This window comes from Lontra canadensis, unplaced genomic scaffold (assembly GCF_010015895.1).
Source record: "Lontra canadensis isolate GAN:19392208 unplaced genomic scaffold, GSC_riverotter_1.0 scaffold126, whole genome shotgun sequence".
Taxonomy (NCBI): domain Eukaryota; kingdom Metazoa; phylum Chordata; class Mammalia; order Carnivora; family Mustelidae; genus Lontra; species Lontra canadensis.
In genome coordinates, this window is record NW_022631120.1 from 2225342 (window position 1) to 2297139 (window position 71798).

The following is a 71798-nucleotide window of genomic DNA, read 5'->3' on the forward strand; positions in this document are numbered from 1 at the left end:
TCCCTTCCCTTCAATCCCCGGTCACCTCTGTTCTTCCTATCGCTATGGATTTGCCTGCTCTAAGCACCTCATAGGGCAGAATCATATAAATAGTATTTGTGTCTCGTGTTTGTGCCTGTTTGTTCTTTCTTTTTCCCCACTTCACATGTTTGCAAGTTCTTCTAACGTTGGCGCATGTATCAGAATTGTATTTCTTTTTAAGGTAGAATACTATTCGGTTGTGTATAAACTTAGGGTTTTTAATTTTTCTGAAGATTTTATTTATTTACCTGACAGAGAGAGAGAGACGGTGTGCACAAGCAGGGAGCAGCAGGCAGAGCAGGGAGCCTGGTGCCGGCCTCAATCCCAGGACCCTGAGATCGTGGCCTGAGCCGAAATCAAGAGTTGGATGCTTAACCAACCTAGCCACCCAGGCACCCAAGAACCTGGGTTTTTAAGGACACCTCGGAGATACCATACCTTAGGGGACCTCTTGTTAAGTTAGAGACCCTTACCTTAATGGTGTAGGTCATGGGGCATTGGGTTTTCTGTTTCCTACAGCTGGAAGAATCCCAACTGACCCGTTAGGCACAACTCAGGTTCTTCTGTGAGGTTCCAGGGTGGGCAGGGAGGCCCAGAGGGTCCCCCCCCCATGGACACCCTTCAATGTGTGGCAGAATGTTGGAGAACTTCCTTGTGTGTGCGTGTGTGTGTATGAATCTCATCTACACGGATGTGCACACACACACAAACACACAACTAAGGCCACACCTTGCCTTCTTGTCATCCTCGGTTTAGTTATTTGGTAATTCTTTCTATGGCAGTTAATTTCAACATGCATCGTTATTCAGGACTTCACATTTTTCTTCATCACAAAAAATTTATTTCACTCCAGATTTAAGGAGGCGCTGTGCCTGGTACTCTAGGGACGAGTAGAGATGAATGCCATTTTTTCAAAATACTTTCCCACGATCTTCCCTGGAGTTGGAAATAATCAAGGGTAGTCAAGGGCAATGAATAAAAACATTTTATTTAAAAAACACCATCGAGGGCCCATTTCAGCAGCACATATATTAAAAAAACCACCCAGCGCCCACAGCTCCCGCTTTGGTAATAAGCAGAAAGGGTGGGCGAATGCTGTTTTACTGTACGAAACTGGAGACAGATCAAAGGGGGGTAAGAAGAACACCATTAAAACTGAGAAAGAAAAGTAAGTAGTAAGCGACTATGACAGAAAGGGACTTTTAAGAAAACGTCCCTGCACGACGAAATCGATCTCTTGTTCAAGGAGTACTAGTGAAGGAGGAGGTTTTAACTTACTTGCAGGATTACGGAAAAAGTTCCTCCTGGAACATTTGGTGATGGCTGTGGAGAGGTGGATGGAGAAAGATGTGAGCAGACCCCAGCGCCGGGAGGAGACACGCAGAAGTGAGGATAAGGAGAAAGAAAAATCAGGCAGACCGTCTTCGCTCAACTGTCCCTACAAAACAATGTATTTTAAAAGAATCTGAGGAGGCAAGAATTGTAATTCTCTTGGAACTATTAAAGTGTAACAGATAGCATCAGAAATCAGTTATGCTGTAAACACATTAGCGTTTCCTTTTGTTGGGAGCTGATCTCACACCTCCTGAAACTTATTACACATCACTCTACAAAATTATTATTATTATTATTATTATTTGCTTGTTCCCTTTTCTGGTTCCTACTTGTTCACATTCTGAGAGAGGACACAGGCCCTTTGGAGCTCCATCAATTCAAGCCTTTCATTTCACAGATAAAGGAGGGGAAGGTCACATTCAGCCTTGGAGGCAGACACTAGACTGGAACCAGGTCTCCTGGTCCCCCAGTGGGCGCTTTCCTAGTTACCCGGTGTGACTCCCGCCCCATCCCATCTCCCATCCATACCTGATGGCTCTCCTTCAGCCACAGGTGGCGCAGGAGGGCAGGAGGGGAAGCAACAGGGCTTTGTGGGCCTGTGTGGTGTGCTGGGGGTGTGGGACACAGAAGAGGAGGCCACAGAATGCGTCTCCTGCTTCCATCCTGAGTCTAGGAATAACCCACAGCGTACATGCACGCGGTCAGGCTACTCTGATCACCGAGCTGAGGAACACCTCCTGGTAGGGCACTGGGAGTGAGAGGAATTTCTCAAGGCTGTCCTAAGAGAGACGAAGGAGAACTCACAGTCAGGGACACGGAACTGTTCAGAAGCCCCACACGTAAAGCCCTAGTTACGGATGACATCACAAGAGCTTGAGGCTCCAGGGGACCTCACAACATGGCTCCCCGGCGTCCCTAACAACAACGCCAGCAGATGGGTGGCTAGTCAGGGCTAGGCACTGTCTCCAAATCCCCCAAGTCCAGCAGAAAGAACACAGTTGGCTGGATTCTTGTAAAACGCCCCACCGTTCTCGCATCAGCTTTTTGTTTTGCAAGTATCACTACTCAACGTTCTGAATGTTCTCATTGGGCTCTCTGTATTTCTGGGCGATGATACCAGTCACCCTGGCTGCGACATTTCTGTCTGGGGCCTCCTCAGGAAGGGTGGTCAGATCTCCCGGGGACCTCCTCTCCCGCACATCCTTTGCGAACAAAATGAAAGCATCATTGTATCTGTACAACGTCTCCCACAGAAGTCTGTGTTCAAGGACAGATACCAGGGCTATGAACTAAGGCTATCCTTTGTGATATGCGTGGACCAGGAAAACCGTGAGAGGAATGTTCTCGAAGCTTGGACAGTCTCAAGTTTATCCAAGGCATCAAAGAGCACCTCCAAAGTCTATACAATGTCCTGCAGAAACGTCTCGTGCTTGAGCTCCTGTGTTTCTGTAAAATTCTGCCAACCTCTTGCCAGAAATATGCTTTCTCATGTAGAGATGAGGGGTCGGCTTTCCCAGACGAGAGCCAGCCGCGTGCTGGGGGCTCCGTCTCAGGCGAGGACCTGCCTGCGGAGGCTACTTCGGGTGTCCTTCCACAGAGACTGCTGGATCTGATACACGGACTCCTGAAAGATTCTCTCAACCTGGGTGGGGAAGCCACGGCTGTCCTCCTCCAGGGCGTTGATGGTCCGCAGAGCGAAGGGGGTCCTCTCACGGGGCAGGGGGTTGTGGAGGGGCCGCATGGGGATGACCGAGTTGTACTTGTGCTGCCTGTTCACTGAGTTCATGAGCGACGTGTAAAACTGGAACTTGCACCAGGTGTCTCTTAGGAAGTTCTCGGTCAGCAGCAAGATGGTCCATGCGGACCCATTCACGGCGTCATCCAAGTTCTGCAGATGCTGCCGGCCGGAGGGCATCTCGGCAAAGATGATTCCGGGCTTGATGCCAAAGTCATTCTGCAGCAGGTTCTGGACCCTGAGGGCTTCATCTATGTCATCCTCTGCGTGCAGGATCACGAACTTGAGGAACACCTCCTCCTCCTCTTCCTCCTCCACCTCCTCCTCCTCCTCTTCCCCCTCCAACATGTCTCCCTGGCCCTCAGCCCCCTCATGTTCCCCAGCAGGCACCGGGGCCGGGGTCGTGGGGCTTGGCTCAGCCAGATCGTGTATGGGGAGGTCGTCCGGTTTCTTGGAAGCTGACTCCTGGAGTCCCTGACTCTTTTCCACCCTGGGGCTTGTCCCCAAGGGGAGAGAGAGAGGGCAGGGGTCTATTTTAGACTTCCCGACACCCATCATCAATATCCAAGGGAGAGGAGGACAGCTTCACTTCTTTCTCAACATTTCTTTTCATTCTACAAGGAGAAGAAATAACACAGCAGACGAATGTTGTAAATGTCATCCAAACGTTACAAACGGAAAAAACATTTTTTTTTCACTCAACCTGAAAGCCTCCAAGAGACTGTAACATAGAGGTCCCAAGAAAAAAATGTGGATCGGATCTTGGGGAAAGATCACCCTCCGTGAGTTTCACGAGGGTGACTGTGGATGGTCAAGGGGGAGTGGAACAGGGAGTCAGTGTAATGCTAACAGGAGACATTTGGAAGTCTGACAAGGAATTAGAAACCTCCAGAACAAAGTCAACTGCCTTTGGTATTTGAGGGAGACGAGTCGGTCCCATGCCAGTCTGTCCATATGGAGTTTAAATCCAACTTCTTCATTATCGAGTTATTGTGTAAACTAGAAACAGAAAAGTTGAGAGCAACAGAACACTCAAATAGTAAATAGACAACTCATTTTCATATCAAACACAATTACAAAACAGGACACAAATAAGATGACCAGCTGGCATCGTGACTAAGTCAGCACAAAGAGAAGATGTGAAACGTCAAATGAAACGACATGCATGGTTCACGGCCTTGGAGCTCTTCTCCCTGGCTGGGGTCAGGCACTGGTGTCGGGCTGGTGAAGCAAAACCTTTTTCTAGCTAATCCTGGGAATGGTTCAGAAGACTGAGTATTTACCTCGGGAAAAATTCACTTCTGGGTTTGGGAGTGACTCTGGAAACAAAGGCCAGGGATCTCCTCTAGTGAAATCAAGAAAGAATCATAATGTCTATCCTCATTTCATTATTTTATTTCGTTTATTTATTTACTTTTGTAACAGAGAAAGAGAGAGACAGAGCGCACACGTGAGGGAGAGGGAGAGACTACCAGGCAGGCTCCACACTGACCAGGGCTCGATCTCACAAACCCCCAGTTATGACCTGAACTGGAATCAAGATTCGGATGCTTAACTGAGTCACACAGACGCCCCTCCTTCTATTACTTTTAAAAAAATTTGGAAGTCAGAGTGGAAGAATTAGATCAGTTGTGAGAGAAAAGTGCTTCATGTGAACCTAGTTTAAACAAATCTTCAGATAATGTTGGCAACGTTGTTAACAGAACCCCCAAACACGCAGTTACAAAAAGGATTCTTTTATCCAAAGATAGAAAATTCAGAACAGATAAATACGGGTTTCCTATTTCCAAAAAAAGGGGGGGGGGGGGGGGGCTTTATTCCAGAGCTTTTAAATTTATTGTTCCTGAACAAAGACTAGAGTTCAAGTCAAGAATTTAATTAGGCTTGGGATCATAATGGCATCGATAACACAAGCTTACGAGTACCAAAATAATTCAAGGTTAAAGAAAACCGCTCAGCAAAAATGGTGAAGAACTGTTACGGGAAGAAAAGATGAGGAAAAACACAGAACATTTCCTTCTAACGTACCTAGGGAGAGAAAGAGTTTGCTGCTGCTCTGAACAGCGAGGCGACTGCTGGCTACCCCGATGAATGTATTATGTCTGTACTTGAGGTTCTACTCCACAGCCAAAGCTGTTACAGAAGCTGTTGTGACAGCTTCTGAGAGATACCTGAAGGCATAATTCTAAAATGCTAATACATACATCCCAAATGACAAAACTGACTGTATTTGGAGACTCTTCACTGGTTAGGACTCTCTGCTGACTCTGTTGTGTTACGATAAAAAGGTGTCACTCTGCAAAGCTGCAGAGAGAAGCTTCTCCTATACTAAAAAAGGAAAAAATTGTTAAGCGATGTAAAGAATCGTTGAATCGCTATATTGTACTAACACAACACTGTGTTAACTACATCACAATTTCAAAAGAATTGTTAAAGCGTTTAGAAGAATTTACAGAATGAATTTAAATGATCTTCACTTATGCACTGAGATTAGTTTGTTGAACCAACTTAACACCATGACCTTCCTGGCTAGCCACTGCAGGTAAGTATGCTTGAAGTAAGACAACAGCTCTTCATAAAAAGTGTCCCAAACTACTGGGGTAAAATGATGTGTCAAGCCAGACTCAATGAAATCTCTTGACATGAACAAAAATAAATAACAAAAGGAAAGAACTGCAACTTTAGGTCTCATTTTTCTTTCTTTTTTTTCCTTAACGATTTTACTTATTTATTTGACAGACAGAGATCATAAGTAGGCAGAGAGGCAGGCAGAGAGAGAGGGGCAAGCAGGCTCCCCGAGGAGCAGAGAGCCCAATTCGGGGCTCGATCCCAGGACCCTAGGATCATGACCTGAGCCGAAGGCAGAGGCTTTAACCCACTGAGACACCCAGGCGCCCCTAGGTCTCATTTTTCTTAAACACTAATCAAAAACAAAGCAAAAGCCTCCAGAAATCTTTGACAGTGCTGTTCCAACCCCCTCCTGAGCCCTCCTACCCAGCCCAGAGAGAAGAGAGTGTGTGACAACATCTGGAAAACTTCACTACCACCTTCCATGTGGAGGGGGAGAGCAAGGAGCCGGCCAAGGGGAAGACATGTGGAAAGCTGTGAGGTGGAGGGCAGCCTCTGCTGGCACCATGGTGGTTCCTAGATGGGCAAATGGTCCCCATCCTGGACTGTGGTGCTCAATGCTGGAAGGATGGGAGAGAACAGGATTGTGCTCCCACCAAGCCACTGACTCTGTCTACCAGAGGACTTTCCCACAGTGCAAGGCAGGCATGGAGGGCTGATGGAAGGAGGCTGGGAAGCCTCTGGAAGTTCCCCTCCCCATCAGGGACAGGCAAATGCGGGTGAAAACATTTCTGTGAAATGGAAGGAGTGTGAAGGCGGCCGCTGAGGAGCAGCACACAAAATCACTAGTCACGGAATGAAGACATCTGTGTATATACGTATTTTCATTTACTTTTTAAGAAAAGGTAGTGGCTAAAATACCTAATGACTTTGAAAATGTTCACAGGGAAAAATCTCCTTTCCCCATCCCACCTGTTATCCCCACGGCCTCCTACCGGCGACCACTTCAATTAGTTCCTTCAACATCTTTCCACTGTTTCTTTATGAATATATATATTTTTCTTTTCTTTTCATAAAAAATATCACTGATATATATGTATGTATAAAAAACACACACACTGCAAAACAGGAGACAGAGATACACTGCTTTTCCCTTTAAGACTAGAACCTCAGGAGGACCTGGGTGGCTCAGTGGGTTAAGCCTCTACCTTTGGCTCAGGTCATGGTCTCAGGGTCTTGGGATCGAGCCCCGCATCCAGCTCTCTGCTCAGCGGGGAGCCTGCCCCACCCCCACCTGCCTCTTTGCCTACTTGTGATCTCTCTCTGTCAAATAAATAAAACCTTAAAAAAAAAAACAAAAAAAACTAGAACCTCAGAGCTTTCCATGGCGGCAATGACTTTTTTACAAGACAATCTTGCAGCACACGGTTGTACCATAATTGTCCCCTGTTCTCGGATATGTGAGCTGTTCCCAGCAAGCTACTAGGATGAACAATGCTGCAGAGAACAGCTTTGTATAAAAGTCATCCCATCGATGTGCAGCTTCATCTGCAGAATAATTTCCCCAGATGGGATTTCCACATCAAAGGACAAATGCATTTGCAATAATGAGAGATTAGGCCAAATTACTCTCTGAAAGACTGAAACTTGTGTGTGTGTGTGTGTGTGTGTGTGCGCGCGCTTTTAACTTGATAGAATGACATCCTTACCTCTACCCCTCGTCCCAGAAAAGATCTAAGACCAAAGCTACTGATCACCGCTACAGACAACAGCCCCACTGAGCCAATGACATCCTCTCAGGGCAACAATCCCGTGGAAAAACTCAACCCAAGAGAGTGGAGCTCTTGAGCTGAAGTTCTCCAGGGAAGATCAGCAGGTCTTAGATAAGGAAGGAAGCAGAGTCCAGAATGTACCCACCTCGTATCTAGCCCAAGAGGGTCCCAATAGGATCCCCCACATTAAATAGGAGTAAGGTGAAAAGAAGACTGACAAATGTGCATTCTTGGCAAGTAGCCACACAGACTACAGGAAATGAAAACGAATATTAAGAATAGCTTGCAAACGCCAAGAATACTCTATTTTCATGAAGACTATGGAGGGAGCCAGGGGGGCTCAATTGGTTAAGCAGCCAGCTCTTGGTTTCAGCTCAAGTCATGATCTCAAGGTGGTAGGATGGAGCCCCACCTTGGGCTCTGCACTCCGTGGAGATCCTCTCTCTCTGGATGCCTGGGTGGCTCAGTTGGTTAAGCATCTGCCTTCAGCTCAGGTCATGGTCCCAGGTTCCTGGGCTTGAGTCCTACATCTGGCTCCCTGCTCAGTGGGGAACCTGCTCTCCCCTCTCCCACTCCCCCGCTTGTGTTCCCTCTCTCGCCTTTTCTGTCAAAAAAAAAAAAAAAAAGATTCTCTTTCTCTCCTTGGGCACATGTATGCACCTGCTCTCTCTCTCAATAACCTTCAAAAAAAAAAAAAAAAAGGACTATGTGCTCTGGAATCTGACTGCCTGAATGTAAATCCCAGTGCCCTGCTCTAAAACTATTGTGTGACTTAGTCCAAGTTATGTGGTATTTTTGTGCCTTAGTTTTACCACGTATAAAGCGGTGACAATTCCGGTGCCTTGAAGGTTTTTATGAAGATCAAAATGGCCGAGAACCATTCTCATACATGTTTCAGCCGTTACGGTTATTAGAGACATAACAAGGGAGATAAGGAAAAATTTACACCAACAGTGTGTAGGCTCTAGGACAGGATGGCTCCAAGTGCTGTCTGGGGACAACGGCCAGTCTCTGGATGGTCTGGCGCCAGCCCGGGACAAAAAGCAGGAGACTGTGCCAGGATATAAATCAACCAGGTAAGTGCTTTTCAGTTCAGCTGACATTCTTCTCAGAGCAAAACATTCTTTCTTTTCTTCCCCTCCCTCTTTTCCCTTCTTTCCTTCCTTTTTTGTAAGATTTTATTTTTAAGTAATCTCCACACCCAGCATGGGGTTTGAACTCATGACCCCGAGACCAAGGGTTCCACGCTCCTTCGACCAAGTTGGCCAGGCGTCCCTGCAGGACATTTTCGATGAAGGAAGTTGCACAGTTTCCCGTTGGTGCGCCCTTCTTATATTATCACAGACAATCACTCTAAGGGATGCAGTCCTCGGACACCCTAAAGAGACTGTAACCAAAGAAACAGAAATAAAAGCAGGGAGAGCAGAATCACATGAAGAGAGAGACTATAGATGAATCGAGGGTCCAACACCCTTAGGAAAGAACAGAGAAGGCAACGAACGGAATAAACATGATAAAGCCATAACAGCAGAATATGGTGGAAAGGCTTGGAAAAAATCAGAGAATGTAAAATGACAGTAAAGTCATTTGAAAAAAAAAAAAAAAAAGCTATGGAGATTGGGAGGAAAAAAAAAAAGGCAGAGTAAAAACCAATGCTTTGGGGCACCTGGGTGGCTCAGTGGGTTAAGCCTCTGCCTTCAGCTCAGGTCATGATCTCAGGGTCCTGGGATCGAGCCCCGCATCGGACTCTCTGCTCACCGGGGAGCCTGCTTCCTCCTCTCTCTCTGCCTGCCTCTCTGCCTACTTGTGATCTCTGTCAAATAAAAAAAACCAATGCATCTGAAATAGAAAATCCAATGAACGTAACACAAAATTAAAGATAGAACAGATTCGCCGCCCTCCCTCAAATGCTCAGCTTCACTGATCACAACCAGATGGTGTGTGCCTTTTCTGATGCCATTCGCCAAGCAGCCAGCAAAACGTATGACGCAGTCTTGCCAAAAATGTTTAGCCTGACTCTGACCAAGTCTTTAGACACAATTACCAGTTTACAGAAATGAGGAGGACATGAGAAACGTCCACCAAGAGGGGAAGGGAGAAACAAACTGTGTGATGTCCAGACCGTGGAAGGCCTTGCTTGGCAACATGAAGGAGAGATAAACGATAAACGCCCTGACGTGGGTAAGTCCCAAACTCATTATGGTGTATGAAGGAGGCCAGACTGGGAAAAAAAAAAAAAAAAAAGTAGAGATTTTGATTCCATTTATATCCAGATCCACAAAATGCAAATCGATCTACAGGGACTGAGAGCATTGCTTCAGACCTGTCAGAAGGGAGCTTGATCACCCCTTTTCTGTGTAATTTTCCTCCTTGTCTACATGGCATCTTTTTTTTTTTTTTTTATTAAAGATTTTGTTTATTTGACAGAGAGGGACCACAAGCAGGGGGAGTGGGAGAGGGAGAAGCAGGCTTCTCGCTGAGAAGGGAGCCTGATGCTCAATCCCAGGACCCCGGGATCATGACCTGAGCCGAAGGCAGACGCTTAATGACTGAGCCACCTAGGCGCCCCTAAATAAAATCTTTTTTTTTTTTTTTTTTTTTTTTAAAGATGGCTGTTTGCTATAGAGAAAGAGCTAGTGGAGAGGGGCAGTTCAGCGATGCTGGAAAGACAAGGACTGCTGGAGGGATGGCTTGTATAGGGAAGTGGGGGGATCCGGTGGGCCAACAGAGGGGTCTGCCTTTGTTGGGGAGAAAAGTGACCATTTTCCCCAGTGAAAATGAGAGAGGGCGGAAGAAACAGATACAGGTACAGATGGGTACGGCAGGGGACACCCGCGTTCGTTCCCTTCTGACTGCTTCAACAGTCTCAGTAAAATAGGAAGCCAAACCACTTCCTAAGGACTGCCCCAAACCTCTACCTCATTTTGTTTTTTTTTAAATTAGCATGATGAAGCTATATAGCCCTTTAACCGCACAATTTCTTTCTTTTTTTTAAAGATTTTATTTATTTATTTGACAGATAGAAACCACAAGTAGGCAGAGAGGCAGGCAGAGAGAGGGGAAGGGAAGCAGGCTTCCCGCTGAGCAGAGAGCTCGATCCCAGGACCCTGAGATCATGACCTGAGCCGAAGGCAGAGGCTTTAACCCACTGAGCCACCCAGGCTCCCCATCATTTTGAAACATGAACAGTACAGGATGGAACCAGTTAAGGGGAAATGGCTGTGTCCCCAAGGCTATCATCCTTTCTGGGCCCCAGGGCCGGTAGGAACCCCAGCAGAGGACTTCCAGGCAGGAGGAGAGCTCCGGGCAGCAGCCAGGGACGCCCCTCCCAGGACAGCCTCTCTTCCTCAGAAACCGCCCATGGGTTCCTCGAGGGCACCTACTGCCATCAGATCTCTCGACCCTATACCTGGCTAAACGCAAACAGCACGGCGAACTTTCCTTTCATGCTCAGCTGACTTCTCTCACCTGGCCTTTGGTGAGGGTTAATTTTCTGCGCTGGGGCCTGGCTGTAGTTCAAACAGCAGTCCAGATGCTGCAGTGAAGGTATTTTTTAGACGGGCTTACCCTTTAGAGGGGTATCCTGGGAGTCAAGCCGATTACCCCCCGGACTGTGGGTGGTGACAACCTTCAGAGCAATACAGCTAGTCCCCAATTTATGATGGTTTCACTGACAATGTTTCGAATTCACCACGCGCAGAAGTGATACACATTCAGTAGAAAGCATACTCGGAACTGAGAACCCTCCTCAAGTGTGCGCTGCCCAGAGTGAGGAGTTCACATGTGCATTTTTGAAACACTGTGACCACGTGGGAAGAGAGGCTCCCAACAGCAGTTGAGTGAAAGAAGGAACCATAATCATCTGACGATAAAATGCATGCACTCATTCAATTCTGTCTGTCCGCGTATCTACCCCAGAAAAAGCTAACTGCGGAACTCACTGCCTCTGAAACAAGGTATTTCAGAGGAAGGCAGCCAGAGCTTGAACCCTCCAGCCAGCGAGAGCCGCCTTCTTTCCCATCTGAACAGCACCATCTAGTGGCGAAAGCACGTAACATCAGTGGTTCCTTGTTCAATTAGGAAGTCGTTAGCAGAAGTGTGGTGGGAAACTTACTCGCATCAAGACCTCTGGGTTTCAGGGATGTGAAGCGAGGCTGAGGCAACAGTCACTGCGCTAGTGCTCCATCCAGGACAGGGGGCACTGCAGAAGCGCTCAGGAGGGATCCCTGCAGCAGAGGAAACTTGCGTAAGGCCGAGGGAGGTGGACACTTTCAGGGCGGGAGGGGCAGCAACTGCAAAACCACTGGGGTACCACAGAGTGAAGTGCCCTTGGGATTGGTCCCTGCTGGGTGCTTCTAAGGCTCAGGTATGTGGGGTTGGGAAGAGGGAAGGTACCAGTGAGATGTAAGGATGGAGCTAAACAGGATTAGTGAGTGAGGGGCCTGACATATTCTGTTGAGGACTCTTGTGGGTTGTTTTTTTTTTTTTTTAAGATTTTATTTATTTGAGAGAGAGAACATGAGCAGAGCAGAGGGGCAGGGGGAGATGGAGAAGCAGGCTCCCACCTAGTGCAGAGCCTAATGTGGGGCTCGATCCTAGGACACTGGGATCATGACCTGAGCGGAAGACAGACACTTAACCGACTGAGCCATCCAGGCACCCAAAGACTTTGAATGTGATCACACCGGCAGACAGAGAGCCCCTGGCAGGCGGTGAGCAAGAGAGACATGGTCCGACTTGTCCAGGATGGCCTCACATCGCTCAGGGCAGGAGACCAGGCTGCGCTGTATGGAGCTCTGCTCTGGGAGAGCCTCCTGCTGAGAGGCTGTGGCAGGAACCCAGGGGAGGACGCAGAGCCCTGCACTGAGGAAGGGAGTGGGACACACAAAGGTTCGCAGGGAGGCATTGGGGGCTCATAGTGCAAGACGCCCATATGCCTCCCAAGCCAGTGCCCTGTGTAGCCTGGTGAGTGGTGCTGCCATCCACTGATGGGAGCAGGGTGGGGGGTGCATGACCCATCCCTCCAGTCTGGGACACAGGGAGCTTGCCCCATGACCTAGAGGGGGAGCTGTCCAGGAGGTGTTCACACTGGTAGGTCCGGGGCTCCGGAGGTGAAATCCTGAGCACCTGGGAATATGCAGAAGGAGAAGAGCAGAGAGCTGAAGACAGAGCTGATGCCAAAGGGGCGTCTGGACCAGGAGGAGCCAGGTGGGAGGGGGAGGAGTGGCAACGGTGTGGCAGGGAAATCAGACCTACGGTGGGACTGGGAGCCAAAGAAAGAGAAGGCTTCCAACAGGGGTCAGCACCCACAGTACTTAGCACCTCGAGGCCCCCAGAACAATAACAGGAACGGCAAACTCACAGAAGGAGCCGCATTGTGCTCGGGAGTCCACAGTGGGTGGGGCAAGGGGAAGGGGAAAAAGCCTTGCTAAGAGCGAGAAAGACCAGCAGCTACAAGGCAATGCAGGGTCAGGAGACGTCGTTAGGAGAAGAGTAACTGGGAAAGCTCAGAAATGGAGAGGATTTGCTCATAGAGAGAGGATGACAAATGTGGGTGTGCCCTGGTCACTGGGCAGCTCGGTCTCTCCTACTCTCCCTCGGGCCACCCCACTCCTGAGTGTTTTGGGTCCTGGGATAACACCTGTGATGATGTTATAACCTATGGGACTTCCAGGGAGAAAGCGAGTGCCCCTTGTTTCTAGGAGGGGTAGCTGAGTTATACTGCGAGACAGCATCCTGTTGCTGCCGGTGCTTTCTGGAAGCACGAGTATGCGAAGATGGGGGAGAGTCTGGAGGTGAAGCCGCCAGTGGGGTGTTCTGCAGCAGAGCCTGCAAACTGGCTCATCCGAAATGGACTCTGACTTCCTGGCTGCAGATCTCCGGTACCTCCTGTACCACCAGCGCTAAAAGCTGAATTTCCCAGGCTTCCCCCAAAAGGAAGATCCCAGGTATAACATCAGTTCTGCCAATCAGAGGCACTTACATGTCTGAGTTAACCACGGGCAGAGAGAGGCAGAGCCCAAGGCAGCGGCGCTGCTAGTTAAGGCTCCCAAGGCAGCAGCTTGCTGATCTGGCAGGAGCGCCCGTGGCAGAAGCCCAGCTCTGCTAGACTGAGTCTAAGTGTTGCTCTGAGGTCTTCCTAGAAACCCAACCTGGAGTCTAGTTCTTCAACTCCCCCCATGATATTCTAAGTCCCATAATATCCTCAAATGCATACCTTTCTGCTTCAACTACCTGCAGTAGATTCTGTTCTATACAACCCAGCTGTGATGGACAGAGCATCCAAATTCACGACAAGGCATGATGGCAAAGGTCAGCAGCCAAACGTGGTCCGCCACCTGTTTTTGCAAATAAAGTTTTATTGGGAGAAAGCCATGTACATTCACTGATGTATTGTCTATGGCTTTTTTTTTTAAGATTTTATTTATTTATTTATTTGTACTAGAGCAAGTGAGCGAGCACACAAGCAGGGGGACCTGCAGGCAGAAGGAGAACCAGATTCTCTGCTGAGCAGAGAGCCTGATGTGGGACTGGATCCCAGGTTCCTGGCATCATGACCTGAAGTAAAGGCAGCTGCTTAACCGACTGAGCCACCCATGTGTCCTTCTATGGCTGTTTTTGTAAATAAAGTTTTATTGGAAGAAAACAATGCACATTCACTCATGTGCTGTCTATGGCTAATTTCACACTAGAAAGGCAGAGCCAAGTAGTTCCAGGGGAAACCATATGGCCCATAAGAGCCCACGATATTTACTCTTTGGCTCTTTCCAGAAAGTTTGCTGAACTACAGCAATTCCCAGAACTACATACAGCATGGGACAGCTGAGCTCCATGAGGCTGCCAGGATGCCAAAGAAAAGACCTATGCCAGCCAGAGGAGGAACATGTGGACTTTTCTTTGACTTCTTTACACTGGAAATCTTTTTAAGTCCCACTCGGGTATTCAATAACTTCAGGAATACGATAAGCAGAATCAGAAGCCACTCGATCTTATACTGTAATAACATTATTGACGACTGGCCATCATGTATTCATTTTCTTCTTTTGGGGGTTGCGCAGAATCCGTAAGGATGGCAAAAGCCGACATCAGTAAAAGGGTTAACTGTCATGTATTCCCCATTGATATTTATTCATGGTCAAAGGGAACCAGTGGCTGCATTTTTCATTTTAAGTAGCAGGCTTGTAAGAGAAAGGTGTTATAGGAGCCTAGCCCCCTAGTACTGTGGTGTCATGCGCTGATCACAACTACAGTTAATGACGTGTACGTGTATCTGCTTAGTTTCTCATTTTTTCCCCCTAGAATGTAAACCCTACCACAACAATGCCCAGATCTGTCCTATTCTCTGCTGTAACTCCAGGGTCTAGGGCACAGCCAGCATTCAAGAACGAAGGAAGGAGACAGCATTCCAGATGTAAGAGTAACGCAGCCTTCTAGGTTTCGAGGGAGAGCTAAACACAGACCGCTTTACCATCATCTTCACTATCACATAAATTACTAACTCAAGCAGAAGAGGAACTAGCTAGCCCATCCAAACGTAGTTTTAAATGAGCCATGATGTTGCATTAAAAAAAAATGATGTGAATATAAATAAGGTACATTCAAGATACCTCCGCTTCCACTCCTATGGAATTTGGATGCTCTCCCATGCATTCACCTCTGAGCTGTTCCCAAAGTCCCATCCATCTATTCCACCTCCAAAATACATCTCAAGTCTTCCCACGGTCCTTCTGCACCCGCTTTGGCTCTGGATCAACACATTTCCACAATCCTGCTTCCCTCTTGGTCTGGTACACACTCTCCCAGCCAGCCTGCTCCTTTCCCCGCGTGGCTGCCACAATGATCTTCACGAAAAACACCCGTCAATGACATTACTCCCCTTTACAATTCTGCAAGGGCTTCCTACTGCTCTTAGACTTAACAACAATTTTTTAAAATTATGCAAGTATCAGATGTACAGGATTATAATTCAATATCTATATGCACTACAAAGTGATCAGCACCTGAAAGCCTCGTTATCTCCCACAGAATTTCTTAAGATGGCAAACGGCGAGACACTGCTTGATCAGGCTCCTTCCTCCAGCCTCCTCTCATGTCTCTCTCCCCATGTTCCCCCAGTTCCCTACACATGGTCTCTTTTTTCAATTCCTCAGGTTAGCTCAACTTTGTCCTCTCACAGGATCTCTGGGAACGTGTCATTGCAATTCTGACGTCTGAGGCAGAGGACTGTATTTTCTTATTATTAGAGAATGTGGACACAGTATCAGAGGCTAGTTGAAGTTCTACTGGAGGTAAACAATCAAAATGTCCAAATACTGATGAAAGACAAGCATAATTAGAAAAAAGTCAGGGTTCCCTCTCCCACAGCCCCTCCCCTTGCTTGTGCTCTCTAAATAAATAAATAAAATCTTTTTTAAAAAAGTTTGCTGGAAATAATTTTAAGGACCTGAGAAAATGTTTCTATAAGTGAACAAAAGTAGCCTATACAGTCTGATCTCATCTATAGTATGATATCAGCTTTGTGAAACATGCTGTAGAGAAAACAGATGGGAAAAAAGTACACCAAAAAGATATCATTGGTTATCTGTGTGCGGCAGAGGTGTGAATATACATATATCTATATGCATCTCTCTATATATCTTCTTTTTCTACAATGATAATGCAAACAGTGTGGGGGGAGGTTTTTTAGTAACTTAAAAAAAATGGGGGCACCTGGGTGGCTCAGTGGGTTAAAGCCTCTGCCTTCGGCTCAAGTCATAATCTCAGGGTCCTGGGATCCAGCATCCACATAGGGCTCTCTGCTCAGCAGGGAGCCTGCTTCCCCCCCTCTCTCTGCCTGCCTCTCTGCCTACCTGTGATTTCTGTGTGTCAAATAAATAAATAAAATCTTCAAAAAAAATGGTTTTCGAGGTTTTTGTACTTTTAAATAGAAGTCATATGAACTTGATGTCCAGATATATTGCTTATGGGCCATATCTGCACATTCCAGATGGCTTTAGCCCATCTCCATGATTAACTGTCTGCTCTCCTATTTTGTTTTTTTAAAGATTTTATGAGCAGGGAGCCCAATGCGGGGCTCGATCCCAGGACCCTGAGATCATGACCTGAGCCGAAGGCAGAGGCTTAACCCACTGAGCCATCCAGGCGCCCCTGCTCTCCGTTTTTTGAATGTGTATACAAACTTCCCCAGAGTCCAGGATTGCTAATTCTAAATCAAAACAGGGCCCCTCCAATTTCTACTTTATGGTAAAGCACCAGAAGGCAGAATATGTACCTCCCTTGTTCTGAAAACAGGTCCTTAGAGCAAGTCAATGTGTCATCACTTATAAAACAACAGAAACGAACGCAAAAACTTTTGTTTCTGCAAGGTATAAACACAAAAATACACGCACGGATCTTCGAGGGCACCTGCTTTTCAGCTGTGTGGCCTCCTTTCTCCGCTGCTGGGAAGCTCCAGGTTAAGGAGTGCTCAACACAGCAGCTTATGACAGATGTTCTGATTTTAACGTCACTCCTGGCTTCGCCTTAACTGACCTGTTCTTATCTTCGGTTTGTTCCGTACTCCAAATGCCCTCATTGGAAATGTTTATTTAATCCTCCATTTTACATATTTATTCAAGCACCTGAAATCCCAATTCTGAAATGAGAGCTTTTGTGTCTTCTCTTTTAAAAGGGAAAAGGGACGGCTGGGTGGCTCAGTCAGTCAAAAGCCTGCCTTGGGCTGAGGTCATGATCCCAGGGTCCTGGAATCGGATCGAGCCCACCCACGTCGGGCTCCCTGCTCAGTGGGGAATCTGTTTCCCACTCTCCCTCTCTCGCTGTGTCTCTGTCAAATAAATAAAATCTTTTTAAAAAATTTTTTTAAATAAATAAATAAACGAAGGGAAAGTAGGTACACATGCTACTGATGTCATCACAGACCTAGCTCCTCGGGAGGAAAGTGATAAAGAAGCATTAAACATTAAACAGTCTTTTATCCCCCAAAAGCCTTTCCTAATAATAAAAATATTGTTTTTCACTTCTATCCCCACTTACCTTAAAAGGAGACCCGAATTTCACTACAAATTCTTGATATTCTGATACTGACTTAGTCACCACACAACTCAGAAACGTGTATAATATTCCCCGAACAAGTGCCTTCGTTTTCTTCTTCCCATTGAAACTACCTATTCCTGGGACACCTGGGTGGTTCAGTCTGCTAAGCGTCTACCTTTGGCTCAGGTCATGATCCTGGGGTCCTGGGATCAAGTCCCGCATCAGGCTCTCTGCTCAGCAGGGAGCCTGCTTCCCCCTCCCCCACCTCTCTGCCTACTTGTGATCTCTTTCTGTCAAGGAAATAAATAAAATCTTAAACAAACAAACAAAAAAACTACTTATTCCTGGTGCCATTCAAAAAAACCTCCAAATGAGCAACTATCATTTCCTAATGAGATGAAGGAATTGAAAAAAAATTACTGCACATTCCTTTCGGCAAAGAGAACATTTTTCTTTCATTTTCTATATTTAAAGGAAAACTTCTCCAAATCAGGAAGCACATTTTATAAAAACGCTGACTATAACAACAAACTGTACGTCTTATCAAAATGAGGCTCAAGACTAACATGGTTGTGCATTTTTAATATTAGAGAACCCTAGACGCCAACAAGGGCTTAAAGGGGTCCATGCTTCGTGGAACACTAGAGAATAACAATCAGTATCTAACAACAACCGGCACCAAAGGTCAGGAGCAAAGGGCTGATAAAATAGCCAAAAAGGCAGTAATCCCAGATAGCATTTCAACAGGGAAGCGAGGTGAGTGAAGGTCGGCAGCCTGTGAGGGTGCAGCCCAGGCCCACTGTAGGCAAAAAGAACAGCAGTGAGGTCAAGGTCACTTAGCGGAGTAAGCAAGGACCAAGGGGAGAGCCGAGATCAGAAAAGTTTTTGGAAGTTCGATCACACAGGGCTTTGAAGCCATCGCAAGAGTCCAGTTTTCATGATTTTGATCAGAAGGTACCAGAAAGTTTTGAAGGGAAGTGAAAGTTCTGATGATATTTTTTAAAAAAAAATCACTGCTGTCTGGGGCTCCTGGGTGGCTCCGTGGGTTAGGCCTCTGCCTTCGGCTCAGGTCACCATCTCAGAGTCCTGGGATCAAGACCCGCATTGGGCTCTCTGCTCAGCAGGGAGCCTGCTTGCCCCTCTCTCTCTGCCTGCCTCTCTGCCGACTTGTGATCTCTTTCTGTGTCAAATAAATAAATAAAATCTTAAAAAAAATAATCACTGCTGTTTGGACAGAGACCATAGAGGAAGGAGAGCAGAAGCAGGAAGACCAAATCAGAGACTTAACAGTCATCTAGGTAAGAGGTTACTGTGGTTTTTGTTGGAGAGGGGCTGAGATGTGGTCAGATTGGAGATATTTCTTCAAGGCAGAGCTAGCAGAATTGGCTGGCTGCTTGGATGTTGGATCTGAGCTAAGAAAACCGCAGGAACCTCGAGTGTGGTAAGGAAGGTCAATGAGGGAGAAACAAAAGGGCGGACTGGGTGGGTGTGGTACCCCCCAGATTCTGTCTGGACATCCTAAACTCGAATGCCCATCAGACTTCTAAGCAGAGCTGTTAAGGAAACAGCTAGAAATATGCATCTGGAACTCGGGACAGAAGGAAAGCGAAACACTGGGAGGCACCAGCTTATTATGGATGTTATTTACAGTCCTGAGAGAGGACTGGGGATGGAAACTGCTTTGGGACAAAGTATGGCTAGAAAGAAACTATGTCCAAGCACCGGGCGCTGCGGCTCGCCCGCTAACATTCAGCCGCTGGGAAAAGAAACAGAAACCTAGAGACGCAGGAGGACGGGCCGGGGAGAAGGAAGGAAATGCGGGAGAATGTGGCGACCTGGAAGCCAACTGAAGAAGAAACATGGAAGACCAGGGAGCAAGCAACCGCGTGGTGTAGGAAGGTGAACACCTGCACAGACCCCAGACTTCACAAGGGCGCCGGGGGTGGTGGAGGCAGCCTGCGAAGAGAGGGCGCAGGAGGAGACCGGCGTGGAACCTGACGCTGGGGAGCAAGGCTTCCATTCAAACAGAGTGCTGCTTTTTGTTTTGTTCTTAAATAAAGGGACAGCTGGGACCTCGCAGGGGACGTCGGGGCGAGGGGGTGTTCAAGGACGAAGAGGTTTAGGAGCAGGTCCTTGTTAAATAAATAAAAGCATCACGAGGAGCAAATGATCACAGACCAGGTGCCCGTGACTCCGCCACCTAAGCGTGACTTAGGCTCTGCACAGCGGACGCGCGAGCGAGGCGGTCCGGTATCAGTGAGACAGAAAAGACAGTTACTCGGCTCCGTGTCCGGCCAACACGCTCTTCCGAGCGTTCAAGGGCCTCCTCTCCTGCCCTGACAGTCCTTTCCCCTCTTCCGTTCACGGCCTGACAACGGGCTCAGAGCTGCGGGTCCGAAGTGCTCTTATCCAAACCCGCTTCTGGCCAAGACGCCGGCCAAACACGAAAACCCAAACCGAAAGTATCAGCATGGGTTCCGCGGGTCCGGCTGAGGCTGGCGCAGGACGTCTCGGCCGCCTGCTTCTGTTCTGAGGTTTTTTCCCCCAGAAACAGCTGGTCAGAAGGAAACTGTGAAGCAAAGCAGAAGGCTGCGCGGACTCTCACAGCAAAAGGAGGAAAGCGCCCGCCGCCCCCAAGCCCCGCTGCCCCGCCGCCGCTCCAGCCCCGACGCGCGCTACTCGCCTGCACAGCGGCGGCCACCACCGCGCCCCGCGACTCCCTAGTCTTCCTCTCCCCACCGGAGAAGCCGCCTACGGCGACTTCCCGCGCGCCGCCGGGACTGAGGGCGCGCGACCCCGCGCGCAGGCCCCGCCCCTCGCGTGCCCACGCCCGCCCCTTCCGCGCGCCGCCTGGAGGGAGTGGGGCCCAGGTCCGGCGCGCAGGCCCCGCCCACCGCGTGCCCACGCCCACCGCCCCGCGCGCCGCGGGGAGGGAGCGGTGCCCAGGTCGGGCGCGCGGGTCCCGCCTCTCGCGTGCCCACGCCCGCCCCTTCCGCGCACCGCCTGGAGGGAGGGGTGCCCCGGTCCTGCGCGCATGCCCACCGCCCCCGCCCGCCGCCGGTTGGGCGGGGTGCCAGTGTCAGCCTGGCGGGTCCTTGAGGGTGGGCGCCAGGACGGGAGCGCGCAGAGCGTGGCCCAGCTGCAACCTGGCCCAAGAACCCTCCTGGGTCTCTGCGTGGAGGGACGAGAGGGCCGGAAGTGGTGGAGCAACGGCAGTCGCGTGGGGGGCATTGTCCCCGAGGCCAAGGGCACGCTCCATGCGCTGTTGCTGTTGCTTTTTAATGTCCCCGGGCGTCCTGGCTCGGAGGCCGTGTGTGCGGTCGATGCCAGTGTGTCTGCTCCGTACAGATCTGGTGTTGGGATGAGGGCTGCAGCCGCTGCCTTCGCGCATCCCGGACAGGACTCCCTAAACTCTGAAGGAAAGAATCCCCAGGCTTACCCAAACCCTGTATCCTTCCCGTGGTCCTGCCGCTCTCCCGGTCCTCAAGGCTGCCCCCTGGCTTCTCCTTTCCCTTTGGGGTCCCTTCACTGACTAGTGCTGTCGTCCGCCACATCCCTGGGCAGGGATGCGCGGCGCATCAACCCTTGGGAAAAAGCCAGTTTCCTCTCTAGGGTTTCTTCCGCCCAAACGAAACAGAATGGAATTCCGCTGAATATGAACGGAGATCAAAGATGCAATCAAAAATCATAAAAAGCTTTATAAAGCCAAGTATCTAATTCTACCCTATCTCAAGACCCCAATCCTACTCGTACCCTATCAACCCAGTTCACCAATCCTCTCTACCTCCATATTTTAATACTGAGGAAATCCCTACTCCCTGCCAAAATTTCCTCTGCTAGTACTTCACCTGACAACCCTTCAAATCAGTGCTTTTCAGTTTTTTCACTGAAATACCACTAATGACAAGTTTGAGAAACATTTATTTTCCCATTCACCACCACGTGGCATGCATAAATCAACCCTGAGTCACCAGTGTCAAGGGCAAATTTACTTGAAGTGTTCCATTTTATATTTTAAATTGACCCAAATTTGCATTGTTCTTCGTAAATATTCATGTGATATACTAAGAAAATGTGTTAAATTGGCTATGATTTTAATTGGTTTTCTCCTCAAATTATCAAGTATACATTTCAAGAAAATGCACCAGTCATTTATGCCACAAATATCCGGTATCATCTCTGTAACCGGCAGGAGGGATATAGCATCAAGAAGACCCACGTGGGGGGCGCCTGGGTGGCTCAGTGGTTAAAGCCTCTGCCTTAGGCTGGGGTCATGATCTCAGGGTCCTGGGATCGAGCCTCACATGGGGCTCTCTGCTCAGCAGGGAGCCTGCCTCCTCCTCCTCTCTCTCTCTGCCTGCCTCTCTGCCTACTTGTGATCTGTCTGTCAAATAAATAAAAAATCTGTAAAAATTAGAAAAAAAAAAAAGACACATGTGGTGCCAGTCCTCATGGAGATTTTGAATTCTAGTCCAAAAGAAAGACAAAAGACGCAAGAACAAGTAAGGCAACTCAAGATGCAGTCATTGGTCCTGGTGAATGAATGACTGATATGAGCAAAGTGGAGAAGAGTGCTAATTAAATCTGGGAAGAGATGCCTCCTCCCCACATGTAAAATGTTTCTCTTGTGGCTTCACACCCCTGAAATGTTTGGCATTAAATGCTGTGTTTTCAGGATCTTGAACCTCTGACCTCTTTAGCTTACTCCACCATTTTCCTGGATATCTAACGTATGCCCAGCATACCCACACATAACTAGGTAAGGATGGAAATGACTTGAATATGATTAAGGAACTTGACCTGATTGACATTCATAGATTATGGCAACCAATACAATTTTAGGATACATATTGAAGTACACAGGGAACATTAACAAAATCAGACAGTAACAAAACTAGATCATATTTTTGGCCACAGAGCACATCTCAACAAAGAAAAATCAAAACAAATTAAAAAACAAATACAGATTTTGGTCTAGGTATTACTAAAAATACCATTTATTAAACCTTGTGGGATACAACTAAAAATATAACTAGAGGGGAATTTTTTTTTTAAAGATTTTTTTATTTATTTGACAGAGAGAGAGAGTGAGCGCACAAGTAGAGAGGCAGGCAGAGAGAGAGGGGGAAGCAGGCTCCCTGCTGGGCAGAGACCCCCCCCCGCCGGGGGCTCCATCCCAGGACCCCGGGATCATGACCCAAGCCGAAGGCAAAGGCCCCAACCCACTGAGCCACCCAGGTGCCCCTAGAGGGGAATTTCTAATCTTAAAAGTATGTATTAGAAAACAAAGCCAATTAAAAAAAAAAAAAGAAAGAAAGAAAGAAAAGAAAAAGAAAAACAAAGCCAGAGAATCAACTTTCTAAACATCCATAACAAGAAATTGGGGGTGTGGGGGGGGACAGGAAATTAAATTCAAAGAGAGAAAAAAAATGTAAATAATGAAAATAAGACCAGAAGGCAAAGAAATAGGAAAAAGTAACTGAAGATCAACAAGAGTAAAAGATAGTTCTTGGAAAAGACTAATAGAATTAGTAAGTACTGGTAAAACTACTCAGGAAAAAAAAGGGACAGAAAGACACAAATCATACTAGAAGTAAAAAGGAAGCACTGCTATACTACAAATTGTAAGAAATTTAAAAGATGAAAGATATTATTAACAACTTCATTCCAATAAACTAGGTAAAATGAGCTGGGAGAGACAGTTATCATGTGCCTCTGCCTCTCATGTTCCTGCGTGTCTTGCTGGGTTCATCGAGAACGCAAGACCCTGACTACTCCTTAACTGAGCCATTTCCCAGGCTGGTGTTTATAGTGAGCAACCTTGAGACATGAGGGGATGTCCCCCTCCAGGACAAAGAACAGGCTTGCTTACTGCTTGCTTTAAAAGTGGTGGGTTCCTCAAGTTCCATGTTCTTCAGACATGACCCAAACCCACTGCGTGTGTAGCACCCACCTAAGCCTCTTCGTGTCACCCTCATGGGACGTGTGACCAAGAACCACTGCAAATATGCTGATGGTTACACTTGTTGCTGTGCCATGAGTAACCAAGTCCTTTGTTTCTGTGCTGGGAGTCTTGTGTTTTCTGACAGCACCCATTAAACAGCACCCAATTACTAATTTATTAGATAATTTATTAGATAGATGGTAAGTGGGCTAAAATCAAATTCCAGACCTGAAAAAATGGACAGCTGGGATTCTAGCGATGATAGAATGAAGATGTCAAATCTCACTGCCCCCACTGCCCACCGCGCCAAAAAAAAAGTAAACTGGAAAAAATTGCCAAGCAATCATTTGAGGACTCTGGAAATTGACCAAAGGCAAACAACAAACTAAGAATCACTTATTCATTTTTCAAAACTCTGCAAATTGTGGGCAGGAGTAGTGGGAGTCTGTTGCATTCTTTCCAGAAGCTTTTCTGATCTCCCAAACCCCACAGACTCCCCACCTGGGATGGGGCCACACTGGGCCAGGAGCTCCACTGCTGGAGAGAGCTAACTTGATTTGCAATAGATGGCAAAAAGTTCATTCTTAATGGCGCTGGCAATAAAAATTGCAAACTTGGGAGGAAATGAATGGGGAAAGCCCACAGCTCCACCAACCTTAAGTTGTGGTCTTGCCTGAGGTGAGCAGTAGACCAGCAGACTAACCATAAATTTAACAGGGAGACCCTGGAAACGAGAACCACTGAGGGTCAGGATAAGCTCTTCCCATATCTCTGCATGGCTGGGAGGCTACCTACATACACATAGGGGAGACACCAGCCTGCACCCGTAGCTTTCTGCCCTTGAACCCTGGTTCTAGCGCTAACCGTGTGACTGTGGGCAAGTCGACTCAACTGTTCTGTGTTTCAGTTTCTTAGCTGGTACCATGGGGGAAAAAGCACTGTTCAGAGGAGAAAATAAATTAGATTGCCTGAATGTAGAATACAGAGGAGCAGTCACGTAGTATTACAAAAGACTTTACCATGCTTCTCAGAATGTGTATAACAACACTTCATCAGAATCCTTGCGGGGGAGGGGGGATTCCAAGACTCATTCCAGAACTAATGAATCAAAGTCTCAGGGTCAGGGGAAGGAACCTGAGAAAGGCCAGTATTTTACAAGTAGACTAGTTGATTCATCATCTACATGTTTGAGAACTACTACTTTCAGGTAAGATATTCTAATTTTCTGTTTAGGGTCTGTGTCCAGAGAAACGATCATATTTATGCCAGGACCCCCATTGCCTATCCCACAGTAGATATTTTGTTAAGCATCTACTGAATGGTAGGGAGTTTTACCCTTAAGCTAATCGACACCCAACCCTCCAATTCTTGCAATGCAGAATAAATAACAAATTGGGCTTAGACTCTAAACCTTTTTATTTTTTATTTATTTATTTTTTAAAGATTTATTTATTTATTTGACAGAGATCACAAGTAGGCAGAGAGGCAGGCAGAGAGTGAGGAGGAAGCAGCCTCCCCGCTGAGCAGAGAGCCTGATGTGGGACTCAATCCCAGGACCCTGGGGACCATGACCTGAGCCGAAGGCAGAGGCTTTGACCCACTGAGCTACCCAGGCACCCCTAAACCTTTTTATTAATACAAAAAAAGCTAAAATTACTCTAATATCGCACAAGGCAATGATCCTTTAAAACTACTTGAGTCATAGATTCCTTCAAGAATGTGATGAAAACCACAAACTCTCCAGAAGACTAAAGATGTACGTAAAATCTTGTAAATCATTTCAAGGGGTTTACCCCATGTTAAACTAACCTTTCACGTGAAAAGTGACCGGTCTGTCTCCTGGAACAAAACAGTAAGTTCTTGTCTATCCCCAAATCCCTATTTCTAGGGGTAAAGCACAGAACATACTTGGCACTGAAGAGATAGTTGTTGAATGAATGAAATGAGTCACTCACTGAAAAATGGGTACATAGCATCTGGGGTAGAGGTTACCTGGAACTCCTTCCTTGAGTCACCCAAGGGTGTGGTGGAGAATCAACGAACAGAGGTTACATGTCTTACTTAAGAGCAGGTGTAATCTTGGATTTCTGGAGGTGGTAATGAGAAAAGAGGTCATTTGGACCAGTATTCTCACTGAAGATGAAACATGAGGAAATAGTAAGCATCTGCTTGAAGACATAAAAGATAGGATTTACCAGGTCAAATTAAGGAAGAGGATTAGAGTTCAGGAAACAGTGCCAGAGCTCTTTTGCCCCTGTCTAAAGGAATTAGTGGAGAGGCAGAGGTGTATTTTCATCAACAATTAAGAGCGGAAAGGGAATGGTTGGATTTGGTCTCCACCCAAAGACTGGAGCCTAAGGGTTGTAACCTGGAGTGGGGGGTACAGAGTGTAGTGTAGTAGATCATCTGGAGGGGGACAGAGACTCTAAAGCCTGAGGTTCCAGACTGCTAATGACCTTAGGCACTTGGCAGAGAGAAACAAAAACCTCTCAAGGAAGATGAAATCACCCCAGGTCTCAAATTATTTCTTTTTCTTTTTTCTCCCCCCCACCAGGGTTTCCAAGCAAACAATTAAAGACAATGCCAAGACAGCAATGAAGACCAGTGGCATGAACTAGAGACAGCAGAAACAGAACCACAGCGGGCTGTAGATATTGGAATTATCAGACACAAAGGAGAATGTATGGAAATAAAACCCTCGCTTTAAAATCCTCGCAGCAAGGAACTGGAGACCATAAAATGTCACAGAGCTGTTAAGAAAAAGAACCTAACCAAAACCAAAACCAAAACACAAACACAGAATTAAAAAATATAAAAACAAATTACAAAACTTAATGAGACTAATGGCCAATTAAATATAGCTGAGAAGTGAATTCATGATTTATAGTCACAGCAAAAGAAACCATGTAGGATACAGAGAAAATAAATGTAGAACATCTAGAAAAATGAGGATATAGGAAACACACCAAAGAACGTCTAACATGTGTTTACTTGGAGCCCCAAAAGTCAAGGAGAGAAAATAGTGGGCAGAAGCGATATTTAAAAGATTGTAGTTGAGAACTTCCCAGAACTGATGTATCAATCCACATAGCAAGATGCCAAACAAAATCCAAGTGGAAAAATACAATGAAATCTTCACAGGTTCTAAAACTGTAGAAAAGTAAACACAAAGAAAAAACCTTGAAAGCAGCCAGAGGAAAAAGATTCCATTAGTTTCAATGGAGCAGGGGACTAATAGTTAACTTCTTCATAGCTATGATACTGAAGCCAGAGGCAACGGGAAGATAGCTTCAAGATCTTCACCCCCAAGAGAATTCCCTTTAAGAGCGAAGGAAAAAGGGGTGCCTGAGTGGCTCAGTCGGTTCAGTGTCTGCCTTTAGCTCAGGTCATGATCCCAGAGTCCTGGGATCGAGCCCCACATTGGGTTCCCTGCTCAGCGGGGAGTCTGCTTCTCTCTCTGCCCCTCCCCCTCGTGCTTTCTCGCTCTCACTCTCTCTCTCTCTCAAATAGATACAATCTTAAAAAAAAAAGGGGGGGGGAGGAAAAATAAAGACATTAAAAAAAAAAAATTTCAAGTGAATCTGCCACAAGCCAAACTACGCTAAATTGTTCCAGATGGTAGCTCAAAGACACAGCAAGAAACAGAGAGCAAAAAAGATGGCAAATATATGGGTAAACCTAAATGAATACTGACTATACAAAATGACAGTAATGACTTATATTTAAAGAGATACAAAATATATGACAACATATAAACTGAGGGAGGTAAATGGAGTCATAAGGCAATTGTCAACAAATGTCAAAGAATTCTGATCATGCAGAGAATATATATCGTTATTAAACAATGTTAATGTTATTGCTATTAAACAATGCATTTATCACTTAGCTTGCTATGTCCGGAAACTGAGACCTCTAGTTCCAAATAGTATCTGTGAGTCAAATACAAATAAAAATGAAATCAGAAAATTCTTTGAAATTAATGAGTAATTAAAAAACAGATAACCAGAGGTGCAGAATGGAGTCTGTGATAGGCAGAATTCCAAGACAGCCTCTGCACTCCCTCCCCATCCCCATAGTCATACCCTTGTGAGGGCAGAACCTACCAACTTTCTTCTTACCAACAGATTGGGCAAAGGTGAAAAGATTTTGGAGATGCCGTTAATGTCCCTATTTTGTTGGCTCTGAGTCAAAAGGGAGCGCCTTGTGGGTGGTTGTGACCTCATCAGGTGAATCCTGGCTGGCCTTTTCTGAAAGAGGCTCAAAGCAGTGTCTCTCCAGCCGGCCAGGAAGCAGCATGCTGTCAAGTCCTGATCCACTTGTATGGAGAGGCAACCTCGAGTGGCGGAGGGCTGCAGGGAACTGAATTTTGTTAGCAACCTGATGCGTGTGGAAGAGGACCCCAAGCTCCAGCTGAGAATGCAGGCCAGGTGACTCCCTGTGGCATTCTTGTGAACCCCTGAACACAACCCAGCTAAGCTGTGTGCAGGCTCTTGACCCAGAGACACTAGGAGATAAGAGAAGTATGCTACTGGGGACGGGAAAGTTTGTGGTCACTGGTCACAGAGCACAGAAAATGGACATACAGCTAAAATCGCATTTAAAAGGAATCCTAGTTTTGTTTTGTTTTTAAGATTTTATTTATTTATTTGACAGACTGAGATCACAAGCAGGCTCCCTGCTGAGCAGAGAGCCCGATGCAGGGCTCGATCCCAGGACCCTGGGATCATGACCTGAGCCGAAGGCAGAGGCTTTAACACACTGAGCCACACAGGCGCCCCTGGAATTCTATTTTAAAATATATATTAGACTAGGAAGTTGAAAATCTGAGTTAAATATTGGTGACAAGTAATGCAGAAAAGTGACAGATTATTTTGTTTAGTTGAAATTTGGGCTAATTCCAAACTTTGTACAAAAATGCCAAGGAGAGGTGACAGCCAAAATCTCGAAGAAAAAAGGTATAAAGACTTGTTTTACCAGACATCAAGAATTTTAAAGTCTTTAGTAATTAAGGCAATATGTTACTGATGTACAAACAGACTGACCGATGGGACAGAACGAAGAGCCCAGAAATAGACTCCGGTAAATACAGGCATTTATTGATGACAGAATTGGTACGGCAAATCAAAACAGAGAAAAGATGAGCAAGGAATTAAGAAAAAAATGAGAATAAGGTTATATATCTTAGCCTGTATGTAAAACTTGATTCAAGTAAAAAACAAAATTATACTTAATTTAGAAAATGGTACAAAAGAAGATATTCGTGACTCCAGGATGGAGAAGTATGTCTTCAACAGGACACAAAACCAACAACAATAAAAAAAAGCTGATACATTCCATTAGGTGCAGAAAGATAAACAGACTGTTAGAAAATATTTGAAACAGTTATAACCAAAGGTTTAGCCTCCTGAATTTATAAGGGGATGCTGTGAACCAAAAAAAGTCAAAACAATCCCTTTTTTAAAAATGGGCAAATGATTTCAACTGGGACTTGAGAGCAGAGGAAATCCAAAGGGTAAGCAAAGCTGTGAGAAGGAAACAAATGAACCTCATGGAAATGCAAATTATGCAACACCAAGTAGAATACCAGTTCCTTTAAAAACATATACATGTATCTAAAAAGGTAACCAATATACATTAAAATGATTGGTAGGATTACAGGTGGGTTGTAGTCTTTGCCCTATTATTTCTCAAATTCTTAGATGTTGCCTTTACAGTATCACAGGCCCAGGAGATGTTTGAAAGTCTTCAAGTCTAACAATACCAAACGTAGAGCCTTCCCCTGCTGCTGGTCAAAGCACTGACTGCTACAAGCGCTTTGGAAAAGTGAGATATGACCTAGTAGAGATGAAGATACACATACTCCATAAGCAAACAGTTCTACTCTTGGATGAATTATTCTCAAGAGATCCTACACCGGGCACCCAGGCAGCTGTCGTTAGAGGTCTGCCTTCAGCTCAGGTCATAATCTCAGAGTCCTGGGGTCGAGCCCTGCATCGGGCTCTCTGCTCAGCGAGGAGTCTGCTTCTACCTCTCCTTCTGCCTGCCTCTCTGCCTACTTGTGCTCTCTCTGTCAAATAAATAAATAAAATCTTAAAAAAAGAAAAGTGGCTTGAGAAGAACTACTACACAAAACTGGTAAGAATAAAAAGAAAAATAAGAACAATTTTCATTACCATCAGAACATTAGTTATGCCTAGTGGGGAAGGACAAGGATGTGGTCAGTTCAGGACACACAGAAGCCGACTACAGTGCTGGCAATGCCGCATTTAACCTGAGCACCGGTTATATGAATGTATGCTTTAAATTATTTCTCTTTATACATATTTAATGACTTCTGTATTATGTCAGATTTTACAATTTTAAGTTGAAAATCTTATTCAGGCAATATAATACCAACTCTTTAAAAAATATATATACACGTATCGATAAAAGTAACCGAAATACACCCAAGTGGATGGTGAATTGAGTGGATTTTACTCTTTGAACCACTGATTCTCAAATTCTTGTGTTGCCTTTTCTTTATTAAAGTAGTAATCACTAGTAGTTAACAGCACTAAGAGGCTGTACCAGACCAGAGGTATTTTTCGTCTATCCTGATTCCAGCAAGTAATTTGATCACTTCTAACATATTATGGATAAAATGGAGAGATATGGACTGAAAAACAGCGCATTTGGTGGTTTAGGGATAACATCCTTATATTTCCTCCCCAAATTTGGAAGCAACCATGACAGAGAAGTTAGATCAAACATCACGTTTATTATTAACAAAGTTAACATGTGTTTTCAATACGTAGCAACGGAGACTGGCTAATAGTCCATATCCCTGAATTAGAGATTAATCCATGTAATCACTGGCCTAGTTAGACAACCATGGGCTTCCCCTGTGGGGAGACAGAGTTAAACTCCTTGGGCAGTAAGTCTTTAGATCCATTATATTCTCTTTCACTTTGAGCATCCTAGAATGTCTTAAGACTCCAAGTCGGTTCACTACTTATGTAACATTAGTTGCCCATAGAGCTATCCTGTCTCCCTCAACTAAGTTAAGCTCCTGGTGGTCTGGCTGTCTTACTCATTTTTGAAACTTCTAGCAGACTATGAAGTACATGGTAGATAAACACTTTCACACTTGTGTTACATATCATTTAAGAGCCACAGAACAGAGGCTATAGTGAGAACCTTAGAAACTAAAGATCAAGAGACTAGAACTGGACCGATGAGAAAAATAGAGCTATTTATTAAGTACTTCTATGTGATAGGCACTGATGCTAAGTGTTTCACAAACACCTCCCATTATAGTAGAAATTACCTTAGCAATAGATGAAGAAACAGAAATACATGAGAGTTCATAAAATCCTTTGTGTGAGGTCACACGACCATGATTTGAACTTGGCTGTGACTCCAAAGCCAAAAAGCCCTGACCCGCTGTTGAGCTATACTGAAATCAAGCCAGCAAAACCTTTGGAGATCTACCCCTAGTTGGGGTGTGGAAGGCAGTGCCAGAGTGGCTGGAGAGGGTTCTGGAGCCGGACTGCCATGGGTCACACCACTGATGCTCATGACTGAGATACAGGAGGACTCCTTAACCTATTGTTGCCTCCATCTCCTCATCTGTGAAATGGGAAGAATATCCTTAGTTCACGGGATTATCACCAAGATGAAATGTGTCGCTACAAGTAAAATACTTAGCATAGCACCTGACACAGGGTATGTGTTCAATAAATATTAACCTAGGTTTACTGTTCCTTCTCTGCTACTTTTGTTGAATTTTGCCCAGGAACCAGAACGTCTTGTATGACTGCATTATGAAGGGGAAGAAAAAAACTTGAGGAAACTTGGTATCGAACAACTGCAGTTAATTTACTTAAAACAAATGAAGAGCTTTTCAGGGAACAGAGGGCTTAACTCCTTTTCACCCAAACTTTCAGTAAGAAATACACAAAGGCTAAAAAGGAGGTAGTTCAGAGGTGGTATTCTTCTTTATCTTTCTTTCTTGGCCAGCCCCTGAGATGTTTAAATGAAATACCGAATAAAAATCACTCTCTTGGGTGCCTAGGTGGCTTAGTCAGTTGAGCATCTGTCTCTTGATTTCAGCTCAGGTTATGATCTCAAGGTTGTGAGATCGAGCCCTGAGCTGGCCTCCACACTGGGTGTGGAGCCTAATTTAAAAAAAAAAAAAAAAAAAAAAAAAAAAAATCACTCTCCCTACAAACTATAGCCCAAGCTGCAAGTTTGTAAGGAGCTTTAAAAAGACAAATCCTGAGAGAAACAAGTGAAGTCAGTTTGTTGAAAGATTTTTTTTTTTTATTCTACAAGAATTGATTGGTGCAATCCCAGAGAACCAACATCTGTTTAGAGAAATTTTTCTCTTCAAAAGTAAATGAAAACCCCCTTTGAATTATTTATATATTAACTTGTTTAATTTTTTAAAACAATAGTCATAGGGTCTGCTTTGTCCTATTTAACTACAAATGTTACACATTTACAAACTGAAGCAAAAATGGATGTACAGAGATTTAAATGAAATCTTTCAAAGATAAAACTGCTTTTTCACTGTATTTTCAAAGTCGATTATCTTATCAGTCAGGATGAAAGCTGTGAACCACAAACCATTTGTTTCTTTAATAGAAAAAAGAATGTTTAGATTATTAGCAAAGTAATATCTTAACACAGTTGGAATTTTAGTAATAAACTTATGTATCAAGTCCCTTTCCATTATTTATTTTACTTTAAAAATATATACAGCTAGTGATGTTAAATATATATTCTGAGCCATCTGTCTAAACATAAATATTTGGGAAACTCAAACTGTTCCAACAAGTTATGAAAGGATTAAAGAAAAAAGATGAGCTACAAATTATACAGCAGGAGGAAGAAAGAAAAAAGGTCCTGACATTTAGGTCTGGATAGAGCTGTATTTTCTAATTTATCTATACACACCCGGTTCAGTACCGACAGCCATCAAACTTGAACCAGTTATATACAGATGAGACTAAGCCTGTACTATCTTCTAGAGCAGGTGACGGGGCAATTTCAGAAATTTTAACAGGTCTCAAGAGTGTCATCAGAAGTTATTTATGGTAGTAGTCCAGTATGATGAGGTTTTGATAGGCACAGATCAAATGACTGCATTACTTCTGCTAACTCCGGGCACTGATGTGTACCCAGCTCTGCTTCGTTATGGTGTTAAGTGTCTGAAGGCGACAGAACAGAGAGGCAATGAGAGAGGACGACACTGGCCATACACCCTTGCTTATCAGTCACATTAAAGCTAGTGCTGAAAATGTGCCAATCTATGTAGAGGGACACTTACAAAGCTACAGGACAAATCTACTGCAAGAACCCAAACAGATAAATCTGCAAAATCTTAGACTTCCATTGCTGATACACAGTTTAAGGAGTTGCTATTTGGTCTTAGAAATTTTTAGAATTCAAGGGTTGAAAACGGGTTCGTCCCTTGCTACACAGTGGGTATCTGAAGTTAGCAAGCATGACAACTGTGAATTCGTTTTGCTCTTACATGCAGAAGCATATATGTTTTTTGAAGACGGTTAAAGACAGCTTAGCATTAGGAATTAATTTCTCGTCCGCAGTGATAAGTGGCTCGAACTGCCATTCAATCAGTATGCTAGCTTTGTGTCACTTATCAGAGTCTCTACAATAGGACAGCCTTGTTTAGCACTCCACAGTCTTGGGTGGGGGAGGGAGGGAGGGCAAAAAGCAGCTGCATTTTTTTTTTTTTTAACAGCAGAAAAGCTTTAAACACCTATAGTTTCGCATTTGTCTCGTATTCTCTTCTGGAACACCTGAACAAATCTTATTTCGATCAGCTCAGTCTACACAAATTATAAAATACAAACACAGTCTAAACCCTATAGTGTACAGAATATGCACTGTTTAATATTCATTAAATGCAGTACAATTGATGAAGATTATCAAATAAGAAACACACAGCATTCTAAAGTTTTAAATCATCTTGGGGTGGCTAACCAGATTGTACAAATTACATGTGCAAGACAAAAACCAAAAACCAAAAACCAAACCAAACCAAACCAAGAAAGAAAGAAAGAAAAAAAACCCAAAGAAACTGACTTCTCAGTGCATCACACCCATCAGGATAAAATATATGGCACTTTTACTATACAAATACTACAACTGTTAATTTAAGCCAGGAATGACTCAGACATTGAAACCACATTAGGGCCCGAACCAGCCAATCAAAATGTTAAAATGAAACAGACCACCTTTTGTCTCTGTAAAAGCACTGAAAATGTAATTATGTGCCAGTAACTCGCTAAAACTTTTCTCATTTCATTTGCCTCCCGTTACAGAATCATATTTTTCTGTAATTACTCTACCTGTTTAACAGTCTAATTTTTAAGGCCTGTATAAACTGTTACACTATTGAAACATACTATTTTCCCTGTGGTAAGAATGTCTTCATGAAATAAAGAACATATCTGCTTATAAGTCATAGAATAAACACAAAAACCGAAAATCTGACATTTCCCAAACTAGCAAGAAATAAATTATACCATGATGCATCAATTTAAAATTATATCAATATTAACTAACATTTCCACGGTGGCTCCCCCCACCCCCAAATTAAACAGTGCAGAATAGGGCCTGGGCTACAGTTAATCACGTTTGGTTTTCTGAAAAACAAAACTTTACTATAAACAATTAAAAGGTAATTTTCTTCCTCCACAACACACAAGACATTAAATTGAAGGTTTTTAAAATATCCACTACCTATAAGAAAAGTACTTTTAAATGGCTAAAAGGAATCAAAATACCAAAGTTTAGTGTGCGAAGAGTAGATAGAAACAACCAAGAAAAGATCACTGGTGCTGACTATTTAACGTGGGGAGCCCAAAATAAGTTCCAAAGTTTTTCTACCTTTACAAATAAAAAAAGGTGTCCTTTCCACAGTTTGGGCATATGCACGGTACATCCCCCCCCAACAAGTGTATGAGGAAGGTTTAAAAATGTTGCCAATATTAAGTTCTTCGGTACCTACAATTAATTAGAGGACAGCAATATTATGGTGGCAATGGTGTGTCAACTCTCAAACCGTAGTTAGGATCCGACTCGAGTTGTGGTGGTTCTTTTATCTGAGAAAAAGCTTTTCAGGAGAAACACCTGCCCTATGCTGACCACCAGGAGAATGAGGGCTTCTCCTACAGACCAGTAGGCCACTCTGGTATTTAGGTCTTCTGCTCGGCTTCGGCCTTGAGCTTCTCTCAAACGGAAGTGAGTCTGATAGTCGATGACAGACTTTAGAGCTTCGTGAATGGAGACACAGGCAGATTCCATCTAAAGAGAAAGATTTCCAGTTAGTATGTGTAACTCATCTTTCAATCTCATCTCCATTCCTCATTTGATTAGCCGCTACTGAAGTGGCTCTGGCTCGCTCACTCGTACAGGCCAGTGGTGCTGGCCATGACGCCCTCCTGGCCATGCCCCCCGAGGGGCAACTCCTGAGGCCAGAGATTCAGGGAGGAGGCGGCTTGCTGTAGCAGCGCTCAGGTGCTAGATGGAACGCTGAGCTAAGAGCGGCAGGAACACTTAACAGTTACGGTTGGTGGTGACAGAATTTCAAGTTCAGGTTCCTCCATGAGAAAGACTTAGGAGGATGAGAATGGCAGGTCAGTAAATTTGATGAGTAAGAAGAAGACAAAATAAAACCCAAATGTCTACAAAATAAACCAAGTATGACACAAAAATAGATTGAATCAGTCAAAGTTAATGATTTTAAAAGCAGTTGAGTCTGAGAGTGATCAGTCAGAGCATCAAAGTCTTTCATTTTTTAATTTGCCCATTTGCTAAATATGTCTCCTTCCTTCTGCCAGTCAGCAGAACCTATAGGACCGTTCTCGATGGGAAGAAGTTCCAGCTTTCACCATGTAATCAGTCTGTAAGCCGTCACCTGATGGCACCTCACCTCTCTACACGTTTGTCACGTGATCTGCTTCGAGAAGGGTTGAATGTCTAAACTTTCTTTTATACGGCAGAGTTTAGTATTCTTCTACTGCAGAAAACTTAATTCTAGTGATGAAATACACACTTTATTATTTTTATATATGTTTTATCATATAGTTATATATTATTTTATATAATATATATTAACTATATATATTAGTATGTATTATTTAATATTATATAATATATATACAATTATATAATTATACAATTATTAAATTATACTTATTCTATATCACATACCATATATTAAGAATTTAAAAAATAATCAGGGTTTTTTCCCTCATCACTACGGAAGGAACGTATATTATGCACAGCCATACAAAGGAAAAACATTTTTATGACAGAGGTCAGTGACGAGGACCACTGAGTGTGGGAAGCACGGGGAGGAAGGTGGCGAAGATTACTACTTTCCTGTATTCTGGAAAATTCTCCACTAAATGAAGTTGATCTTAGCAACCTTCCAACGTTCCTTTCTGTTCCTCTCTCTCCTTTTGGACCCCAAAATCGTTAAGCTAACTCAGTCACTATAATACCTCTACGTTACAAAGTTATTTGGACTCACGTCTCCTAACGTGTTTATAACTTTTACAGCTTCTTTTACTTCTTTTACTCCTTTTACTAATAAATCCACAGAATCTCTCCAAAGATTCTGGGAATATTTTTTTCCTGCTTAATTTTAATGAAGGAATATAGACACTAGAAAAGAATTCAAACATTTAACAAAGTTCTTCCAAAGTAAGTATGAAAGAAATCATTTATAAAAATATTCCATTAAAACGGTTCTAACAAGCACGAGAACTTCTGTGGGCTACAAATTGCAGGTGTCTAATAGAATACCCGACATCTTTGCTATTCTTGTTTAGGCCCCGAGGAATCAAAGATTAGCAGAAATGTGCTAAAATGAATGCCTTCTAATTTGTGGTAGGGGGCTACAGATGTGCTTCCACTGATCTCTACTTTCCAAGCATTGTCAGAGTGGTATGCGAGCTAACCCTGGAAGTATGCACAGAATTAAGGACCTGACACAAATTCAGTATGTTTAAGGACTCCCTGAAGCCTGACATAGAGTGAGGGTTAAGAAGTGCTGGATGAAAGAAAATCACACAAATTAAGGGACCAACTTTATGGATTCATATAGTTTTTGAGACAGAAAATGTAGGGAAAAAAGGGAAACCCTAAGCAGAAAAGTTCATATTCAAGTTCACATTCAAAGAGCACAGTCCAATGAAACCTCATGTCAGTAAAGAACCCACGGCTAATCTTGTTTCACCAACAAGTATTCCTCACCTATGTTCCTCCCTGCTCTAATTAACTTAAGGCAAATCCCCTGTGTGTTATCATTTCAGTGATACTCTAACACTTTCTACTCATTTCTGAAAGGCAACCCTGAAAACTGTCACCCCAGGGGCATTATCGCCCATAAAATAATCAAAAATAGTTTTTAAAATGTTTCAATTGAAAGTTAATGTTCAAATTTTCCCAAGTATCTCAAAAGAGTTGTTTCTAAATCGGAATCCAAACAACTTGGACACAGTCACTTGGTTGGTGTGTCTTTTAAGTCTACTTGAATCTTCAGGTTCTCTTCCTGCTTCTTTCCCTTCCTGTCTGTTGGAAGAAATGGGTCCACCGTCCTGCAGCATTTCCAACATCCTGGATTTTGCTGACCATGTATCCTCATGGTGTTCCTCCATCTTGTTTTCCCTGTAAACTGGTATTGGAGCAAGAGACTTGAAGGGATTCAGACACAATGTTCTGGATGGGAACACTTCCCAGACAACGCTATGTACGTCCTGAATGCGAAGACACATAGAAGACACACAACGGCTAGTTATCTCTCCATCCAGGATTGGTCATTAGGTTGAGGTGGTGTCAGTGAGATCCAGTCACTGTAAACCTCCCCTCAGCCTTTCACCTAGTGGTTTAGCAGGGACCGGTAATCACGGTCTACTCCAAACCCATTGCCTTCCTAACAGGTGGAAAACAGGAATTTACAACAACTCTATAATTTTTCTGCATTTACCAGCTGCTAATTTTTTTTCACTTTAAGGTGTGAACTACCTGCTTTGTAAGTATCACGACTGTATGAGGGACTTATTAGCTCTTTGAAAGGAGAAAAGTTAAGACTAAGAAAAAATTAAAAATGTGAGATGAATAAATGGATAAAAAATACCAATTGTTGGGGTGCCTGGGTGGCTCAGTGGGTTAAGCCTCTGCCTTCGGCTCCGGTCACGGTCTCAGGGTCCTGGGATCAAGCCCCACACTGGGCTCTCCGCTCGACAGGAAGCCTGCTTCCCCATCTCCCTCTGACTGCCTCTCTGCCTGCTTGTGATTTCTCTCTCTCTGTGTCAAATAAATAAATAAAATCTTAAAAAAAAAAAAAAAGTAATTCCTCATCGTACTATCAAAAAAAAAATGCCAACTGCTTCATTACCATGTATTTCTTATATTTATCTATTCAGGCTTTTAGGGCAAGCTACCTTCCTGTATTACACAAATTAAAATTCATGAAGGTTAAGTTATAAACAAGGGCCCCAAAGATAAATCTTCTTACAAAGCAAAGTGCTGGGACGCTTGGGTGGCTCAGTTGTTAAGCACCTGCCTTTGGCTTGGGTCATGATCCCAGGGTCCTGGGATCCAGCCCTGCATCAGGCTCCCTACTTAGCAGGGAGCCTGCTTCTCCCTCTGCCTGCCTCTCCCCTGGCTTGTGCTCCCTCTCTATCAAATAAATAAATAAATAATCTTTAAAAAACAAAACAAAGTGCCATTCTTACAGGATGCTAAAATTCTAAAAGCACGAGCATGTAAATACATCCTGTTAATGCTTACAGTAGATTTAGGAATTAAGGTTCTTACACATTATTCAAAACTGCCTCTATGACTTTGGCCAACAGACTAACTAGAACCTGGAAAGAATGAAATACCAGTTTAAGTTCCTAACAAGTAGATAGTAAACAATTCCTCCGGATACCCAACTGAGTCTCTTTTAGATACAATCTAAGCTCAGACTACATTTAAACTGGAAATTAAAGAGCCCTTCTCATCACCTGAGCAGCATCTGTTCATTGACTTTCAATTTCTTTCCTTATCTTTCTCTCCTTAAGGTCTTCTTCAAAATAAAATCCAATCTACCTTTATCTTCCTTTACTATTTTTTTTTAAGATCGATTGATTTATTTTAGAGATGGAAGGGGCAGAGGGAGACAGAAAATCCTCAAGCAGACCCCCAAGCCAAGTGCAAAGCCCTACTCAGGACTCAATCCCAAGACCTTGAGACCCTGAGCCAAAATCAAGAGTTGACTGCTTAACCAACTGAGCCACCCAGGCGCCCTTTACCTATTTTCTGTTAGATGACTTAGCACTAATCTTTAATATTTTACTTTAAGTTACAGCAAACACTATTCTAATAGCAGCATGAATTGACACTAAACACTGGTATAACACTGCCTGAGGCGTATTTATGCATCAATTAAGGCATCATTTTATTTCCAGTTAATGAAATCATATCCCTCCACGCCTTCACAATGTGGGAGCACTGTCCAGTCTTCCTAAACTTCTTTTCCCACTGGAGTGATCCTCCTATTTCAAGGTTTATTTTCTTTACACCTTAAAGTTCATAACATCCTTTAACAGTGGTTTTCACCAAAAATGTCCAAAGTTCTCTGTGAAAGTCTTAATCTACTGTAAGAACTAAGATAGATCTTAAAGACTTTGTAAAAGCCTCAAACTTCTGTGTTCGTCAGTAAGTTAAGGCATATTAATTTATGCTTCCCCCTCTTTAAACACACCACTATATTGCTGACGTTTTATTTACCTGAGTAAGAGCACTGACTCGGTTCTCGCTAGGAAACAAAGGTGGGTCTTCTCCAACTTGAAAATCAAAATAGACGGTTTTGTGTGTGAAAGTAGAAAATTCATTGCTGAAACAAAATTTGTATGTCCCATTTTTGGAGGCTGTGAAGGTAAAGCTATCATACTGTTTCTTCATCTCTTTGTATAACACGTTACCATCAGGATCTTCTAGTCGACAGTCTACATCATAGTGACCGCCAGTAATCACCTGTAGAGAGAAGGGGGAGAAAGGAAGACATCATTGCAACTAATGAGTTTGAGAAAGTAACCAGATTTCCTGTTAAAATGACAATAAGGCTACCGGCAAAGGTTTTTCCCTATCACAGGCAATTTTACTTTTTTTTTTTTTCAATCCAGCAGGGGATGGAATTTGGGAGGCAGATGTCAGTTCAACTGAAGCTTTATAGAAACCAAACAAATTTCCTTATGACAAGAGAGAGGGACTAGCTAACCAGCCAGGCAACTGTTCTAGCAAAGGGAGGGAATCACTCGATTCTCCCAATGACCCTATAAGAGAGGGATCTTGGCTCTCCATCTGACAAGCTGAGAAACGTAGTTAAGACAAGCAACCTACCCGAGTGCTCATCTAGCAAAAGGCCGAGGCAGAACCTGAATTCTAAAGTCAGACTCTAGTCCCTTAAGCTCACTGTCCTGTAATATTCTCCCTCCCCAAATCTTCTCCCGTGATTTCCTCTCAGCACCATCCAAGCACACACACGGATAATTCAGTAAAGTAGGAAAGCAGACCGGCCCCTGGCATGACACCCCAAGCATGTTTCTATTACTGAACTTCAACTCATTTTACTGACGAATTACAGATGGGTTTGTTTCCTAAGTGCTTCTATAAGTCAGTTATATGGAATGTGATACATATTTTGTTTTGAACTACATTATGAACTGACTAGACTTCTGGGGTATCTAAGAGTTTATCACTATTTTACATATTTGTTCTCCAAAGAAACATTAAGGACTAAACCATATTGTCTGTACACTTGTGATTAAAGCAAAAACAAAACAGAACAAAACAAAAGCAAACAAATCTTCTGCTTATCTGGAAAGCTTGTATTTTAGAACAAGCACATTTGGAAAGAAAGCTGGGGTGGGGGGAGGTAAATGAAATGTTCTGAAGAGGATTCTGGAGCTGTTTTCAAGGGCTTATACTCAATCAGTTACAGCTGATAGGCCATGGGGGTTGCACAGAAGGGGAGGAAGAGTTTTCCTGAGGTAATGGGATGGGCACAGTCAGAAAAGGATTAGGGAGGAGAAAGGCCTACTTATAGAAGGGAGAAATAAGCGGGAATAGAGAGGGAGGGGCACAGGACATAGGAAAGAAAGGGTGCAAGTTGCAAAGTTGGGAAAGATATGAGAGACATGCGTTTGAGGGCTCCCAAGCACCCGAGATGGGGACGGGGGTGGGCACAAGCCTGTACTTTCAGGCTTGAACCCTCTTGGTTAGCTTAATATTGACTTTATAGATTTGTAGGACGGAGATCCAACTCTGCACTTCAAAGAAGGACTGGCTGCTAATGTGACCTTTTGTCATGTAGGAGACAAGACCAATAACTGAACTAACTACAAGATCATTATGATAATTAAATGAAGTATAATTATATACTGAGGGAACTGCAAAAATAGGCATATATTAACATAGGGATATAATGTTTTGACATAAAAAGCGTCTTAACAATTAGACATTTACCACTCCTCCAAATGTCAACCTTTCCTCCAAGTGAAAATCATGACTTTTTTTTAATAAAGATTTTATTTATTTATTTGACAGACAGAGATCACAAGCAGGCAGAGAGAGGAAGGGAAGCAGGCTCCCGGCTGAGCAGAGCCGGATGACCTGAGATCATGACCTGAGCTGAAGGCAGAAGCAGTTTTTTATAAATCCAAGTGTTCACGTGTGGCCGCTGTATTTGATCATCAAATGTGTACACAAATGGACCAGGGCCAGAACTGATCATCATGCCACTTCTCCTCCACCAAACTTTAAAACAAATAATCTTATTTCAGATTAAAAAAGTACCCCTTCACAATCTGTGTGGTCACAGAAATTAGAAACTGGGAATCATCCCGAACTAAGTGTCCCTACTTGTCCAGTTCTCACAGAAATCTCTTGACGTTACTGCCTCTCTCAAATTCATCCCATCTCTTCCATTCCTAATCCAAGGCCTACCCTAGACAGGACTAAAGGCACAACTTCCTAAAAGGTCTTCCCACAACCCGATCTCTCCTCCCTCCAACCCAGGGGTTCATTCTCAGCCTCAGCTCCCTTAGGGCTGGATAATTCTTCGTGGGAACGGACTGGGTGGCCCTGGGCACCGCAGCCTGTTGAGCAGCCTCTCTGGTTTCCAACCCCCAGATGCCAGTAGCCTCCCCAATCCCCACATGTGGGGGGGGGCAACCTCCCCACCTCCCCATCCCTCATTAGCTTAAAACCTTTTCTCAATTCCTGTGACCTCCAGAAAAGTGCAAACAATGCCAAACCACTCCTCTGCACCTCCTTCAAGGTAGCCTTGGCACCTCTTTTATACCCTTCCTCACTCTGTGTTCCAGAAATAGCAGAGGGCCAGAAGGTCGCTGAACCAGTCTGTTCTACACCTGCATGAACAGCCACAGGTTAAACAGGTGCTGTCTGTTAAAGAATCAGGACCCACAATGGCAATGCTTACCAATCTACAGCTTATTACGGGAGAAAAATATAAACTACCAGAGTCAAAAGCTGTCTCACAGAAAGAGGTTGGGAAGTTAGGTGTGGGTTCCTTTGTCCTCCCTCTGTGAGGGCTGAAGCCGGACACAGACTCTCAGATGAGGAAGCACCCAAGTGTGCAAAGAACCAGTGAGCCAATGAACCTTCGAACCAGTGAGCCCCAAATGGAGGCCTGGCTGGTTTTTTTTTTCCCTATTTTGCTGGTCCCATCGAGATATTCCTACCTAGTAACCAGTCTCGACAGCACAGCCTTTTAGGGGGGCAGTTTCAGCAAGAGTGTCTCATCATCGATCTGTTACCCATAAACAGTGCTGACAAACTGGTAGGATCGACCGCTAGTGCTACTGGATCCACAGTTACAAAGCAACACTAGTACTCACCGTATTTCGTGGGGGCTTAAGCTGATTTCAGGAATTGAGTCTCACAATCTACCTGCCTAGGATGCCCTTCCCCCTCTGCCATCTTGTAGAGTAAGTTCTGTATCTCCTAGACACAGCTCAAACATCAGCCCCTCAGCTACCTTTCCCTTGAGGATCCCTCTGCCTTTGGCCAGCACTGTACCAAGCGTGCACTTTCGCTCTTGCCTTTAACACTGCATGACGGTAATGTGTCCATGGAAGCTCCCAGAGGTCAAGGTCAGTCTTATTGATCTTTGGGAAGTGGTGTATGTATTAAAGGAGTTGAGAATTTAACCTGGGACTGCATACTGATTCTGCTCCTGGCTAAGTTTTGTGACCCTGTTTAAAGCTTCGAAAGCCTCAGCTTTGGAAGTAAAAAAGAACTGTATCTATATTCTGCTACATAAAAGATCTAATTTTTTTTAGCCTGGAATAGTAGTGGTAGTATTCTCAGCACCAAGCACAGTGTCTGACACTGACACCTGAAACACACACTTCCGTACTGCCACCCCTGCTATCTTCTTTTCTGTCCCCTGGCTCTGATCCATAGAGTTAAACAAACCAAAGGGTGATCCTTAGCCTCCCTACCTTCACTCACAAAAGCCAAATCACCACCAAGTTCTTGATTTCACCTACTAACTTCTCTCCAATCGCTTCACTTTCCTCCTTCCCCACAGCTCCCATCCTAGAAGGCTGGCCCACTCTAGTACTCTCCGCATCAGTCTTCCACAACCACTCTCCAACATTCTAATATCTCTACCTGCACAAGTAAATATTCACATAACTACCCAAAACACCTGGATCACAGCACTGCACTGCTTACAACCCTGAGAGCTCTCCCATACTCTTAGGAAAAACTAAAATCTTTAACGAGGCCAGCAAGGCACATGGTCTGGCCCCTGACCTCCCTTCCTCTGGCTCCTTACTCCCAACTATACTGGATCTCTCAATGGTCCTCAAATACCCAGTCACTCTTGGTACATACCAAAGTATGTACAACTAATCTTTTAGAGTTGAGCTTAAAATCACTTCCTAAAGGAAGCCCTCCTTGCTCCCAAAGATAGATCATTTAATCTATTTTCTGCTCTTAAAGCAGAGTCTTTTTTTTTTTTTTTAAAGCAGAGTCTTGATGAATGGGCAATTACTAAGAAAAGAGTAGGATGGGGGGGAGGGTAGGATGGGTAGGGAATCAAGAATGATGGCAGTGACCCAAGCTTTTTTGAACCACTTCTGTAATCACCAGCACCTACCACTCAACAGCTACTCATATGTTAAGTCAGCCTACCAAGGAAAATAGAAATAAAGACTATTGTAAGAAACTTAATAAACTACATTCTGTGAATTAAAGCCTGTTTTCTATAAAATCCCAAAGACAAAAAGGGGCCGCTCACCGATCACACCTCTTCGTTCTACACCTTTGGCAGGTGCTTACCCGGCCTCCCATGGAGCTCTTCCCATGAGAGGGGGCAGAATTCACCTAAAGTCCTAGTAACATCAGTGGGAAAAGATACTGGCCGTCCTTCAAATCTGATTAAACCGGAGGCGCGGGTCAGGGAGAGCAGGGGACGGGACACTGAGCACCACAGAACAGGAAGAACTTTTTCTTAAGAAAGGAGAGTCTTTCAAGGAGGGAAGTTCGATGGGCGTTGAAATGCAGGCCACCGGAGCATGGAAGGACAAGTCACAGCTACAGGAAGCATTTCTGGAATCCACGCATCTTCCTATTTGGTCTAAAATGGCCCTCGCCCCAGGTTTAGAACAGGAAAGGCCAATGCCCCGCATCGGCTACCTAGGCGTGATTCCTGACTCGGCCAAAGAACGGAAAAACCACGGCAGGAGGGAGGCAGCAAGCAGGCTGCAGCCCCGACCCCGGAACCGCGAGCTGAGGCCCCTGGACTTCGAGAGCACGGAGTACCTGGAACTCGAGGGTGCACTTGGTGCCCTGCGTGATGTCCTCGTAGAAGCACTGCTTGGCATTGTCCGGCAGCTCGAAGGTGATCTCGGAGGCGCCGCCGGGCCCCGGCACCAGCAGCAGCAGCGCGAGCACCCTGCAGCCCCAACGGCCCACGGCGGCCGCCCAGCGCTGCGCGGACCCCGGCCCCGGCATCCCGAGGCGACGGCGGCAGCCTCAACGGAGCTGCGGGGAGACACGGGGTCAGGTCGGCGCCGACTCGCCGCGCGCGGCAGGCCTCAGCCCGGGCGGCCCGCGAAGACGCACGGCAGAGTCGCTCCTGGCCTCGGGGAGATTTGGGAGGAGGAGCGAGCCGCTGGGTGCCGGCGAGCGGTGCGCAGGGACCGGGGCCTGGCGCCGGGAACGACCTACAGAGCGGAGATAAGGCCGGCACGGCACCGGCGGAAAAGGCCCGAGATGGCCGGAAGTAGGGCGAGCGCCTGGAAAAAGGGGGCGGGGCCTGAGGCACCTGCTCCAGCAACCCGGATGTGCTCTCCCCGCGCAGAGGCGGAGAGGCGTTGGAGTGTGTACGTGGAAGCTCGCGAGACGTCGGCTTCGCTGCGGCGGGCTCCGGAGGCGAGGGGCGGGGCCATTGTCCTGAACGTGGCGGGGCGGGGCCAGAGAGAAGGGTGTGTCCCGCTGGTGTCTAGGTGGGGCGTGCCGCCTGCAGGTACCACGTCCACCGCTCTGCTTCAGCGTTTGCATCTGTACAATGAAGACAGTACTGCCTTACCCCCAGCATTAATTACAGGGCTTCAGTACTTGCAGAGGGCACCTTACTTTTTGGTATTGTAAGCACTCAATAAGCTTTTGTTAAATAAAAATAAACGTCATTTGAGCGCTCCTTATCAGGCACCGTGCCAAGCATATTACACAAGTCCTTCTGCGCAGTTAGGTATGATGACACCTATTTTCGTGATGAGTAAATTGAGTCTCCAAAAAGTTGAGTAACTTGCCTATGATCACAGCCTGGTTTGTGCTGGAGTGCTTTAAAAAAAACTCTAGGTAATAGTAATAGTAACAAACGTGTTGATTTCTTAAATTATACATTTTCTTGTGCATATGAACACATCTTAGGGATCATGCCATTTTTAAGAAATGACCATGGTGAGGCTCAAGCACTCGAAGATGATCAGCAGAAGGTGGTAGAGGGCTTTATGAGAAGTAAATAGGGTGAAGTGGGTAGGAGCCAGGCAGGGAAGGGAGGGAGGTGGAGCAAGAGGCTGGGTGGGGGTGAGGGGTGTTGGTAAGGAAGGAGATGCAGGACCTCCAGTGGCCTGTGGTGCCCAAAGCCTCTGCAGTGGGGAGAGGACCCCCAAGGAGATAAGATCTGGAGAAGATTGCACCTTGGTGAGAACTGGGCCAGAAACAGAAGCATTGTTTGCGTCTGGAGAGGAAGAAAGAATGAATTTCAAAGTAGGAAACATGGGTTCTATTTTCTTTTCTTTTCTTTTGACATTTTGTTTATTCATTGGACACACAGAGCAAGAGAACAAGCTGAGGGAGCAGCAGAGGGAGAGAGAAGCAGGCTTTCCAGGGAGCAGGGAGCCAGATGGGATCAGGGGCTGAGCTTAAGGCAGATGCCCAACTGGACTAAGCCACCCAGGTGCCCCTCCCACTCACCTGCTTCTAAAGTGTAACAACATCAGAGGTTGGTGAGCAGCAATGTTGAGCAAGAAGATCCCTCAAACACTGCTAGTCATGTGTAAAGTGATACAAACGTTGAAGAGTGTGGCATTACCTAGGAAAGCAGGAGATACATACATATGCCTAGAAATTCCACTTTGCATATATTTTAAAGTGTACACCTGAGAGAGTGCTTCTCAAAGTGTGTCCCAAAGACCCCTGGGAGGCCCTGAAACCCTCCCAGTAGGGTCTGAGATTCTCTGAGTGGAGGCTTTTTATTCATCATGTATCTCAACCGAAACAACAAAATAATGGATTGAAAGTAAAAAAGCAGATGAGCACTTAGCTTATGAATCCTGATATTAAAAAGATTTATAAAAATAAGGAGCAATATCATTCACCACTAAATTTTTACTCGGGACATATGGCTATTTTTCATTTAAAATGTGTTATTTGTGTTGACATGGATAGCAGGTTGAATTGTGTCCCCTAAAAACATATATCTGAGTCCTAACTCCACATCCCCGTGAATGAGACCTTACTTGGAAATAGGGTGTTTTTGCAGAAATAATTAAGGATCTCGAGTTGAGATCACCCTGGATCTTGGGAGGTCCCTAAATCCAGTGACTGGTGTCCTTATAAAAGAAAGGAGAGGGACATTAGAGATACACAAACACACACACACACACACACACACACACACACACACACACATGGAGGAGGCCATGTGAAGTCAAATCCAGAGATTGGAGTGAGAGGTCTACAAGCCAAGGGATGCCAAGAATTGCCCACAGCTACCAGCAGCTAGGAGAAAGGCCTGGAACTTTCTCCCTCAGAGTCTCCAGAAGGAACCAAATGAGAGATTTACTTGGAATGCAGTAGAAACTCTGTACAATTGTCCTTTAAAAGACTACCATTTTTTAAAAGTTATCTTTTTTTTAAAAAAAGATTTTATTTATTTGTCAAAGAGAGAGAGAGAGCACAAGGAGGGGGAACAGCAGGCAGAGGGAGAAGCAGGCTCCCCGCAGAACAAGGAGCCCAACATGGGACTCGATCCCAGGATCCTGGGATCATAAACCAAGCCGAAGGCAGACGCTTAACAGACTGAGCCACCCATGCGTCCCTGTGCTAGTATTTTAAATGGGAAAAATGCTCATTCATGCCTTGTCCATATGAAAAACGCGGCCAAGTTTCCTACATATCAGTTACATCGCTTTTCAACTCCTGTAACAATTTATTAAGTGCATGAATGAAGCATTTAAAAAACTTATTGTTGGGGGCGCCTGGGTGGCTCAGTGGGTTAAACCTCTGCCTTCGGCTCGGGTAATGATCTCAGGGTCCTGAGATCGAGCCCCTGCAATGGGCTCTCCGCTCAGCAGGGAGCCTGCTCCCCTCTCTCTCCTGCCTGCTTCTCTGCCTACTTGTGATCTCTCTCTCTGTGTCAAATAAATAAATAAAATATTAAAAAAATAATAAAATACTTATTGTTCAGTTATTTGACAGTTCCTGGGCTCATGAACAGTATGTGTGTATGCAGCACTCAAGGAGACTATATGGTATCGGATATGGATTGTGCTTTCCTTTTACAAGGCAATGAACAGCGCACTGCAAGGTCAAGAAAGGACATACTCTGTTGAAGATACGTAATAACACGTAGGAAAGGAAAATTGGATAAAGTGAGGAAATTAAAAAATAGCTACTTTCTAACCGCCCCAGGGAGGTTTGTGGGTGGGAGGGAAGAGGGACTATGGTCTTGGTGGAGGTCTGGCAACTGGTGAGGTTTGAGTGAGAATGGACTAGTGAACAGTGAAGTGGGCAGTAGGTGCCTGCTGGAGGTTTATCCAGGTCGAAACTCAAGGAATAGTTTGTCTTCTCAACGTGGCAATTAAGGCTCAGTCAGTGACTGAGAAGCCTGAAACACTAAGACAAAACCCCAAACAGCCAATAAAACAGCTCCTCAAAATGGCTAGCGTTCCCTTATCTTCCTGCTAGGCAGTTCCCAGGAACAAAATCGTGCCTGGAAATGCAGTTTTGATGTGATGCTTCTGCTCGTGTCACGATCACGGTCACTGACACCAACGATCGTTTCCTGTGCGTGACCTAAAGTATCTTTTAAACATTTGGCCCTGAGTATTTTCTCTCCTTCCCCTTTCTCTTTTTGCTGACCAACAGTGAGCATTAAAGTGAACCAGAACTTCACGTTCTTTCACATTTTCCCTATATAATTATAGCATATATATATTTATATTTACATGTGTATTTACAGGACTCTCACCTTAGCAATATCTGTGACTTTTGACTTTGAGATGATCTCTTCCCCTGAAATGTTGTTAGCCAGCAACTAACCAGCAGGAATGTCTTTCTCAGAAGACATTTTTATTTAATGTCCTAGTCTTTTGGGTTGCTGTAATAAAATACAACAAACTTATAAACAATAGAAATTTATTTCTCATAGTTCTGGAGGGTAGGAAGTTCAAAATCAAGGTTACAGCCTGTTGCCTTCTGGCATAGGCCCTTTTCCTGTATATAGCCTGTGCTTCTTTCTCGCTGTGTCCTCACACGGAGGAATGGACAAGGGAGCTCTGTGAGGTCTGTTGGATTGGAGCACTGATCTCGTTCACGTGGCCTTTACCCTCAAGAACTAATCACTTCCCAAAGGCTTGACTTCCTAATATCATCACTTTTGGAGGTTAGGATTTAAACATAAGCATTTTTTTGATGGGGCCGGGGGGTGGGGCACAGAAACATTCATTCCATAGCCATTAATAATCCAGAGCTGATACCCATAATGGACAAACCATATAAACAAGGATTTATTTATTTGATATAGAGAGAGAGGGAACACAAAAAGGGGGAGTGGGACAGGGAGAAGCAGGCTCCCCACTGAGCAGGGAGCCTGATGTGGGGCTCTATCCCAGGACCCTGGGATCATGACGTGAGCTGAAGGCAGATGTATAACTGACTGAGCCACCCAGGCGTCACTAAAATACATATTTTGGTTGGCAGGTACCTGCAGATTCATTAGCGTGAGCTTTGATTTAGAGTGAATTTGGAGTAAAATTGTCTGCAGTCCTCAGATGGTGAGAATTCAGAAACTGAGGGATCCCTGCGTTTTTGCCCAGCTCCCCACAGATGGCTCCCTAGTAAAGACTTGGAGGGGGACATTAATCTGTTATTCTTTACTGTTCCTTAATCTATCTGAAGAGATAGCCACAGATTTGTCCCCAAGGATGCACAGCCAGCCTCTTGCGAATTTCCAAATCTGTCAGGATTGTACACAGCGTATAATTTTTCCAAGGCGGCACTAAATCTATAGTATAAATTGGTGTGACCTCTTCAGAATGTTGCTGCCAGTGACTGCCTACTTGATAGGTAAGAACACACCTGTAAGGAAACCCTGATGTTGGCCAATCACACGAGTCTCCCGTGTGTCTCAAGAAGAGGGCAGACGCTCAGAAGCCGCTAGTCTTCAGAAATCTCTCCCCAGGGGAGATGCAACGACAGACCGCCTGGAGGCCAGAAATCCGCTCCACCGTACTGTCAGCGATCAGAAAGCACAGAAGCCAGGGCCAGGTTTTCCCCTCTTCAGAGACGTTTCTCCACATTGTAGAGTTAAGATTTTAGGTTTGGAGCCCACTTTTAGGGCGTGATATTTTAAATACACAGGGAAAATGTTTTTGTGTTTTGAAAAATTGAAGTTGAAGACAGTCATCCACACACCACCTTCCTTGAGAACATCAGTTTTGCCTTCTACCCTATATGTGGGAAGGAATTGAGGAAGACGCCTTCTACCTGGAAGCGCACAGGTGTCACTGTGCACACGCAGGGCTCTGCGAGTCCTTACTCCCCTTCATCTTTTAGTCCTTAGCCACACCAACACGATGCCGGCCATCAGGGGGTGCTGCAGCCCTTGTAATATTTCTGCCCAGGCACAAACCACCGGCGCCTTCCTTGTGCGGTCCTAGCACATTAGGGTAAAAGTGGTTAGTGTGAATGGATCACAAAGCTTCTGGAAAGCCATGTGATTATATTTGGATGTTTTCCCAGGGCAGCAAAGAACCCCTGGAAAGTTTGAAGCATGAGAGAATTAGGATTAGGGTTAGGACCGTAATTGGGATTAGGGTCATATTGTAAAAAGAGCATTTGACTGCCCAAGACTGGATGAGAGAGGTAAAGTATCACCAGCTAAAAGACCAGTACGGTGTCCCCGAGAAAAGATGGTGGGGACCAGAAATCAAAGCGTGTTGGCTGATGGCTGAGGGGTAACTGTTGGGAGGGGTGTAGGTTGGAAGATGGTAGATTGACTGACTACAGGAGGAGGAGAAAAGCTACTGGCCAGGGTGACTGAGTAGCATATAAAAGATGCTGGGGGACAAATATGGAGAGGGGGTTCGGGGAAGAGAGAGAGACAGAGAGATTTGATTCATTGACTTTTCCTGAGGTTAAGGAAATGTTTCCCTAAATGAAGCCCTACTCAGGTTTTCACAGCAATACTCAGGAATTCAACGACGTCCTGGTGATGCTCAAGAAGCTGGAACAGCCTGGCAGGAGAGCGGAGAGCGATTATCACCGAGAAAACTGTAAGGGGGCATTCTGTGAATGAGAATGTTGGGTTTCTAGGCGCTGTGCTAGGTGCCTGGTTATAAGGTTGGTAACTGACAACGTTTCCAGCGTGGCTTCTGACCCACGGAGGAAGGAAATACTGGTTTGAAACACCAAAAAGTCAAGCGTCTTTATTTTTATTATAGTTTCCTCCTTTTAAAACAAGCACATTAAAAGACAGACAACTGCCTTTTCTCTGCTGCATTATTTGGCACATAATAGGTGTTAAATATATCTTGGTGAAAGGGGTGGGTGGATGGATGGAGAATAAGAATGATGAGTGTTGGGGCACCTGGGTGGCTCAGTGGGTTAAAGCCTCTGCCTTTGGCTCTGGTCATGATCTCAGGGTCCTGGAATTGAGCCCTGCATCAGGCTCTCTGCTCAGCAGGGAGCCTGCTTCCTCCTCTCTCTCTGCCTGCCTCTCTGCCTACTTATGATCTCTCTCTGTCAAATAAATAAATAAAATGTTTAAAAAAAAATAAAAAAGAATGATGAGTGTTTGGACACAGAGCACCCAGCATTCAGGTCCCAGTTCTTTCCTCTTGTATTGTTACACATGGCAATCTCATTTATTTATTTTAAAAGATTTTATTTATCTATTTGACAGAGCGAGCGAGAGAGCACAAGACCGGGAAGCAGCAGAAGGAGAAGAAGCAGGCTCCCCACTGAGCAGGGAGCCCGATGCGGGACTCAATCCCAGGACTCTGGGATCATGAACTGAGCCAAAGGTAGGGGCTTAACCAACTGAGCCACCCAAGTGCCCCTGGCAATTTTATTTTAACTACTGGAAATGCTAGGATTATAGAGTATGACATTTTCAAACAACTGTGTTTACTGACTTACCCTTAATTGGATATGATCGCCTTTTTCATATGTAGGAATATTGTGGTTGGAAATAAAATTACATTGACAAATGGAAAGGAGCAGTTGCAAATGGGTGATTAGGGCAGGAAGCAATTGAAGAGAATCTTAGTTCATTTGCATTGTGCTTAACTAGCGAGGATAACAACATTCAATGTCCTTTATATCACATTGTATAATTGGGTGGCAAGAACTAATAATAAAACAATGTCTTTTAGCTTAACATTTAGCTTAACATTGGCACTTGGAAAATAACATTGGCCGTGGTCTTGCTGAACGAGGCAGACACTATCATATTAACTGAGAAGAGCCTGGTTAGAATATCCTTCAATAAGGTCACCATCTATGAGCCTCTAACCTACAAACTATTCTGGATTACACTACTATATAAAATACATTAAACAGAAAAGAGAAGGCTAGTCTGTCTCTAAGCAATGGTCTCATTCTATTGTTGTCACATCTATTTATCTAGAAATCTAGGAATCATCCAGGATTTCCCCATTTTCCTCGGTATTATTTTGATTTAGTATTTTTTTAAATTTTTTTTTAAAGATTTTATTCATATGACAGACAGAGGTCACAAGTAGGCAGAGAGGCAGACAGAGAGGAGGAAGCAGGCTCCCCGCTGAGCAGAGAGCCCGATGTGGGGCTTGATCCCAGGACCCTGGGATCATGACCTGAGCCGAAGGCAGAGGCTTTAACCCACTTAGCCACCCAGGTGCCCCTTGATTTAGTATTTTGATATTGAGAAGGAGCTCTGATAACCTCCATCTGATGCTTCTTGCCATGTTGCCAATATTCCTTCCTTGGGTCAGGAGGTAACCTGGAAATGTTATCAATTGTTGTTGCTACACCAGCCCTATAATCAGGAGCTGAGAAAATGACTGCAGAATGTATCTTGAGGAGCACTTTGGTGGCTCAGTCGGTTGAGCATCTGACTCTTGAATTTGGCTCATATCATGGTCTCAGGGTCATGAGATCAAGCATCCACCTTCCCCCTCCTGTTCCCCCCCATCAAGCTCATGCTTTGCAGGGAGTTTGCTTGAGATTCTCTCCCTCTCTGTCTGGCCATCTCCCACTTACAGTTCCTCTCTCTCTAAAAATAAATGAATAAATCTTAAAAAAAAAAAAAGAATGTATATATCTTGCGCTCAACTGGGCTTCGGGGGAGGCCAACTTGAATCGAAGCCCTGTATTCCTTGACCTGCTCTGACTGATGAATCACAGTGATGTTTGGAGACCCTGGAATGAGTGTTAGCTAGCTAGCATTTAATAATCCTCAAAACTGAAATTATTATTCCAATTGTATGTTTCCAAGGTAAAATGGCCAAGGTCCTAGGACAGAGGCCAATAGTATGATCAGGGAAAGAAACTTTCCTAAGGATATCCAACAACCTACTCAAGACCTAGGGTTGGGAACAGATTTGGGTCTGGAAGTGGATGAAGGTCTCTCTTAACATTGATCCTACTTGGTGGCTGTGACTACATAAATCAGTTAGAACTTCATATATTGCTTATTGGTTTTATTCCTGAATTAACCACAGTGAAATCTCTGCATAGGACACCCGGTTTTAGGTTCAGTTAACAAGCTCGGTCTGTTGCCTAGTATACAGAGCAGAACGATATTCTGTAGGGCACTGTCTTCAGGGACCCTCCTGTCCCCATGAGCTTAGGGAGCCTATTTTCCTTCAGCTTTTCCCACCAGCCTTCCCAGTTGACTAGGACAGCCAGTAAGGCATCCTTTAGTAGTGCAGATTATTTTCTCTCCAATCTATCTCTCCTGGCAGGGCTGCAGTCTTCAAGGCTGTTTTGGGGAGAGGGGAGTTTGGAGGGATGATTTCATATACCAAATCTGACATGGATGTCCTCTGAAGTCTTTGAATTCATTCCACAGCCTCATGCAAAGAAACTTGTTGCCTTTCGATACATTGGTTCATGGCCAGCTTGTAGTTGCCTGTGCAGCCATCAAACTTAGAGAATCAGAGGCGATTTCCTGAGCCAGCCCAAAGAACGGCAACACCCACATCGAAATACAAGCTATGGGAAAACTGAGCTCCTTCCAAAGCCATTTCCATGAATATTCTCCAAAGTTTACATGATGTGAGTTAGTAAATTCTTGTAATTCTTTGTAATGTAAAACTCTCATTTTCCCTACTCTGGTTCTATACCTCACTCTGTCTCAGTTTGAATTCTGGTCACCAGCCAAACCACAGTGGGGACTTCGGGTAGGACCGTTCACTTTCTTCTGTAAGGGAGGTGAGCCTCAGGAAAGGTAAGCAGGAGCAAGTATTTCAGATGGTGGGGGGGCGCCTCCTGGATTCTCCAATCCTGATCATTGCTTTTCTAGCCATCAGCATCCTCATTTTCCCACACTGTTGTCCTGATGTCCTTAAAAGACATGGAGAGATGCTGAATTCAACTATTATAATAAGACGAGCCCAAGAATTAATCTCTGGGCTTGGTTTTCAGGGATTTCAGGTTTAATCAAGTAATGGAAAAGTTTAGAGTTTCATGCCGTGCTTTGAGGGAAACGTTTTACGATCTGAATGGGACTCTCCTTCACTGTATTATCTGCTTCCTTCAAGAACAGGTCTCCCACCTAGTACCCTAGTCATTTGCCCCAGACATTTGCTATCTCACTACTGCATTCCGTGGGCAATTGGCCTTGCAGCCCAGAATCTGAATTTTTGTCACTTCACCCGTTTGACTTTTTAGGAAATATGAATGAAATATACTTTAGTAATCATTTGGATGAGCTGGGGCTTGTGATTAAAAACAAATGAATAGGGGTGCCTGGGTGGCTCAGTGGGTTAAAGCCTCTGCCTTCGGCTCAGGTCACGATCCCAGGGTCCTGGGATTGAGCCCCATGTCAGGCTCTCTGCTCAGCAGGGAGCCAGCCTGTTTCCTCCTCTCTCTCTGCCTGCCTCTCTGCCTATTTGTGATCCCTGTCTGTCAAATAAATAAAATCTTTAAAACACAAATGAATAGCATGTTAAGTTATTGGGCATTTTAATGTTTATGCTGATTATATATGAGCTCTTGGACTTGTCTCCAAAGGTCCTGACAAAATGATGACAGGCTATCCCTCTGAAAGTATTGCTCATTAGTGTGATAACATGTGCTCAGAAAGTTCATCTCATAATTGCCCTTATTCATTTCACTTTAGAAAATGATATCCATAAGTTAAAAAGAGCTCTAATCATATAATGACTCATGCTTCTGTTTCTTTTAGCTTTATGCTGATGAAAGCTTATTAAATTTCTTCAACTTGTGTGACTTAGAATCTGATCCCCATCAAGAAAAAGCACAGAAGGATCATGTAATGTAGCTCAGATAATCACCTTTGGAAAATAAATATCATTAGACAAATTGCACACAGACCTTTCTGCAGGAAAAAAAAAATTCTACTTTTTGGCCATGCCCAGATGGCAGTGAGTGGCTATCTGTCCAAAATACAGATTTCTCAGCCAACTAAGCAAGAAGAAGAAGAAAAATATTCACCAGGAATATCACCAATGTTATATGCAATATTGAGTTCATGTTTCATATTTTATATATTTACTTAATTCCAATGGAGTCTAGGGAAAGCTTTTATTTTGAAGTTACATCATCTGTGATGAAAATTAACTCAGTTTTCATTCCTTGCTCATTTCATTCCTGAACATGATGTTCATCTGGAGATGAGGTAAATTTGTTGAGCTTTCCTAATGCTCAAACCATAATAGGTTTTTAAGTGGCTTTTCCTTTTTATTTTTTTAAAGATGTTATTTTTTAAAATTTTAAATATTTAAATAATTATAAATAATTTTAAAATATTTTTAAAAATCACGAGCCCGAGGTCAGGAGTCACTAGCTCCAACCAACTGAGCCAGCCAGACGCTCCTTAAATAGGTCTTTAAAAATAGAGTAGGGTGCAGTTTCTGAATTAGCCTCTACCATGCATATGTACATATTTGGTCTGAAAAATTCACGGCAGAAGTAGGACAAGGGAGAACAAAACAACAGCAAGATAGTGTTTCAAAGGTGAGGATGATAGAGAAAAGGCTAGGGTCCAGAGAGAAATCGCACCTGGGCTTTCTTACTGCAGAGGAATATAAGATAATATGTTATTTTTATACAGTGCAGGTCTAGATAACATTGTCCATCTATGCTACTATATAATCCTATGCTTTCCCCAAGCCCACCCATAATGATACTTTATATTTATTTATAAAAAGAAACCACCCGGGTGGCTCAGTCAGTTAAGCCTCTGCCTTTGGCTGAGGTCATGATCCCAGGGTCCTGGGATTGAGCCCCTCATGGGGCTCTCTGCTCAGCAGGGAGCCTGCTTCCTCCTCTCTTTCTGCCTGCTTCTCTGCCTACTCGTGATCTCTCTCTCTCTTTGTCAAGTAAATAAATAAAGTCTTTAAAAAAAAAAAGATTTAAAAAAAAGAAACCATGCTTCCAAGGACTAAATGTAAAAATAAATACTATAGTAGGTAGACTAGCCCCCGGGGACAGAAACCAAACCAACAATCGCTTTCTGAGGAATTTCGGTCACCCTGTGAGATCCTACCACAAAATGACACAGGACTGCAAGGAGCATAGAGGATTATAAACCTTTGGGCAAGGTAGAACGGAGAATTAAGGTTGGGTACAGAAGGCAAACCAAGGAACACGTATGAGGAAAAGCCTGGATTTAACTCACATGACAAACATCAGTGTGGTCCCCCCCCCCAACCTCAAAGCTGTAGCCTTAAGAAGCCAGTGCTCCAGGAAGCAAAAGATTCTCTTAGGCATCCCCTTTGTTACTGCCCGTGGCAGATTCTTTTGACTATACTGGCATGGAAAAGCTTTAGATTTAAGAAGGGAGATGATTTATTTTTTAGGGTTTTTTTGTTGGGGGGGGAAGGCAAGAAAACATGCGTGTGGGTGGGGAGGGGCAGAGGGAGGGTGCGAGAGAGAGAGAGAGAGAGAGAGAGAGAGAGAGAATCCAAGAAAGCTCCATACCTAGGGCAGAGCCCCACTGGGGGCCAATCTTACCATCCTGAGATCATGACCTGAGCCAAAAATCGAGGCAGAAGCTTAATGGACTGAGTTACGTAGGTGCCCCATGGAGGGTGATTATTTTAAGAAAGAACTAAAAATCTTTGGAATGTGAATAGTTAGGTATTGCTTTTTTTTTTTTTTTTTAAAGAAAGACAGGGAAGGAGAAGGGAGATTATAAAATCATGAAACTTATTTTCTTGCACATGCTGGCAAATTTATTTTAAAATAAACACATTTAAAGCATAAGGAATACAGTCAATGGTATTGTGACAGTGTTCCATGCTGACAGGTGGTAGCCGCCCTTGTAAAATCATTACAGGGGTGCCTGTGTAGCTCAGTCCTTAAACTTTGGCTCAGGTCATGATCCCAGGGTCCTGGGATGGAGCCCTGCATTGGGTTCTCTGCTCAGCAGGGAGCCTGCTTCTCTTCCTCTCCCTCTGCCTGCCTCTCTGCCTGCTTGTGATCTCTGTCTGTCAAATAAATAAATAAAAATCTTTTTTAAAAAATCGCAAAACCAGGTTGTTCTTAAAATAGGATATGTAACTAATTTCAATCTGGACTACAGGTTTTATGTGCTTGATTCATATAGAACACATTCATGGTGTTCGTGTCTACTCTGGAAATGGAGAAGTCCTCGGGAAACAATACAGGGATGAGGTTACAAATCTTGGTGTAAACACCGTCATTAACGGGAGCTCTAATCGCGTGGAGGTATTAAAGGTATAAACAGGAACTGGCATAAGCAGGTCTCCACACTCACTTCCTGACCAATCAGCGGGTGGAGCCCATTTATAGCGCTTCGTGTGCGCCAAGACCTAGCTGCTTTCCCTTCATTATCTTGTTTCTTTCTTAGGGCAGTCCTAGTACCTGGGAACGAAGGTGACTTACTCTGAATAAAGGGAGGTTTAGAGAGGTTAACTACATCAACTAAGTTTACTGAGGTCACCCAGTTAATTAGGGGTAAAGCCCATTTTTGGAAACCAGGTCTAACACCAGATTTTACACTCCTCATCCTATAAGGCTTTTTAAAATGTTTTCTTAAAAAACAAACAAGAAGGTGAAATGGATATGCTCTGCTTCCCTTGAAACCATTAGAAGTGTGTTCCTTGGTGGAAGTATGCATGCACACACATGCACACACACGCGCACGCACACGCACACACACACACACACACGCACACGCACGGACACACACAGACACGTACCTGGCTCTTACTGACTTCCACCCAACCACTTCCAGTCGTGAGTGAATCCCTTCTCTCTGCCCTTTTATGGTCTGTCTTCCTTTATTTCCCTTCCATCAGATTCTGCCCCTGCCCAGCTCCTCCCAACCCTTTCACTTGAATCCCTCCATTATTTCTCAAAGCCACTGGCGGTGGGGGTGGGGGGTGAGAGAACCTCCCAGCTACCTCTCCCAGCCAGGCCAAGCCTCCATGTATCCTAGCTGAGGATCCTTGCTTCCCCAGCAGCCTTCTTGACTCCTTCCCAAAGCCCCTCTCCAAGCCCTTAAGCAGAGATGCCCAGAGTCAATGTCAGCATTGTTTTCTTCTGAACTGTGGCTCACCCTCTTCCTTTGGATCCTTCCAGGCATACCTTCTCTATCTGTTTTCTTTTCTTAATGAGGTCAGGAGGGAACACGAGGGAAAGGGTGCAGGAGGAAACCTTTGTGGCATTTCAGTGGTTTCTAGAGTGTGTCACACTCCCAGATAGAGAGAAGTCTCACTAAAAGAATATTCAGCAAGTGGGGCCATTCCAGGGGTATTTCCCCCTCTGGGCACCTGAGCTTTGACCATATTAGGCAGGTAAGGCCCATGACTATGTCCTGACTCCATAGTGCTCTGGGTGAAGGGGTGAGAAGGGCGGGAAGATTCTTTAATTCCAGCTTTCATTAAAATAGCAACAGGGTTTCTGAGAAACTACTCAATCCACGCTGTAGAATAAGAACGAATTTAACCATAATCACATACAATAAAACAAACGCTTTAAGTGTTCCTGATATTAATTTCTAATATCTTTATCAAGCAAGAATTGCTTTAAAATTGCCTTTGCTAGGAATGACTAAGAGAATTGCCTCTGTTTTGCTCTAGTCTGAATGTCTATTCTGTAATATGTTGTCCAAAGTCTGCTTATCTTTTTTTTTTTTTTTTTAATGATACTCAGGCTGTTCCCATGTCTTACCGGAAAGTCATGTTTGTCTGTGTCAGGGCTCTTGTTCCTAATCAGTAAACTCCCTCTATCTGCAGTTGCTTAAAGTTCAGATTTGAAACAACAACAGAGTTATTACCATAGAATCGCCAATGTTTGTTTTGAATAGGCTCCTGAAGATGTCTGGGCTAAGTACTTTCCGTTGGTCACTGTTTCTCATAATCTCAGTTGGTCAACCAACTAAGATTATTCTGTCCCCATTTACAGGATCACTCGTTTCTGCTTCTCTCTAGGAACGCCCTTCCTTCTCTCTTCCAGGATGGCTTTTTCTGCTTCTTCCAGCACCAGGGAGCATCCTGGCACCCCTCCCGCCCCAGCTGTGTACCTCTTGTAATTCATTCATTCAGCGAAGAGGTTAAGTCTCTATATGCCACATCCCTGTTTGCAGGAGAGTGAAGAGACTGGCCGGTGGAAATCAGGTTTCCGCCCTGAGTTCAAGGAACATAAGGAGTGGGTCAACATGGCGGCCAGATTACTAAACCGGAGCTGAGGGCTGTTTCTTGGAGGAGGAGCCTTGGGACAAATGGCTTCTCTAGGATGGTATGGGGGGTGAGAGGTTTCCTGAAACCTCTTCCTTCTGCCTGTTCTCTCCTTTGAGCTTCTGTACCTTTTGGCAGGACAAAGAATTTTCTGACTAAAGCCCACGCTACAAATTGATCAGCCATTGGGCTTAACGATGGACTCCAGGACATGTCCTGGATATTCTCACAAAACATGCCCCTAGGAAGAGCTGCTCAAGGGTATGCATATTAGCCATGGTGTCCGCTTGCTTTAGAGGCAGAAGAGGAGAACCAAAGAGGGGAGACTCAAGCCTCTTTCTTAGAGAGTCAAGAATGAAAGAAAAAGCAGTCAGGAGATATTGTGGGTTTCATCCCTCCCTCTAGCTAGTAATTTTCTATCAGGGCTTAAATTATATCCAAGGGAAGCTCTCTCCCTCACAGAGTGCAGGCCAGAAATCAGTCAGTTAATAGAGGAAAAACATTATTTATAAGGGAAATTATGAAAAACACATATACTATACACATGTTAACTTAAATTCCAATACCACATCCTTATAAATGTTTTGATGTAGATTTAAGCCTTTTAAAATATAGATAGATAGATGATGCCTGGGTGGCTCAGTCAGTTAAGTGTATGCCTTGGGCTCAGGTCATGATCCTAGGGTCCTGGGATCGAGTCCTGCATCAGGCTCCCTGCTCAATGGGGAGTCTGCTTCTCCCTCTGCCTGCAGCTCCCCCTGCTTGTCCTCTCTCTCTCTCTCTCTCTATGACAAATAAATAAATAAAATCTTTTTAAAAATAAATAAATACAAATTAAAAAAATAAAAAAGTATGGAATCATTGCTTGGTTTTCTGGTCCATATTTCTTAGCTAAACCACATCCATTTTTTATGATCTCCAGATCTGAAGTGGAATAAATACCTAAAGATGTGGATGACACAGACTGAGTTCAAATCGGTGGGTGCTTGCTACTTTTCTCCCTCTTTCAAAAACAATTCTTTAGTGACGGGTCTTCATTGAATCTTTCTCAAAGATTCAGTTTCGTTTTCATAGAAATAGCAATTCTCTTTTTGCCCTCATATTTCATTGGTAAATGTAATAGTAAAAATTTTTTTAAAGATTTGACTTATGTATTTGAGAGAGACCATGAGAGAGAGCACGGGCAGGGGGCGAGGGGCAGAGGGAGAGGGAGAAGCAGGCTCTCGCTGAGCAGGGAGCCCAATGTGATGTGGGTCTTGATCCCTGGCCCCTGGGATCATGACCTCAGCCTAAGGCAGACACTTAATGACTGAGCCACTCAGGTGCCCCAATAGTTAATGAAAATATGTAAATGGAATGACAAGTACACCAGCACAAACAGGTGTGGGAACAAACCCAGGAGTCCCTTAGTGACCCTAAAACCCAGCTGGAGAAGGTGGGGAAGCACTGTGCACAGAGCAGTGTGTTGCAGACTTTCGCATGCATCAGAATCACCCACAGGCCTGTTAAAACACAGGTTGCAAAGGTTCAGCTGGTCTGGGTTAAAGCCTGCGAACTTGAATTTCTAACAATTTATCAGAGAATGCTGATGCTTCTGGTCCCGGAGATCATACTTGGGGAACTGCTGTCGTAGAGAGTAATCTGGTAGCTGGGGTGGGCAACAGTGAGGATATTTTCAGAGCAAATGACATAAACGAATTAAATGAAGTTTGACGATGAGAGCTGCTCCCATCCTTCTCACTCAAAATGCTTATCCAGGTGTTCTGTGTTTTGTGATAGACTCAGTCTGGGCTCTAGCCCTGTCTCCATCAGTAAATGACCATGTCATCTGGGATGGTCCCTTTGCTTTGATGATCCCTTTGCTTATCTGTAGAAAATGGGTCTGATAATTTTTTTCCCCAGAGATAAAGGGCTTATTACTCATTGCACAGCAAGCAGCATGAACATCAACATGGCTGTGTGGTTCCCCTATGACTCCAGGTCCCATGGCCATGATGTGAGCCATGGTGATGCTACACACGGAGTGGGTTTGAGTGGCCTCAGAGGAGCACTGGGCTTGGAGCCTCTGCTGATTTTATACCAGGCACTAAACAAGTCTGCTCTCAGTCGAAAGGAAGATGTTAACGTATCCCTCCGGTTGACCAGCTGTGTAAGATAATCCTGAGAATTGGCCCCAGGGACAGAGGTGAGGGGGGGTCTTGCAATCTTGGCACCTCCCCTCACCCCTCACCCCCCACCCCCCCAGCAAAAAATGTACGAGAGGCCCAAGAAGAACTATCTCTCCCAACACTGCACACTTGTAAAGAAAAGTGTGGACAGGCAACATCCAAGCACATTTATTTATTTACTTATTTTTCCCAAGCACATTTATATTTTACATTTACATTTATATTTTACAATTTAATACTCATTGCCAAAATGCCCTTCAGAAAATTTGTACCAAGTTACATTCTCACCAAGACTGCACGAGAGGGCCCATTTCTCTATGTCCTAATTTAAATTTAAAAATTAAAAAAATATATATATATGTATAGAATCACTGCTTGCTGTTCTGCTTCATATTTCTTACCTAAACACTGGGTTTTGTCAACTTTTCACTCTTTGCTAGTTTCAGAGGCATAAGGTAAATTCTTGTTTCATTTGGGTCTCTCTGACCAGCAGAGACGTTGAATGCCTTTTCCTACTTACTGGTGGGCTACTTCTCTCTCTTCTCTGTGAACTGCATATACTTGTTTTCTCAAGATATGTTGGTTCTTCTTCTTGGACTTAAGGCCTCCTGGACCATAAGTTTTAAGCTTTGAGCACCTACTGTGAACAAAACTCTGGCTCGGCCTTTGAGCTTTGCCAGAGTAGGTGGGGGGACACGAACCACACTCCAGAATAAAGGAATTTATGACACCAGCCTCTGAATGATCATGTATTCCTTCAGCCATCACCGATACAGGAATACCCAGACATAGACACTGTCCTGAAAGCACTGAGTGTGGTGAAGAAAAGGCAAATAGCATGAGGAGAGTTAACAATAATAAAGGTAGATACAGGGCACTGTGACAGCAAACTAGGAAGTGATAATTTTATCCTTTCTCACTTAACATAGTTTTTGTGCATAATGACAATACGTAAGAAAATATAAGAATCTATAATTCTAAAACTGTAAGATATTATTATTAGAGATAGCATAATACCATGAGAAAGTTACAGTTTGGGGAACCAAACCTCCAAGGGCTCTTATTCCATTTCAGCCACTTACTAGCTGTGTGATCTTGAGAAAGTTCCTTAATAATATCTTCCCCATAGGGTTAGTGTGAGTTATGAAAATAATATAAATAAAGTCATGCTTTATATTTTATAAACTTTATATTTGTGGGGGCTGAAGACCTACATATCATATATAGAAATGTTAAAAAGTTTAATTAAAATTGGTTACTGAGGAGATGCAAAATCTATCAAAATTCCAGTTGCTTTCTTTGCAGAAATGGAAAAGGTTTGGTTTTGTTCTGTTTTTGTTTTTTTAAGGAGGCTTCATGCCCAGCATGGAGCCCAACATTAAGCTTAAACTCCCAACCCTGAGATCAAGAGCTGGACATTTAATCGACTTAGCCACCCAGGGACCCCAGAAATTGTCAAGGTGATTCATGGGGGAAGAGCAGAGGACCTACAATGGCCGAAACAATCTTGGAAAAAAAAAAAAAATTTGGAGACTGACACTTCTCAATTTCAAAATTTACTATAGAGCTACGGTAATCAAGACAGTATGTAATACTGGCATAAGGATAGACATGCAAATCAATAAGTAAAGTTGAGAAATAAAGCCTCATGTATATGGCCAGTTGATTTTCTTGACAGGAGTGCCAAGACAATTTTAATTGATTTTTTTGACAGGACTGCCAAGACTGGACATCCCCATACAAACAAAGGAGTCAGACCCCTTGCTCACAGGTAAAAATAAATCAACTCAAAATGGATCAAAGACCTAAATGTACGAGCTGGAAGTATAAACATCTCATGAGAAAACACAGGCATAATCTTTACAACTTTTTTTTTCTTTACAACTTCTGATTAGACAATGTTTTTTTATATATGGCACCAAAAGCACAAACCACCAAAGAACATATAAATAAACTGGATTTCAAAATTAGAAACTTTCATCCTTAAAAGGACACTATCAAGAAAGTGAAAAGACAACCCTCCAAATGTGATAGAACATTTGCAAACCATACATGTGATGTTTGCAAACCATACATGTTGTGTCTAGAACATGCAAAGAACGGTTAGAAATCAGTAAGTCAAACTAGAAAGTGTAAAGTAAAATATGTTCCATTTTCTTATTTCAGACATAACTTCAGAAAGACAAAACAAAAATTTTCATGAAGTGTGATCTTATGTAATTGCAGTTGGTAAAACACTAAAGACAATAAAGTTTTAAAACTACTCATTGATGTATGACATAAATAATTTAGAAAATACATTTATTTCGTAAAATGTATTTTTTCTGTCATTTCAGCAAAATCGTTTAATTCTACTATGAAATTAATATATTCATATAATTTATGTCCTATTGAAAGCAACGATTCTGAATTTAAACATGAATATGTATTTGAAGTGTACAAAATTTGAAAATATTTTGATAAAAGTGAATTAAAATAAATGTAAAAATCCCATGATTTAAATTTTAAATCACTCTTATTTTAAAAGTTATTTTCTCCTAAAATATTCAAAATGATCTATTAAAATGTGAAGGAGAATAGAATGTATGGTTAATGTGAAAAACTTAAAATCATTTAATAGAACCAAATTTTTCATTTAGTATTTTGAAAGCTTAATTACATTTTATTAAATATTGTTATAAAAATAGGATGACTTGGAGTTTTAATATTCAATATCTGTTAAATTGACAATTTACATCATTCATCAAAGGTGTTACAGATCAAACCTAAAAATATACAATGTAAGAGAATATAAATTTTTAATATGGTAAATCAATCTCAGTTGCTCTATGAAACCGTTGTGAATGTCTTGATTCATGGTATTTCTGAAATTGGGCACTGAAAGATATTAAGAAGGAAGAAAACAGATGTTGCATGACATTACTGGGGATGGATACTTCCTTATGAAAGAATCTATTGTATTCACGCTACCAAGAGGAAAGTGTGAAAAGTTAATCAATTTGTCTTCTGTTTGTAACTTAGGTGTTACAAAAAGGTTACAGTTGAAGGACTTCATTCTAAAGCAGTGCATTTCTTTGGTGTCAACAACCGTATAACCCACACACCTTGAAGGGTCTGGAAGCAGTCACTTTTTGTTTCAAAGACAAAGGGTAAGAGAAGAGGAGAAGACTTTCCTTAGAAATGGAATCATCCCAGGTATCGACTGATAAATGTATTCTGTGTGTGTGTGTGTGATTTGTGGACCCTTCCAGAGCATGGAACCAGGACAGGAGATCTAAGGGTGGTCCTATAAAGCACATCATGTGGCAGGGGAGAAGTACTGAACATTCTCTCTATGAACTACGTGATTATCAGAAGTGTGAGCAATCTTCTAGAAACACATTTTCCTTGTCTTCTATTACCCCACTCTTTGATTTTTCTCCACAGCAGAGGGCAGCAAAATTAGAGAACCTAACAATAAAGAGAGCAGAAGCAGAGCCTCAAAGGCTCTGAAGCTCTTAAAAGCATGCTAGAAAAAAATGCACGGGTGCTCTAAGGCAAGAAGAACAAACAAATGGCATGGACTTAGGAAGGGAAGTAATAAAATTGCCATTCTGTCCGCATAACATGAAAGCGTATGTAGGAAATCCAAACTATCTCCATCCCACAACAAACAAAACAAAACAAAATAAAAGCCCACACCTATTTAAATTCATAGATGAGGGGCGCCTGGTTGGTTCAGTGGGTTAAAGCCTCTGTCTTTGGCTCAGGTCAGGATCCCAGGGTCCTGGGATCCAGCCCTCATCGGGCTCTCTGCTCAGCGGGGAGCCTGCTTCCTCCTCTCTCTGCCTTCCTCTTTGCCTACTTCTGCCTACTTGTAATTTCTCTCTCTGTCAAATAAGTAAGTAAGTAAATCTAAAAATAAATAAATAAATAAATAAATAAATAAATAAATAAATAAATAAATTTATAGATTAAATTAGGTCCCTGGATACAAGGTCAACATGCAAAAATCAACTGTATTTCTATATACTAGCAGTAAATATCAGAACACAACAGTTTTTTAAATAGCATTTTTGATAGCTAAACAATCAAATATCCAGAAATAAACTCTAGGGGAAAAAATGAGAAAATTAAAGCAGACTTGAGTAAAGGAGAGATATGCTACTTTCATGGATTAAAAGATTCACTGTTGAGATATACATGAGAAACAAGGACATATATCCAGCAAAACACATTTTTAGGAACATTCGTAGTAGTTTTTTTTTTCAAGATTTTATTCATTTATTTGAGAGAGAATGTGCAAGGGAGAGAGAGAGAAAACATGAGCAGGGGGAGGGCAGAGGGGGAGGTAGCAGCAGGCTCCCCACCGATGTGGGGCTCGATCCCAGGATTCCAGGATCATGAGCTGAGCCAAAGGCAAACATTTAGCCGACTGAACTACCCAGGTGCCCCAAGAACACCCATAGTAGTTTTATCCATAATACCCCCAAACTAGAAACAAACCAAAAATGCCCCAAGGGTAGAATGAATGAATAAATGCATTCCCTGCCAGTAATGAAGAGAGGGAGGGAAAGAGATGTTACGACATGAATTGCTCTCACAGGAACAAGATGGGGGGTACGATTCCAATTGAGACGATGTTCAAGGAGAGGTAAAATGAATCCATGATACTAAAAGTCAACAGTGCTGACTTCTAGGGCAGTAGTCATCAGGAAAGGGCAAAAAGGAGCTCTTCGGGATACCACAGGGACATGGTCTATAACTTGATCTAGGCTCTACAGGTATAAAACATATATAACATTCATTAGCCTGCTCACTTCAAGAGTTATGCAGTTTATGTATACTATACCACCACAACAGATTTCTTTCTTTTTTTTTTTTAAGATTGTATTAATTTATTTGACAAACAGAGATCACAAGCAGCAGAGATGCAGGCAGAGAGAAAGGAGGAAGCAGGCTCCCAGCCGAGCAGAGAGCCCAATGCGGGGCTTGATTCCAGGACCCTGGGATCATGACCTGAGGCGAAGGCAGAGGCTTAACCCACTGAGCTACCCAGGCGCCCCCCTCCCAACAGATTTCTTACAGTCACGGGATTAAGAAGAAGTTATGATGAGAATTCTACAGCACTTGGAGCTGAAGGACACAGAAAGCCCTGCATATCAAAATTTGGGGGATACTGATCATGCAGAGTTCAGAGGGCCTTTTATAGCCTTGATTGTATGTATCAGAAAACAGGAAAGATGGGAAATTAACGAGCTATCCAATTGGAAAAAATGCTAGGACAAGAACTGCAGAGAAGTGCTCAAGAAAATTGGCAGAAATATGGTAAAAGCAGAAATTAATATAATGGGGAAAAATAGTAGCTCAGAAGAGAAATGCATGTAAAGAAAGCAAGAAACAGAAGCCATGAGGCATTAAAAGGCATTAGAGAGAAGAAAATGAACAGCAGTAATGAGTTAGTAGTTACAGAGACAGAAAAAACGGAAGTATCAAAATGAACCAGACCTATGAGAGGGAGCATAGCTTCATCTGTTGTATGACTGTCAAATGGCAATTTCTAGAGCAGCCATTTTGTTCTAGATCTACAGTCAGACTGGCTCCTGGAGGGGCCCCTGTATCAGGAACTGTGCTTCGCTTCCCATGAAGACCCTTGAAGCTTGTTTCCTGACCTCCCTTATCTCCACAGGAATTCTAGAAATATAATCTTTTTTTTTTTAAGATTTTATTTATTTATTTGAGAGAGAGAGACACACAGCCAGAGAGGGAACACAAGCAGGGGGAGTGGGAGAGGGAGAAGCAGGCTCCCCAACTGAGCAGGGAGCCCAGTGAGAGTCTCGATCCCAGGACCCCAGGATCTTGACCTGAGCCAAAGGCAGACGCTTAACTACTGAGCCACCCAGGTACCCCTTGAAATACAAACTTATGAGAAGTAACTTGACCTTGCCTCTCGATTCTTGCAAGATATCCTTTCTTGCTTGTTTTGGTAGGAGCCTGCCACGTAGCCTTCTGGGAACCATTCCTCATGTGTCCTGATTATCTCTGGGTTTGTTCCCTGAGATGCTGACCCAATCCCCCAGTTCTACATTGGGCTCATGGGCCAGGCATGGCTAAGTAGAGCACAACCTTCCAGGAGGCTGGAACAGCAATAGGCACCTGCCCTGGGCAGGCCAACAAGGGTCATTCCCATGATTTGAGAAGAAACTATTGGGAGAATGGTGATCTCCTTCCTTAAGGTTATTAGCCTGGTTGAATTAAGCCTGTTGTTACTGATGACCATCTTTCCTACACAGGAAAGAATGCCTTGCCTGAGGTTGTATCCAACATAGAGGAAAGCAGAGCAGAGATGGAGAATGAGAGAAGGTGTAAGAAAGATTGCTAGCAAGATTGTTGCAGGTCCTGGATCCAGTAGCAGCTAGATGCAAAAGCAATTGCTTTTTTTGCCTAAACTGCTTTGTTCTAGATTTCTGCATTTGCCATCCAATGTCCTACTAGCGAGAGCTGACTGATACAAAAAAATCTATCTCAACTACTTATAGAAAAAAAATCTATCATTGCTCCTTCAGCAACCCCTAGGATCTCCAGATAGGTTTTCCTTTCATGTGACACTAAGCTTCCTCCTTCCGAATGAGTGCCTGTAAGATGGTTTCTGTATAATATGTAACATGTAAAATATTTGCTGATTGCCTAGGTTTTCATTGGAACTTTTTTAGAAGACTCAGCCAGTGGTTTAAATTTAAATTTGGGAGGTGAATCAAGTCATCTGGCAGAGTTCATGTACATTCAGCAGTTGCAAAAGAAATACGCCTTCCCTGTAGGATTGTTCTCTTCTCTTCTGTGGAGCCTCCTGGACGTAGGCAGGCTGAGGTGAGATTTACAATTAGTGGTGCCATTGAAATACTCAGAAAGATCAGGATTCTCAGAAAGCGCGTGGAACTCTCAGAAGCTTTCAAATCGTTGGACTTCAACCCTTCTGAGCGCTATCCTCAATTTCCCCACAGAGTCCACGAGTGGAGGAAATAAGATTTCAGCAGTATCAACGGAACCAGAAGAATGAGTGCTGAGCTGATTTTCATTCCACCGTGGGATTGGCTCTGAGCCCCAGCCCTTGGCTGATACTCTGTGGGTGCCCTCTTTCAAGACTGTGCTCTCCTCCAGAGAAAAAAAGCCTGCATTCCTACACCATAAATGCAGAAAAATTCTCTGGTGCTTTCAAAGGGCAAGGCATTGAAGCTTAGAAAGCTTGCAGCTCTCACTGTGGTGGTTTTCAATGCCCGCTCTAATGGAGTGAATTTTGACAGATCTTTCTTCTGAGTTCATGCTAATCAGTGGTTAATCACTACAGAGGACTGGATTATTCTTGCCTCTAAGCTGGCGTCTTCACTGCTGAAATGTACAGCTTCCCAAAGGAGGCTATTCAAACAACAGCCCTGTGGGCCTCAAGCAGACAAGTTGTCTCACAATGGCTTTGATGGTTTTCACGTTGTAGATTTCCCCCTTCCGGCGGAATTAAGCGAGATGCATTCCCATTTTAAGAGATGCTGAAAACAAAGCACTTTTCCGCAAAGGAGCAACAGGAGTATTTCCTTTGGCTTGCTGCCTTGCTTGTTTTGTTTCTAAACATTGATAGTGTTATATTAGTGTAAGGCGATACACCATATCTGATTTACAAATATTTAACGACTGCAGTATATACAGATAAAACCACCATCTAAAGTTCTCCAAAGAAATGAAAAACAAGAAACATGTCTGCCTCCTACCAGGGGTATCGAAATCTTAATACCTGCAAGTAACTTTTGCTAAAAATACTTTTTTTTTCCCTTTACACTATGCTCACCAGTGTTTCTCTCGTGTCTAGCTTAAATACATCTTGAATAAGTGAATAAAGGAACAGATGAATTCTAGTTCATTGTGCTTCTTTTATTTTTTTTAAAGATTTTATTTATTTATTTGGCAGACAGAAATCACAAGTAGGCAGAGAGGCAGGCAGAGAGAGAGGAGGAAGCAGGCTCCCCGCTGGGCAGAGAGCTCGATGTGGGGCTCAATCCCAGGACCCCGATATCATGACCTGAGCTGAAGGCAGAGGCTTAACCCACTGAGCCCACCAGGTGCCCCTGTGCTTCCTTCTTTTTTAAAAAAAGGTTTTATTTTTGAGTAATCTCTACACCCAACGTGGGCGTTGAATTCACAGCTCTGAGATTGAATTGCATGCTCCCCACACTGAGCCAGCCAGCGCCCCTCCTTCTTTCTTTTTTAACCAAACGCTGGCATTGAAAACATATTTTTCATTATTTAATCAATTTTAACAACTTTGCTCTCAAATAGTTCACAATTAAATTAAACCTACTTGAGGTCCTGAGTAGAGGTTTTGGGTTTATCAAGTGTCTGGATATCATTCTTTTCAGGAATTGTTTCTTCCTTAGCTTTTGTCCCAGAAACCTCGAGTAGTGACTGAGAAGCAAAACACAATATTCATCTTCCTTCTTAGGACTGGCCAGGAATCACACAGCCCTGACAGATTTTCCCAGTTCACTGGTCAGTGGAACTCCATTTTTTGTTTGTTTGTTTGTTTGGTTGGTTGGTTTTTTTTTTTTCCAAGATTTTATTTCTTTATTTGAGAGAGAATGAGAATGAGAGCAAACGAGCATGAGAGGGTGAAGGTCAGAGGGAGAAGCAGACTCCAGGCTGAGCAGAGAGCCCAATGTGGGACTCGATCCCAGGACTCCAAGATCATGACCTGAGCTGAAGGCAGTCACTCAACCAACTGAGCCATCCAGGCACCCAAGGACGGGTAATAAATATTTCTTCGGAAGATGCTGATCTGCAAAATCACCAGAGGGGCAATGTGTTCTGAAGAAGCAGAGCAAAAAGTCTCCAGAGCTTTTATATTGCTCTACATATCATGGCTAAGGATGCTCTCCTCCCTCATTTATCTCAGGAATTTCACTGTGAATGTTTAGTACAGAAGAAAACTTCTGTCAAGCACTCATAAGTTATTCGTTCAATCATCTGTCTCTTTTGCATGGAGATTGCCTTTTATGTGAAGATTATGCCTGTGGTGGTGTGTGCGAATGTGTGTGGTTTTCACCGAAGGCATCTGTTTTCTTGGTTTTAGAGAAGCATCTCTTGCTTTAACAATGTCAGTAACTTCCAGCATTGGTCAATTTTCAAGAACAGGGATTCAACCCACTGTCTTTCTAACCTATATTAAAAAAAAAAAATCCCAAATCTGGACACACCAACCTCTTGGGCTTTGGAGTATGTCTTGACCTTCTGAAGCATGACCTTTTGAGAAGTTGTAGTCAACTTTTTTCTCTGCTGCTGTGTCACTCATTCTATTTTTTTCTCTCACCTGTCCTCCCTTGAGGATCGACTCTGATGCCTACACGAAATGAGTGATTTTTGGTATTTATTCCATGTAAATTATGACTTCAGTTCAATAGTTAAAATTTAGTATTTGGTGAACTCCTGGAGTGTTTTTCTTCTCCACAACTTTATTACTGCTGGATTCCAGCCTCCTGGCTGAGGGGTCTGGGCATTTGTCTCAGTCTTCCTCTTTATCCCCAGCTAACCACATCCTGAAACATCTAAGCATTGTCAATGACGCATCCTAGCTTCTGAGCCCCTTGACCTTCTCAACTCCGTGGATTTATTTTCTTTCTTTCTTTCTTTCTTTCTTTCTTTCTTTCTTTCTTTCTTTCTTTCTTTCTTTCTTCCTTCCTTCCTTCCTTCCTTCCTTCCTTCCTTCCTTCCTTCCTTTCTTTCTATCTTTCTTTCTTTCCTCTTTCTTTCTTTCTTTAAAAGATTTTATTTATTTATTATTTGAGAGAGAGACAGTGAGAGAGAGTATGAGAGGGGAGAGGGTCAGAGGGAGAAGCAGACTTCCCATGGAGCTGGGAGCCCGATGCGGGACTCGATCCTGGAACCCTCGGATCATGACCTGAGCCAAAGGCAGTTGCTTAACTTAACTGCAGGCACCCCAACGCCATGGATTTTCATCCACAGTCTGCAAAATCGATTCCCATGGGCCACACTCCAGGCTACATCATAAGTTAAAGCTGATCTTCACCTGATATCCCAACCATTAAAAGTGGAGCTTTTGTCAGCACTCTCTTACTCTTCTAGCTCACTCTGTTGCTCTCAATATGTTTAATCTTATCCATATCCAATCCTTTGAGCCACTTAATTTTCTTCCAATCTACCACAGGCTGTTAGATGACATTTTTGGTCCATTACTGTATTTGCTGGCTTGTCTTCTTGTCTTGTCTTCTGCTTTACTGGATTCACAAAACCACAGCCCAAGAGCCATGCCATCTATCTTTCTTTCTTTCTTTCTTTCTTTCTTTCTTTCTTTCTTTCTTTCTTTCTTTCTTTCTTTTTTTAAGATTTTAATTATTTATTTGACAGAGATCATAAGTAGGCGGAGAGGCAGGCAGAGAGAGAGGAGGAAGCAGGCTCTCCGCAGAGCAGAGAGCCTGATGTGGGGCTCCATCCCAGGATTCTGGGATCACGACCCGAGCTGAAGGCAGAGGCTTTAACCCACTGAGCCAC

General features: G+C 43.9%; 2 protein-coding genes across 4 annotated transcripts; both read right to left on the reverse strand.

The window, feature by feature from the left end:
* Nucleotides 1-1156: 1156 nt before the first annotated feature.
* TICAM2 (toll like receptor adaptor molecule 2) lies at nucleotides 1157-20215 on the reverse strand. Of its 3 annotated transcripts, none has more exons than XM_032842250.1 (2): nucleotides 20147-20215; nucleotides 1157-3705 (listed from the first exon to the last, which is right to left on the reverse strand). In XM_032842250.1, exon 2 carries the CDS (start codon nucleotides 3647-3649, stop codon nucleotides 2906-2908), a length of 744 nt encoding a protein of 247 aa, XP_032698141.1. In that variant the 5' UTR covers nucleotides 3650-3705; nucleotides 20147-20215; the 3' UTR covers nucleotides 1157-2905. The 3 variants fall into 3 exon arrangements, with proteins under 3 accessions (XP_032698141.1, XP_032698140.1, XP_032698142.1); XM_032842249.1 differs by lacking the exon at nucleotides 20147-20215 and adding an exon at nucleotides 11546-11587; XM_032842251.1 differs by lacking the exon at nucleotides 20147-20215 and adding an exon at nucleotides 9449-9458.
* Nucleotides 20216-33147: 12932 nt separating this feature from the next.
* TMED7 (transmembrane p24 trafficking protein 7) lies at nucleotides 33148-44574 on the reverse strand. Its single transcript, XM_032842252.1, has 3 exons — nucleotides 44264-44574; nucleotides 39200-39445; nucleotides 33148-34720 (listed from the first exon to the last, which is right to left on the reverse strand). Exons 1-3 carry the CDS (start codon nucleotides 44453-44455, stop codon nucleotides 34484-34486), a joined length of 675 nt encoding a protein of 224 aa, XP_032698143.1. The 5' UTR covers nucleotides 44456-44574; the 3' UTR covers nucleotides 33148-34483.
* Nucleotides 44575-71798: the final 27224 nt, after the last annotated feature.

Coding starts and splice junctions, on each gene's coding strand:
- TMED7 (XM_032842252.1), bottom strand. CDS start 44,455: ATGCCGGGGCCGGGGTCCGCGCAGCGCTGGGCGGCCGCCGTGGGCCGT. Junction 39,446..44,263: donor AGTGCACCCTCGAGTTCCAG/GTACTCCGTGCT, acceptor TTCTCTCTACAG/GTGATTACTGGCGGTCACTA. Junction 34,721..39,199: donor GAGTCAGTGCTCTTACTCAG/GTAAATAAAACG, acceptor CTTTCTCTTTAG/ATGGAATCTGCCTGTGTCTC.
- TICAM2 (XM_032842250.1), bottom strand. CDS start 3,649: ATGATGGGTGTCGGGAAGTCTAAAATAGACCCCTGCCCTCTCTCTCTC.